General features: G+C 42.1%; 2 protein-coding genes across 2 annotated transcripts; one reads left to right on the forward strand and one right to left on the reverse strand.

Moving 5' to 3' along the window:
• Window positions 1-11,241: 11,241 nt before the first annotated feature.
• Window positions 11,242-16,081, reverse strand: LOC120052621 (glutamine synthetase-like). Its single transcript, XM_038999641.1, has 7 exons — window positions 15,936-16,081; window positions 15,126-15,314; window positions 14,305-14,466; window positions 13,950-14,096; window positions 13,676-13,803; window positions 12,297-12,496; window positions 11,242-12,073 (listed from the first exon to the last, which is right to left on the reverse strand). Exons 2-7 carry the CDS (start codon window positions 15,289-15,291, stop codon window positions 11,755-11,757), a joined length of 1,122 nt encoding a protein of 373 aa, XP_038855569.1. The 5' UTR covers window positions 15,292-15,314; window positions 15,936-16,081; the 3' UTR covers window positions 11,242-11,754.
• Window positions 16,082-16,489: 408 nt separating this feature from the next.
• Window positions 16,490-54,740, forward strand: LOC120052099 (regulator of G-protein signaling protein-like). The gene is made up of 22 exons (XM_038998951.1): window positions 16,490-16,841; window positions 17,020-17,099; window positions 17,269-17,343; window positions 17,741-17,870; window positions 24,683-24,781; window positions 24,912-25,073; window positions 25,300-26,182; window positions 26,450-26,639; window positions 26,749-26,811; window positions 26,986-27,205; window positions 29,035-29,248; window positions 29,503-29,693; window positions 29,942-30,059; window positions 30,334-30,421; window positions 30,573-30,702; window positions 30,945-31,074; window positions 37,009-37,147; window positions 37,323-37,447; window positions 37,717-37,862; window positions 38,051-38,210; window positions 38,350-38,391; window positions 54,358-54,740. The coding sequence occupies exons 1-22, from the start codon at window positions 16,808-16,810 to the stop codon at window positions 54,449-54,451; spliced, it is 3,513 nt and encodes a 1,170-aa protein (XP_038854879.1). The 5' UTR covers window positions 16,490-16,807; the 3' UTR covers window positions 54,452-54,740.
• Window positions 54,741-72,089: the final 17,349 nt, after the last annotated feature.

Below are 72,089 nucleotides of genomic sequence, written 5' to 3' on the forward strand. Positions count from 1 at the left end.
ACTAACAAATATTCTTCACATCAACAACATAGGAATCACTACAAAACTTATTGTATGACCTCTTATACACAATATTAGGCCTAGTATTTGGAACTTTGTTTCTCCTAGATATGGCTACTATATTATGATCACTACATCCGATGGATTTGGATACTTCTTTCAAACAAATATCTGCAGCATTAGTAAAGATGTGATGAATACATGTCGATTATTTCATTCCTGTACTGTTTGTAGCTACCCTGGTAGGTTGATTGATAACCTGGACCAGGTTGCAGGCATTAGTTAGTTTGAAGCTCTCTCTTGAGTGGGCAGCCTGATGAAAGCCAGGCAATATTTAAATCACCCAGAAAGTATACCTCTCTATTGATACAACATGCATTATCAAGCATTTCACACATGTTATCCAGATACTGACTGTAAGCAATTTGTGGTCTATAGCAGCTTCCCACCAGAATTGGCTTTAGGTGAGGCAAATGAACCTGTAGCATATTACTTCAACAGTATTTAACATGAGATTCTCTCTAAGCTTTATATGAATGTGGTTCTGAATATAAATGGCCACACCTCCACGTTCGGCAGTTCTGTCTTTTCTGTTGATCTTATAACCATGTATTGCTACCACTATATCTTCAAATGCATTATCTAAGTGAGTTTCAGAGATGGTCAGAATATGAATGTCATCTGTTACTAGCAAATTATTGATGTCATGAACCTCGTTTCTTAAGCTACATATGTTAATGTGAGCTATTTTTAACACTTTTCTGGGATTCTTGATTGTTTTTCTTGCTTTACTGGGAAGCTTAGTAGAGGTAGACATGCTCATGTTATTTTTATTAGTGCAAGGTGAGCTGCACACAGTGGACTTCCTACCACCTCAGTGCTAACAGTATTTCTCTGGTTTTTGGACATATGATTACGGCATACAATAGCTGTATGATCAGCAGAGCCATTCAGGGCAGCAAGAGGGACATAAATTATGTTACTTGCATTGTGTCTTCCAACGCCCCTAGGATAATGTACATTTGCTGAAGCATTATGACAACTCTGCGACATAATGGTAGGGATTAAATGAGCTGGACTTATGTCATTGTCTCAATGCAGACTTATCATTTTTTAACTAGGCAAGTCAGTTAAGAACAAATTCTTATTTACAATGACAGCCTAGGAACAGTGGGTTAACTGCCCTGTTCAGGGGCAGAACGACAGATTTTTACCTTATCAGCTTGGGGATTCGATCTAGCAACTTTTCGGGTTACTGGCCCAACGCTCTAACCGCTAGGCTACCTGCCGTCCCCACATAATGCTGTGAAAGGATCCAGGAACCCAACTGATTTGGGTGGATCATGTCCTCCTTATAATACAAGCTTTGTTTCCAGAAGGTTTCAAAATTGTCAATAAATGTTACATCCCCATTAATTAGAATCCACATAATAATTCACATTTCCTGTTGCTGCAGAATTATTTCCCTGATGTAGCAAACTGGCTCAAATGAAGATCCTTCATCTGTTTCCCTCGACAGCCCAATTCTAATATTTTTCCACTAATTGTTTTTTTGACCAATCATATCTTCTGAACATTTGGGGGGGGAAAAATCTGACTTGGGCTTCCTAGGGAATATGTTGTCATTTGGAATGCAACTAGGGGGTTGAATTAAGACCAAGAGAGAACCAGCTTGTTCCATTTTGCCTGTCTTGCTTATGAGATGGTCAAAGTAAAACATTTGGCTGGGTGTTTGTTTTGTCACTGACCTGAGCTGCAGTAGTTAACAGCTGTGTACAGCTTATGTTCCATCTCCAGCAGTGGAGTGGCACATGTCTGGACCTGTGGGACTGTTTCTATCCATATGGGAATTTTTTTAACATGGTTGTTTCTTCCAAGCTTGTTTGTTTGAACAGGTCAGCAACTCTTACGCTTTCCCCCTACAGCTGGGATGATGACGTCATCATGTGGTTATCCACGTACAGTGCATTTGGAAAGTATTCAGACCTCTTGACTTTTTCCACATTTTGTTACGTTACAGCCGTATTCTAAAATTGATTAAATAACTTTTTTCCTCATCAATATACACACAATACCCCATAATGACAAAACAAAAACAGTTTTTTGGACATTTTTGCAAATTTATTACAAACAAAAAACTGAAATATCACATTAACATAAGTATTCAGACCCTTTACTCAGTACTCAGTATGATTACAGCCTCGAGTCTTCTTGGGTATGACACTATAATCTTGACACACTTGTATTTGGGGAGTGTTTCCTATTCTTCTCAGCAAATCCTCTCAAGCTCTGTCAGGTTGGATGGGGAGCAACACTGCACAGCTATTTTCAGATCTCTCCAGAGATGTTTGATCAGGTTCAAGTACGCACTCTGGCTGGGCCACTCAAGGACATTCAGAGACTTGTCCCAAATCCAGTCCTGCATTGTCTTGGCTGTGTGCTTAGGGCCATTGTCCTGTTGGAATCTCTCTGTACTTTGCTCCGTCCATCTTTCCCTCGATCCGGACTAGTCTCTTAGTCCCTACCGCTGAAAAACATCCCCACAGCATGATGCTGTCACCACCATGCTTCACCGTAGGGATGGTGCCTGGTTTCCTCCAGATGTGATGCTTGACATTCAGGCCAAATAGTTCAATCTTGGTTTCATCAGACCAGAGAATGTTGTTTCTCATGGTCTGAGATAGAGGTCGACCGATTAATCGACATGGCCGATTAATTAGGGTCGATAATCCCTACCTGTCCCAGACCTGCTGCTTTCAACTCTTAATGATCGGCTATGAAAAGTCAACTGACATTTATTCCTGATTATTATTTGACCATGCTTGTCATTTATGAACATTTTGAAAATCTTGGCTCTCTCTAATTTTCTCCTTCTCTCTTTCTTTCTCTCGGAGGACCTGAGCCCTAGGACCATACGTCAGGACTACCGGGCATGATGACTCCTTGCTGTCCCCAGTCCGCCTGGCCTTGCTGCTATTCCAGTTTCAACTGTTCTGCCTGCAGTTATGGAACCGCCACCTGTCCCAGACCTGACCTGAGCCCTAGGACCATACGTCAGGACTACCGGGCATGATGACTCCTTGCTGTCCCCAGTCCGCCTGGCCTTGCTGCTATTCCAGTTTCAACTGTTCTGCCTGCAGTTATGGAACCGCCACCTGTCCCAGACCTGTTGTTTTTCAACTCTTAATGATCGGCTATGAAAAGCCAACTGAAAATTATTCATGATTATTATTTGACCATGCTTGTCACTTATGAACATTTTTGAACATCTTGGCATAGTTCTGTTATAATCTCCACCCGGCACAGCCAGAAGAGGACTGGCCACCCCTCATAGCCTGGTTCCTCTCTAGGTTTCTTCCTAGGTTTTGGCCTTTCTAGGGAGTTTTTCCTAGCCACCGTGCTTCTACACCTGCATTGCTTGCTGTTTGGGGTTTTAGGCTGGGTTTCTGTACAGCACTTCGAGATATTAGCTGATGTACGAAGGGCTATATAAAATAAACTTGATTGATTGATTGATTTCAAGTTTTCATAACAATCGGTAACCTTCCTTTTTGGACGCCAATTATGGCCGATTACATTGCAATCCACGAGGAAACTGCGTGGCTGGCTGACCACCTGTTACGTGAGTGCAGCGTCAAAAGCACCTTGTGGCTGCAAGGAGCCAAGGTAAGTTACTAGCTAGCATTAAACGTATCTTATAAAAAACAATCAATCTTCACATAATCACTAGTTAACTACACATGATTGATATTACTAGGTTAACTAGCTTGTCCTGTGTTGCATATAATCAATGTGGTGCCTGTTAATTTATCATCGAATCACAGCCTACTTCAACTTCGCCAAACGGGTGATGATTTAACAAAAGCGCATTCGCGAAAAAAGCACTATCGTTGCACAAATGTACTTAACCATAAACATCAATGCCTTTCTTAAAATCAATACACAGAAGTATATATTTTTAAACCTGCATATTTAGTTAAAATAAATGAATGTTAGCAGGCAATATTAACTAGGGAAATTGTGTCACTTCTCTTGCGTTCAGTGCAAGCAGAGTCCGGGTACATGCAACAGTTTGGGCCGCCTGGCTCATTGCGAACTAATTTGCCAGAATGTTACATAATTATGACATAACATTGAAGGTTGTGCAATGTAACAGAAATATTTAGATTTAGGGTTCGATAAAATACGTAACGGTTCTGTATTTCACTGAAAGAATAAACATTTTGTTTTTCGAAATGATAGTTTCCGGATTTTACCAAATTAATGACCAAAGGCTCGTATTTATTATATTATAATTAAGTCTATAATTTGATAGAGCAGTCTGACTGAGCGGTGGTAGGCAGCAGCAGGCTCGTAAGCATTCATTCAAACAGTACTTTACTGTGTTTGCCAGCAGCTCTTAGCAATGCTTGAGGCACAGCGCTGTTTATGACTTCAAGCCTATCAACTCCCGAGATTAGGCTGGCAATACTAAAGTGCCTATAAGAACATCCAATAGTGAAAGGTATATGAACTACAAAATGGCATAGAGAAATAGTCAACACGTCATAATTCCTATAATAACTACAACCTAAAACGTCTTAACTGGGAATATTGAACCACCAGCTTTCATATGTTCTCATGTTTTGAGCAAGGAACTTAAACGTTAGCTTTTTACAAGGCATATATTGCACATTCACTTTCTTCTCCAACACTGTGTTTTTGCATTATTTAAACCAAATTGAACATGTTTCATTATTTATTTGAGACTGAATAGATTTTGTTTATGTATTATATTAAATTCAAATAAAAGTGTTCATTGTTCATTCAATATTGTTGTAATTGTCATTATTACAAATATATACATAAAAATTGGCAGATTAATCGGTATCAGCTTTTTTTGGTCCTCCAATAATCGGTATCAGTATCGGCGTTGAAAAATCATAATCCAGAAACAAGTCTCTCACTGTTGCCGTTTGCTATAGACCACCTTCTGCCCCCATCTGTGCCTTGAACACCATATGTGAATTGATTGCCCCCCATCTATCTTCAGAGCTCGTGCTGTTAGGTGACCTAAACTGGGACAGGCTTAACTCCCCGGCCATCCTACAATCTAAGCTTGATGCCCTCAATCTCACACAAATTATCAATGAACCTACCAGGTACAACCCCAAATCCGTAAACATGGGCACCCTCATAGATATCCTCCGAACCAACCTGCCCTCCAAATACACCTCTGCTGTCTTCAACCAGGATCTCAGTGATCACTGCCTCATCCGCGGTCCGCGGTCAAACGACCACCCCTCATCACTGTCAAACGCTCCCTAAAACACTTCAGCGAGCAGGCCTTTCTAGTCGACCTGGCCCGGGTATCCTGGAAGGATATTGGCCTCATCCCGTCAGTAGAGGATGCCTGGTTATTCTTTAAAAGTGCTTTCCTCACCATTTTTAATAAGCATGCCCCATACGAAAAATTGTAGAACCAGGAACAGATATAGCCCTTGGTTCACTCCAGACCTGACTGCCCTTGACCAGCACAAAAACATCCTGTGGTGTACTGCATTAGCATCAAATAGCCCCCACGATATGCAACTTTTCAGGGAAGTTAGGAACCAATACACACAGGCAAATAGGAAAGCAAAGGCTAGCTTTTTCAAACAGAAATTTGCATCCTGTAGCACAAACTCCAAAAAGTTCTGGGACACTGTAAAGTCCATGGAGAATAAGAGCACCTCCTCCCAGCTGCCCACTGCACTGAGGCTAAGAAACACTGTCACCACCGATAAATCCACGATGATTGAGAATTTCAATAAGCATTTTTCTACGGTTGGCCATGCTTTCCACCTGGCTACCCCTACCCCGGTCAACAGCCCTGCACCCCCCACAGTAACTTGCCCAAGCCTCCCCCATGTCTCCTTCACCCAAATCCAGATAGCTGATGTTCTGAAAGAGCTGCAAAATCTGGACCCCTACAAATCAGCCGGGCTAGACAATCTGGACCCTCTCTTTCTAAAATTATCCGCAGAAATTGTTGCAACCCCTATTACTAGCCTGTTCAACCTCTCTTTCGTATCGTCTGAGATCCCCAAAGATTAGAATGCTGCCGCAGTCATCACCGTCTTCAAAGGGGGTGACACTCTAGACCCAAACTGCTACAGAACTATATCTATCCTACCCTGCATTTCTAAGGTCTTCGAAAGCCAAGTTAACAAACAGATCACTGACCATTTCGAATCCCACCGTACCTTCTCCACTATGCAATCTGATTTCCGAGCTGGTCATGGGTGCCCCTCAGCCACGCTCAAGGTCCTAAACGATATCATAACCGCCATTGATAAGAGACAATACTGTGCAGTTGTATTCATCGACCTGGCCAAGGCTTTCGACTCTGTCGAAATCGGAGAGCCTCTTGTCCGGACCTCTGGCTGTCTGTATGGGGGTGCCACAGGGTTCAATTCTCGGGCCGACTCTCTTCTCTGTATACATCAATGATGTCGCTCTTGTTGCTGGTGATTCTCTGTTCCACCTCTACGCAGACAACACCATTCTGTATACTTCTGGCCCTTCTTTGGACACTGTGTTAACTAACCTCCAGACGAGCTTCAATGCCTGTGCTGACAAACTGCCTGGGAGCTCCTCAGTGGTGAAACTCCTCCTCCTTCAATCAGTGGTGAACCAGGTGGAACAAATCTTCCAGGCAATCTGGGCGTGCCAGCACCTGGCTCTGCTGTTGTCTTTAGACCGCAGTGAAAGGAGCATTTATAACACCACAAGACCAAGGAAACTTCATCTTTGTGATCAAGGTGACTGTGCAAGTCCAAGCCCTCCACAAAACTGTGAAAGACAGCCGGTAAGTGCCATATTGGCCATGCTTGGCTAGACTGACTTAAGCAGTGCACTGCTAATGATACTCTGGAAAACACAGACTCTTAACTCTTAACTTTGATAGGACTTTTGCAGTGGTATTTATAACTTCAAATGTTGTTTGTGGGGTATAAAGGAAAAGTAAGAAGAGCCAAATTCATTGTTGACATAGAACTTGTTTGAAATGGTTAAAAGTAATTTAAACTTTGTAGAAATCTTAGTAAACCAAGTTCTTAATTCAGTAACAAATGTATAGTCTAAAAAATCTTTGGCTAAAAAATGTAAGATTTGTCTGCTTAAAACTACTGATTAGAAAATAAATGTAATTTTTTACTACTAAAAATATTTTGAATGTATTTGGCTAAAATGCAAATTTAGATAAAAATATACTGATTCTGCTCATTTGATTAAAAATGGTGGGTTTCTATTTAGGGAAGCATTTGCTTAAAAGTGGAAACCTTGTATTTTATAATGGCAGAAATGTGTTTATCTGAGGTGAATGTGGATAATTGTGTATTTAATTAGGCTGTCAACTCAAATAATAACTTGTATTTGTCATCTCTTTTTTGAGGTTTTTCACCTGTTTACTGCCAACCAAAGAATGGTAAATAAAAGACAAACAACTGATTCTATGGCTGTTTATTGAGTGAAATCCAGTTAAAATCTTCATGTGGAGGGACTGTCCTTTTCAAGTGGGGAATTGCACAAGAAGGAGGTCAAAACTTGACAATGCCATACAACACTCCTTCCGTGGCCTCCAACTGCTCTTAAATGCAAGTAAAACTAAATGCATGCTCTTCAACCGATCGCTGCCCGTACCTGCACGCCCGTCCAGCATCACTACTCTGGACGGTTCTGACTTAGGTATTTATAGTTGTTCACATATTCTAACTATAAATACTCTCCTTTCAGACTCACATTAAGCATCTCCAATCCAAAATTAAATCTAGAATCAGCTTCCTTCTTCGCAACAAAGCATCCTTCACTCATGCTGCCAAACATACCCTCGTAAAACTGACTATCCTACCGATCCTTGACTTCGGCGATGTCATTTATAAAATAGCCTCCAACACTCTACTCAGCAAATTGGTTGCAGTCTATCACAGTGCCATCCGTTTTGTCACCAAAGCCCCATATACTACCCACCACTGCGACCTGTATGCTCTCGTTGGCTAGCCCTCGCTTCATATTCATCGCCAAACCCACCCACTGGCTCCAGGTCATCTATAAGTCTTGGAGCTCTATAAGCCCCACCTTATCTCAGCTCACTGGTCACCATAGCAGCACCCACCCGTAGCATGCGCTCCAGCAGGTATATTTCACTGGTCACCCCCAAAGCCAATTCCTCGTTTGGCCGCCTTCCCTTCCAGTTTTCTGCTGCCAATGACTGGATTGAACTGCAAACATCACTGAAGCTGGAGACTCATATCTCCCTCACTAACTTTAAGCACCAGCTGTCAGAGCAGCTCACAGATCATATATTGTAATTATTTTGCCACTATGGCCTATTTATTGCCTTACCTCCCTTACCCTACCTCATTCGCACACACTGTATATAGACTTTTTCTATTGTATTATTGACTGTATGTTTGTTTATTCCATGTGTAACTCTGTTGTTGTTTGTGTCGCACTGCTTTGATTTATCTTGGCCAGGTCGCAGTTGCAAATGAGAACTTGTTCTCAACTACCCTACCTGTTTAAATAAAGGTGAAATATATATATATATATATTTTTTTTAAATAAAAATAATCGGTCGACCTCTAGTCTGAGAGTCCTGTAGTTGTCTTTTGGCAATCTCCAAGTGAGCTGTCATGTGCCTTTTACTGGGGAGTGGCTTCCGTCTGGCCACAAAGGACTGATTGGTGGAGTGCTGCAGAGATGGTTGTCCTTCTGGAAGTTTCTCCCATCTCCACATGGGAACTCTAGAGCTCTGTCAGTGACCATCGGGTTCTTTGTCACCTCCCTGACCTAGGCCCTTTTCTCCCGATTGCTCAGTTTCACCAGGCGGCCAGCTCTAGGAAGAGTCTTGGTGGTTCCAAACTTCTTCCATTTAAGAATGATGGAGGCCACTGTGTTCCTGGGGACCTCCAATGCTGCAGAATTTTTTTGGTACCCTTCCCCAGATCTGTGCCTCAACACAATCCTGTCTTGGAGCTCTACAGACAATTCCTTCGACCTCATGGCTTGGTTTTTCTCTGACATGCACTGTCACATGTGAGAACTCTATTGACAGGTTTGTATGCCAGCAGTGTACCACCCTGCATCCCACTGCTGGCTTGCTTCTGAAGCTAACCAGGGTTGGTCCTGGTCAGTCCCTGGGTGGGAGACCAGATGGAAGTGGTGTTGGAGGGCCAGTAGGAGGCACTCTTTCCTCTGGTCTAAAAAAGATCCCAATGCCCCAGGGCAGTGATTGGGGACACTGCCCTGTGTAGGGTGCCATATTTCAAATGGGACATTAAACAGGTGTCCTGACTCTCTGTTGTCATTAAAGATTCTATGGCACTTATCGTAGGGGTGTTAACCCTAGTGTCCTAGCTAAAATTCCCAAGCTGTCCCTCATACCATGTCACCAAATCATCCCCAGCTTACAATTGGCTCACTCATCCCTCTCCCCTGTAACTATTCCCCAAGTTGTTGCTGTAAATGAGAATGTGTTCAGTCAAGTTACTTGCTAAAATAATGGTAAAATAAAAAAATTGTACCTTTCCAAATCATGTCCAAACAATTGAATTTACTGCAGTTGGACTCCAATCAAGTTGTAGAAACATTTCAAGGATGATCAATGGGAACAGGATGCACCTGAGCTCAATTTTGAGTCTCATAGCAAAGGGTCTGAATACTTATGCAAATAAGGATTTATTTTAATATTTACATTTGCAAAGATTTCTAAAAACCTGTTTTTGCTTTGTCATTATGCGGTAGTGTGTAGATGGATGAGAATTGTTATTTAATCAACTTTAGGATAAGGCTGTAACGTAACCAAATGTGGAAAAAGGGAAGGGGTCAGAATACTTTCCGAATGCACTGTAGGTATAGATGCCGCGTTCAACATGACAAATTTGAACGATCATCCAACTCGGAATTCGAAGTCGGAAACTCGGTTATCTTTCTAGAATTCCAACTTTCCGACCTGAAGATCAGTGACGTCATTATCTGACCTCGATTTCCCAGTTGTCTTATATCAGATGTATGACAAACATATCAACCTTCCAGTAGGTATAGTGATAAATAGCATACTGGAAATATTCACATCAGCCCTATGTAATGTCTAAACTTACAAATATGATTAAAACACTTGAACCTGGATAAGTATCTTTAAATCTAAACCAAGGGAGAGACAGTTTGAAAGAGGTTTCCACTGTGGCTGGTTTCCAGGTTTCCTTGCCTTGCCTTGCAGCCTTTAGGGTGGCTCAGGAACAGGCAGGCACACCTCCTTCCTTTGTGACTGCCTGTCTGCAGAACTAGGCTAAAGGTCCCAAAACAGACGCGTTTCCCTTACTTGCCAAGTGTGTCATCTACAAGAGCAGAACGTGATTGGATGGATGTTGGAAGCTCTCTCAGTATACTAATTGGTTGTGCAATTCCTTGTGTGGCTATTGTGATTTGTGCCAAAGCTTCTCTGGAAATATGCAAAAACCTGACAAGAATGTGTGGTCAGGCTATTGTCTTCAGATACTTCCTCCCTCACTGAATCTTCACCGTTTGAAATACAGATAAAGTTAAATTGATACCTATTCAAGTGAAAATTAAGTCTGGTCTGTGCCATCATGAGTATTCAGTATGCATCAATCTTAAATTGTTAAACACTCAATATACAAGTTTTCCTACAGTAAGTTATTAGGCCAATTTCAATCAGTCTCATGAAACTAGTAAATTCAAGATGCCCTAAAAGATCTGACCAGCTGAGTGAAGAGGACAGGAGGGAAATGATATACTCGTACTTTCATCACGTCATTGATTGATCCAAGGTTATGCTCCTGATTAAAAGTCTAAATTGAGAAGCACATGTCCTCAGTGTTGATCTGACAAGGTTACCTTTACAGTAAAGTCTTACAGAATATTGCACATAAACCAAAATTTAGCTCTGTGCCCTCGCTTCTGCTTTGCCTGGTCTTTGGGGATCTAGTCCAGGTTACAGTAAAGCAACGTTTAAAGGGCAATCAGCTGTTGCTACACCTGTTTTTGTACTTAACTTGTACCCATTGATTATTGAAGATTAAATTAAAAGGCCTCATGAGATTAGTTCAACTGTCATACCCCATCAGAACCCAAAATAAGCTTGTTTTACTCAGTAAAATTGCCTCAATATTGTAAACTATCATTTTGATATCATGGATGGCCAGTTATTGCATCCATAAATGTGATATAAAATATACTATTAAAGTCAAACAAGAAAGATTATGGTAAAATTAGATTTTTTTTTATGTTACAAAAAAGACAGAACCGGTCACTTGCAATATAAGTTCCATAGCTGGCCACTAGAACAGTATACAAATCCTTAAGAGACGCGCCCCCCACACAATCTACAGCATCTTGGTTAGTAAATCATGTTAAACAATATTATGAGTAGCAAATTGATACACATAACTAGAAGTAGACCTATACATAGAAAACATTTATCCCTCCAACAGACATATGTCTGGAATTGTTAAGTCCATAGCATCAATTAAAAAGGGCAATGTTGGAAGTGATCAAAAGGTAGGGGTCTACTCTACCCTGAACACAGACTGCAGAATGTACTGAAGATTCTCCCATGAAAAGGGTTAAAAAGCAAGCCATACATGGATGGTCAAGACTTGCAATATGCAAGGGGTTTACAAAGCCACAGACAAAACAGTACTTGGAATGACACTTGAGATGTAGCTCAATAGGACAGGAGGGGGATTATTTCAGACCAAAAGAGTATCTAGTTCATTTGCTGTATTCTTTAGGCTCCTCCCCCTCTTCACTGAGCAAACATGTGCGTATCAGAGCTTCCGTGACTGCATATGGGTCGCAGTTAGCAGATGGGCGGCGGTCCTCGAAGTAGCCCTTCTTGTCCTGACCCACCGAGCGGGGTATGCGGATGCTGGCGCCGCGGTTCGCCACGCCGGCTGAGAACTCGTGGATGTTGGACGTTTCGTGGTGACCGGTCAAGCGCCGGGCGTTGTCCAGCCCCCCTTTGGGGTCGTAGGCACGGATGTGGTAGCGGTGTCTCCTTCCCAACTTCTCAATAGAATCTTCGATGCCCCTGTGTGGATAGAAGACAGAAGGGTTTTAATCCACTGCTAAAGAGACTTGAGACTTAACCTTATGAGGCTGGTTTCCCAGGTTGGATTAAGCTTAGTCTTCAACTAAGAACCATTATCAATGGAGAATTGCCATTTGTCTAGGCCTAGGCTTACTATGGGTCCAGGAAAACCAGCCCTAAAAATAGAGCAGTGGGTTTACAGCACAATTGAATCCATGTCTACCTCAATCCACCATCTTCTCTCATCTCCTTGGTGCTGAAGTTTGTATGGCAGCCAGCGCCGTTCCAATTCCCAGGGATGGGCTTGGGGTCGAATGAGGCCACCACGCCAAAGTCTTCACACACCCGGTGGAGGATAAACCGAGCAGCCCAGAGGTGGTCACCCATGTTGATACCTTCACATGGCCCAACCTGGAACTCCCACTGGAAGACAATAGGAGTCAGAGATGATGGTTTTGAATATTTACAGAGTTTCATGGACACAGATTTTGCCTAATCCTGCACAAAGAATCTAATTCTAGGACTATGCTTAATGTGTATACTGAACAAAAATATAAATGCAACATGTAAAAAATGATCCAAGAACTTCCAATTTGCAGAAAAAGCTTATTTCTCAAATTGTGCACATTTGTTTACATCCCTGTTAGTGAGCATTTCTCTTTTGCCAAGATAATATGCCACACCTGTCAGGTGGATGGGTTAAGAAGCTGATTAAACAGCATGATCATTACACAGGTGCAACCTTGTGCTGGTGACAATAAAAGGCCACTAAAATGTGCAGTTGTCACAACAATGCCACAGATGTCTCAAGTTGTGGGAACGTGCAATTGGCATGGTAACTGCAGGAATGCCAACCAGAGCTGTTGCCAGATAATTTAATGTTAATTTTTCTACCATAAGTCACCACCATCGTTTTAGAGATTTGGCAGTACGTCCAACCGCAGACCGCTTGTACGGCGTCGTGTTGGCGAGCAGTTTGCTGATGTCAACGTTGTGAACAGTGCCCCATGGTGACAGTGAGATTATGGTACGGGCAGGCATAAGCTACGAACACAATTGCATTTTATCGATGGAAATTTGAATGCACAGATACCTATCCCAAGGCTCATTCTCATGCCATTCATCCGCTGCCATCATCTCATGTTTCAGCATGATAATGCACGGTCCCTTGTTGAAAGGATCTGTACACAATTCCTGGAAGCTGAAAATATCCCATTTCTTCCAGGACCTGCATAGTCAGACATGTCACCCATTGTGCATTTTTAGGATGCTCTGGATGGAGGTGTACGACAGCATGTTCCACTTACCGCCAATATACAGCAACTTCACACAGCCATTGAAGAGGAGTGGGACAACATTCCACAATCAACAGCCTGATCAACTATGCGAAGAAGTGTCGCGCTGCATGAGGCAAATGGTGGTCACAAGATACTGACATGTTTTCTGATCCACACACTTTTTTAAAAATAAAGGTATCTGTATTCCCGGTCATGTGAAATCCATAGATTAGGGCCTCGTTTATTTAAATTGACCGATTTCCTTATATGAACTAAAACATTGCATTTATATTTTTGTTCGGTATAAGTCAAAAGTGGTTCTTACCTGAGCTGGCATGACTTCAGCGTTGGTGCCACAGATCATAACCCCAGCATAAAGACAAGCTCTATAGTGGGCTTCTACGACGTCTCTACCATACGCCTTGTCTGCTCCCACACCACAGTAGTAGGGCCCTGCTCAAAAACACTGCATCATCAGGCTCAACAGTTTAAACGCTGAACATTTAATACTCTAATTGAATATACCGACCGAAAGTTGCCATGGATAAAATCTGCTAATGAATGTCATTTTATATTTAAACTTAACATCTCAAACTAACCTTGTGGACCAGGGAAGCCATTGGAAGGCCAGCCAAAGGGATGTCCGTCTGTTCCCAGGATGGTGTACTCCTGTTCCATGCCAAACCACGGCACCTGGTTCTCTACCATCTCCATGATCTTCTTACACATCAGCCTGAGGTTAGTTTCTGGAGGGCAACAAACATTGTATTGGTCATTCAAACCATTTCTGCTACACTGAGCCAATGGGGCCTGGGTTCAATAAGGCTGGGCCATGTTCAGCAGGCATGAAAAGGAAGAAAACAGGGTGGTATTATCCAAATGTATCCAATTAAGTTCAAATGTTTGAGCTCCTATGAATATGACCCCCAATGTAACTTTACTACTTAGGCTTACCTGTAGGCTTGCGGTTGTATTTGAGCACTTCACACAGGACCAGTTTGTTGGGGTCTTTCCTGAAGGGGTCTCTGAACATGGCAGCAGGGATAAGGTACATATCGCTGTTGGAGCCCTCCGACTGGTACGTACTGGAACCATCAAAGTTCCACTCTGGGAGATCTGAAGGAGAGAGGGAGGGATCCGTGCGATAAGAGCAACTCAGGGATTCAAATACCCATTAGGTTCAGGGTTATTAGTCAAAGCAACCCGTATTTTTGAATTTATGCTGTATTAGAAAAGCAACTGTTGGCGCTTTTTGAGCAATGTGTTACAAGGGTGTAACCAGTCTCATCTATATTCATTTAGAAAATAGTTTCCGCCACTCCGAACCCCTCGCCCCCCAAAAAAGTAATTTCTGCCGAGATGCGCCTTTAAGATCAGCGCAACAAGTTCCAAATCTTCCTCAGCTTCTCATCAGATTGAGAGAGAAAACACCAAGGTAACTAGTTTTCTTGCAATCCTTGAAGTGTATCCAACCCTATTAATAGAAGCATTTAATCATTGTTTGGGTTAATATAGAATTGGCTGGTGATGCCATTGAGATCAAGAGAAAATTAAACTGTCCACAATTGTCAGACGAGTTTCAGAAGAGAATGTAATAAAATGTTCGTGCATTTTGGAGAAGTGTCCACAAGTAAATCAGAAATGACCTTCTCACTCAACAAAAATAATCCCCCCCACCGCTGAAAAAACATTAGGGGAAACACTGGGTGTAGCACAAAAGTTTACTACCCATTTCTCCAGGCATAGATCAATGTAAATCAAGTGTCAGATCTTACCATCAATGGTCTTGGGTTCAGAATCCAGAGTTCTGGTCTTGCAGCGGAGCCCCTCTCCAGTCCCATCTATCCAGATGTACATGGCCTGGACCTTTTCTCCCTGAGGAAGGTCCATAAACTGCTGCTTCACAGTTTTACTCAAACTGGCACTCTCTGACGTGGCCATTTTTCAATGAGCGCCTGGAAAACCTTGGAACAAAGAGCAATCATTTGGAATCCACTTGAAGCATTTGATTCTTAGAATTGAGCCATTTGAGGTCTACAACTATTGTATTATGCCCACCCAGTGATTTATAGTAATAGTTGCTCTACTCAAAACGTCGTAACAAAAAACTAAAATATTTCAAAACTGATGTTTTGTAAGTTTGCCTAATTATTATTGTACCAACGTGTGATATGAGAACGCAATCAACATCCTGCAATATCGACTTAAAATCTACGAACGTTTTCCACAAGAGAAAACAGTCCGGGTTACAATAAAGCACGTACGCGAGCATGCTGCTACGACAGCTTACAATAGGTTACAATACTGATGCCTTTTTACGCCTGGTTACGATGATGGAAAATAAAAGCGCAATGGTTTCTGTCACCAGGTTATGATAGTCAAACACGTCTGGTATGCACTATCCATACATGGCACATAATCAACAACAGTAATAAATAACTCATAGAAATGCAATTCACCACAATTCGGCTAAGAGGTGCGAAACTACAAAGCGAAACGGCACACCAATTAGTCAATGATGAAAATACACAATGTAATTGTCGTAGTAGCTCCTAGAACTTTTAAAATAATTTTGGAATAATTACCTTATATCAAGTAAGGAATTAGGATCAAAAGCCTGGTACAGCCTTCTGTAAATGTTCTGTATAATTCCAAATGTTTTTGTTTCATTCTCTACCACAAAATTTGTCCTAACGGTTCCATTTATAAAAGGGAGATATGACCCCCTCGCCTCAGATTGGCTAGAAAGGAACGTGATCCCTTCGTGATCAGGTGATGGGGAGTTCATGGTTTGCGTTCATTGGTCGTCTGGAAAAATGTGGAGTTTCATTCAATAGCCTGGCTAAAATCCTTCCAAACAAGTATTTATTTCAAGACTCTACTCTTTGTTTGCTAAATGAATGATAACTATCCTTACCAAAACCTAAAATACGTTTCTTTATTTGAACAGTATGATAATTTGTTAAAAAAATATGAAACGGGGAAAAAGATTATGCATGGAATAATTTCTATAATATGGTAATTTTAAAGAACGACGATGAAGTAAAATACGCCCCCTGACGAAATGAAAGCTGCATATTCCTAGAATCAATTATGTTGTGGTGGCTCTAAAGAACAAATGTTCCTAAATGATGAAAAATAAGACCATGATGCTCTTTGACTGTTCTTTGCCTTCTATTGACTAAAATATGGACGTTCTGTACTATTTTATTGTTATTGTTATGATGAAGAAACGAGAATGGAAAAAAAATACAGCCTACCGATTTACAAGCCAATTAATCAACAACGTAATGAATTGTAACAATTCATTTAGGTTTACGTTACGATTTTGTGATTAAATTATTACGTCATTGGTGATATAGAGCGTCTGTATGTGAAACGACATGGCTGAATAAAGGCACAGTCTGCCTAGTAGACAACCTGCGTTTTTGAGGTATTGTAGAATGAACGAATAAAAATGACCAACAACTCATCAATACTGAAACCATCTGGTAAGTTCTGCATAATAATACAGTAGGCAAAATACTATAATACCGGTAGGCCTGCACAATGCCATTCCTTAGGCCTACATTATTTGCTGAAGCCTAACATGACCCACTTAACATGATAAAATGTAGGCCTATGTTTTTTTTCAACAACACCACTTGTTCACATTTGTATCTATTTAAGGTGGAGATGATGACCAACTGTCAGATCTTCTGAAAAATGACGTTTTCGTGGATTTCTTTAACACGTTTCTGAACCTACCGGTGAGCCCCTTCTGCGATATAAAATAGAACACATCTCTTTCACAGAATTTAGAATAGAATATAACTGAACAGAATATATCGTTCACAGAATTTATACTAGAACATAACTGAGTAGAATAAAATAACTGTCACAGAATGTATGTCACATTTCAATCTGTTTTCTGCCTAGGTGTTTGGTCAAACTCCTCTCTTCTTTCTGTTGGACAACAAATGGTTAACTTGTCCTGAGCTACTTCAAGGCCAGGTAGAGAATCCAAAACCTAGCGAATGGCGCCCCCTGTGGTTCATTTATGAAACAGTACTCGCTGCTATTATTTTTTAAATTTGAACCATAGGGTTCAAATAGAGTTCAAAACAGAACTTTTACTCACATAACAATGAGAAAGACAATACAAATGAATTTCTTCATTTTGAAAAAAAAGTCAATAGGCCCGGGTATTTTTTATTTAATATTGTAGCGACCTTAACTGAACACCTATCAACCTCAGCAAGAGGTTCAGACCACTTGTCATAAAGGTTAAGGTGTTGGCTTAATAGTTGCTAGACCTGTGTTCGAGTCCTGGTCAGGGCTACCCCCTGAATTTGTTATACTTTGTTAAAATGTCATGATTTATATGCTATTCTTATTTTTGACATAACAGGAGGTGAACAGAGGAGGATTTCAGAAGTGGTTGACTGCTCATCGCTTCACCTTGTTCAAGGAAACAGAGTTGTTCCATTACTACACTCTCTGTAAAGAATTCTTGGAGTTCTCAAACCATCATTCAGAAGGTAATCCGATTAGTTATATATATATATATATATATATATATTTTGCAGTATGATAGCGGCACTGTAAAATTAAAGCATAGAGAAACGTGACAGGGAAGGAACCATAGTTTTGGTCAGTGTTTCCCTGTTGACTCTTATTAGTGATGAACATCTAAATGGTATAAAAGCACCCTTTACCTGTTGAAAGTGACAAAGTATGGGGAGGGTTTCTAAGTACAAATATTTGGGTTAAGGGTACAATGAGCGATATACATGGAAAGATCATTTCATAAATGTTGAAACAAAGCGTAAGAAGGTGGTGAATCATATGCGCTCGGTCTCTGGTTATGAATGGGGTGCTGACAGACAATCGTTGATGGATATTTATAGAGCTCTGCTTAGAATGACACTTGATTACGGGTGTATAGTTTATGGAAGCGGCGAAGATTTGGCTTCAGAGGCTGGACAGAATCCAGTATATACCTTTAAGGATATGTATTGGTGGATTTAAATCAACATCTGTATGTGCCTTACTAGTGGAGGCGGGTGAGATGCCTTTGGATATACGGCGTAAAAAATTGTCATTAGCTTGTTCGGTTAGGTTGAAAGGCTGTGAGGTTGAGCATCCCACTGCTACTGTTCTAGATGACTGTTGGGAATACTAGTAGGCAGTGGTTTTGGTTGGACAGTTGGAAAGCTTGTTGATGAGAGTGGTTGGAGGTTGGCCCTTCTGTGGTGATAGAGGATGTTCCTCCATGGTTACTCCCAGATCCTGTTGATCTAACCTTGGTAGCGAAAAGGAAAGATTGGTCAGAAGTCAGTGATCTAGGGAAACTGGTTGACAATTACATTGGTACAAGTTTTTATCCTTTTTTTTTACCACTTTTCACAATGGATCCAAAGACCCAGATAGTGGGCGCACAGGAGCAGGCGTTTACATTCCTGAATTTGATGTGCAGATATGTAGAAGACTAAAAGATATATTCAGTTTGAATTGTTGGCGATAGTAGTTGCCCTCCAGTGGGTGAAGGACATACAACCTGTTTGAATTATAGTATGCTCAGATTCTCTGTCTGTATTGAATAGTTTATCATCTGGTAAATCGAATAGGAGTGACCTACTATTGGAAGTATTCATGTTATGATGGATAATTGAGAGACTGGGTGTAGTAGGGAGATTATGCTGGGTCGCAGCACTTCCGGGTGTGAAAGGGAAGGAAAATGTAGACGAGTTAGCCAAAAGCTTTGAAACAAGATATAATTGATATGATGCCCTCCAAAGAAAGGTTGGTGGACCAAGATTCAAGGGTCAGATTAGGAAGGAAGAGGTGGTGTTTTCTTGATTGCGCTTAGGACATTGTACATTGAATTCATCATTATATCTGGTTGGCAAGCATGTGAAAGGTTTGTGTCTGAAGTGTATGGTTGATGAAACAGTGGAGCATGTGTTATATTGTTGTAAGTATGTTGAAGAGAGGGAAAGATGGAAGTGTATGGTCATTGAGGTTGGATGGGGTTGGGGGTGTTCAGAAGGGATTTGGGGGAGGGTCTATTAGAAGTTAGTAGGGCTCTTTTTTATTTTCTCAGTAGTACGGAGTTAGGTAGGAGGATTTAGAAATGTTGTAAACTGCGATTGACCACACACTCCACCGCAGTAGGTGGCGGCATGCACCTTTAACGTTTGTTTGCTGACCGCCATTATATCATAGAAGAAGAAGAAAGTATTTGTCCTGAAGGCCCTGTGTGGAGTTTGTGTTGTTACTGTAGTCTATTTGTGTGAGAGCAACTACTTTGTGACCGTTCAGTTTTGACAACGTTTTTGGGGTGTGGTCGAGAGTTTTCAGGGAAGTTGGTTGCAGATTATTCCATGTGTTTGGCTTCAGGGTTGTTTTGTGTAACTCAGTCATCAAAAATTATAGTCATCTGAGGCTGTGAAAGCACTGTAATACTTTAGGATTGTCAGTCCTATTTAGTGAAAGTAAGATCAAAGACGCCTTTAATGTAATCCTGTTAATGTTGTGTACTGTTAATGTAAGGGGCTCATTACTGCAGTAAAATGTGAGTTCAATGTGTTAGAATAAGAAAATAACAAAAAATGCAGTGAACTGCTGTTACCTCATGCTGACATGATTAAAAGTTAAGTAAACAGTACCATCCCGCTGGCATTTAAGCTTACATTATAAACTCATAGAAAGAGTAACCCATTTGTTAACTCGTGCTGACATGATTAACTGTCAGGTTAACAGCAGTTTGCAGTATTTTGTTATTCTAACACACTCAAACTCAAACTTTTTTGTTATTTCCCATGGGCTTCACCCGAATGCCCCCTAGTGGCTGGAATACAACTGTATTGAGCCCCTTACATTAAAGGAGAAGTTTACCCAAAATACAGAAACTCCTGAGTGATTCCAATCATTTAAACTAATTCAGTGGAGTTCGCCCTCTCTCTAGTGCTGTACTGAAACAGCTGTAAAAACGGGTCACGTGACGTTGCTGGATGCAAGCCACTCTGCTCTGTTGCCGGTGAATTCATGATTCAAAAATCCGCAAAGTGTTGACAAATTAGTTGTTTTATTGGAAGCGTACAGCTGAATTAGCCATTTTTTTACAAATGGTTTTGAGTCAGAAAATGTGTACTTTTCCACCTAAAATATTTGCTATTATTTTATATTATTACTCTGTAGCCTACTGCCACAGCAGCGGAGATAGCAACTGCACATTGGGGGGGGGTAGGCGAAAGTTGATAGAGTTAGGCTCAGGTAAAATTTGTTATGAAAAGTGGAAAAAGACATGACAGCAAGAGCAAGTTGGTGTTCGGTCCCTGGCTGCACTATATACAGGAAATCAATGGAAGAAGGCCCCAAATGTAACTGTTTTCCGATAAAAGATAGAGATGCAGAAGATGGTTAGTAGTAATTTGAAATAGTAAATATGATGTCAATTCTCCAGCAGCCGACCTTGCGTCGCTGCATGTGTGTAGCAACCACTTCAGCGACGATGCATATGAGCGAGATATGCAGTCGGACATTATGGGGGCAGAAAACCGAAGGATACTCAAATATACAGCTATTGCTACTGTACTTTTCCAAAGACTTGATCTGGCGCAGTGCCGATATACAAAGGCACGCTTAAAAAGAGAAAGCAACGAAGCAAGGGTGCGTAGGTACAGTATGTAGCTTAGCCTGATCTTTGAAGTTTGAGGTGTTCTTATTGTGTTATTACCTTTGCACCATATCATGTAGAGTGCCTAGGCGCTTTAGAGGTTAGCATATGTGCCCTAGGTATTTATGACAGGGGGGGTTGAGAGACAATAGGCATTGTGTCACCTTACATTGCAGAATAGAATATCCCAAAAACATGGTGATAAATAAACATATGCTATACAGTGTTTTGGGCTAATGTGAAAACATAAACCCACTATCTGTCCCGCTCATAGAGGTTTATGATAAGCGGTCATTAAATAAAGTAAAGTTTAGCTACTTACTCGTTGGATAATTGTCCATTTGGCCCAGTTGGAACAGCGATGTGTTCTCCAATTCGTTTTTGAAATAAGAAAAAAAAATCAAGGACACCAGAGTTGGATGGCAGCAAAAGCAATGTGGTCGCAAAAGCAATCTGACTGCACATCATCATCATTGCGTTGATCCATTTTTGTAAGAATTGTAGTCACGTATTCAAATTATCTGCAGCACAAACATTCCTCATCTGTCGGCATTGGAGCGCAATTGCCTCAACTGCACCACCAGTCTATGTTGATCCTGGGGATGGGTTGGGGCTGTGGTCTAGCTGTTGCTACAGCTTCGGTGGCTAGAGTGGCCGCAGTGGCCATCTAAAGCTCAATTTTCCTAAATTCTTCGTCTAAATACTCAGGCTCAAATAAATATGTTTCGAAGACACCATCGGTGCCCCTCCAGTAGTGGCGACCCGTCATTCAGTGCAGGTGGGGCTCTGTTTTGAGACCCACATTTTTAGCAAGAAAAAAAATGTGTCACATATCAGTTTGCAAACAATGTAAAAAAACAAATATATATATGTCATTGAGTTAATAAAGCCGCATACAAACAAGGTCTCTTTTTTTTGTTTTCTTGATTAATTAATAAGGTAGCTCAAAAATGCTGGTGTTTCAGCCTAGCTCAGTGATTTCTGTGGTGGTGGGGCAAGCCAGCAGAAAATAGGAGCACTGTGCCGTGATTGGCGCAGTGTTCTGTCACTCATGGGGACATTACATCACAGGCCAAGTCTAAGTCCTTAGTAAGGGTAGACATTGAATATTTAAGTCCTTTGGGTCCTGCCATAGAGTTACATTAGAAGAGCCCTTCCAAGAAAGCTCAAGGTCATTGGCCACAGATAAAATGACATCAAATCACATATGTACAGTAGCTTTGATTGGACTGATCATGTCAACATCTTACGTTCAAAATCTTAGCTAGCAGTCATCATCATGAATCAAGTCGACAATCTACTGGCAAATCCTTTGTAATTCTTGTCATATGAAGAGAAATAATGAAGAGATATTATAGATAAACGTATAGGTGCTCATCGACCATTGGACATAAACATTACATAACACGTTGGAAATCTCAAATTCAACAATGAGTGGTTTGGATGGAATCAGTGGCTAACTGCAAGCATTGCAAAGCAACCACTAGCCTGCTATTCAGTGGAGTGGCTGTGTTTTTTCCCCCCCGAGTTCCCACCATAAATCCAGTGAATGCCAGACTTTGATGACAAAGTTTGAGGACAAAATTTACCCACAAAGGACATCAGCGCCACCTTCCTGCTTAAGTGAGTACAGCACCAAGTGAGTCCAAAAATGTTGTGTAACGTTATGCTGCTGCATAAACGATGTAATATGCAAGGGAGATATGTATACTGTAGCTAAGAATGTAATACTAAGTGTATGTTGTGTAGTAAGCTGTTCTGAATTCTGTCACTGTACATTTCAAAAGTGCTGAACAAATAGCTATATTGACTATGTCTGTAGTCGCTCGCTCATTAATGTCTTAATTGAAATTACGGATTTCCTCTTATCCACTTGTCATCCCCTTATGCCATAGTTTGTGCATCTCAATTGTCAGTAGAAACCACATTTGTTTAAGCAACTCAGCTAAATCTGCTATGTTTTTTTTTTAAAGGCAGTAAATGAGGCTGAATGAACTGTTTTGCTGCCAGACAAGGCTCTGCTGATAGCCAGGTGTAGCAGTGGTAAGGTGTTGAGACTGCTGTTGGGACTCTGCTGTTGGGGCAGCTTTATGTAGGCCCTAACAGTTTGTGGGCACCGTTTGTCACCGTTATAGTGCAATTAATGTGTTGTGTAGTGGCTTTGTTGGCAGGCGTCCCACTTTTTGTTTGTTTGCCCCACCAAGATTTACATGCTAAAATCGCCACTGCCCTCCAGTAGTTTTCTTCATCACTCACAAGTATTTCATCGTCAGACATGTTCGTAGGTTGTTGTTTACTTTGTTTAACTAATGTGAAAGGTGGTCTTGACTTCTCTGCCGAAAAAATACCCACATGAAAAAATTGTAGTTTACTATAGAATAAATACTCCAGTACTTACTATAGAAGTCTGTAGTAAATTGTAGTATACTGTAGAATACTATACTACACACTGTAGTATCCCTCGATCATTTGTAGTACTTATTCAATACATTTGTAGTAAACTGTAGAACACTATAGTATATACTACAGTATTATCCGCAAAGAAACACTGTAGTAAATACTACAGTAGTCTCCACAAAACACTACTGTCACGGCCGTTAAAAGAAGAGGACCAAGGTGCAGCGTGGTAAGCGTACATTTTCTTTTATTTAAAAAAATGACGCCAACAAAACACCAAACGAGAAAACAACCGTGAAGCTAAAGGCTATAGTGCCAACAACATAGACATACAAATCATAGAACATAGAATACCCACCCCAACTCACGCCCTGACCAAACCAAAATAGAGACATAAAAAGGATCTCTAAGGTCAGGGCGTGACAACTACATAAAAAAAATAAAAAACGATATATAGCGCACATGCACAGTTGTTACCCATCTCCGCTGCTGTGGCAGTCAGCTACATAAAATAACTATATAAAATTATCGCAAATGTTTTAGTTGGAAAAGTACACATTTACTGACTTAAAACCAATAGTATTTTTTTTTTTTTTTTAAATAGCTCATTCGGCCGTACGCTTTCAATAAAACAACAAATTTGTCCACACTTCACAGATTTCTGAATCATGAATCATGAACTGGCAATGGAGCAGAGCGAGACCTGCATCCAGCAATGTATTGAGTCACGTGACCCATTTTTACAGCTGTTTCAGTACAGAACTGCAGGGAGAGAGAGAGGAGAGGGAAAACTCCACTGAATTAGTTTCAATGTATGGAATCACTTGGGAATTCCAGGAGTTTGGGTAAACCTTTCTTTTAACCTTTTACAAACAAGAAAACCTGAGTCATTTAATAAACGTTGCTTGTTTTTTTATATCTGCCTCCCACCAGGGGTGGACTGGCCATCTGGCATTTCAGGCAAATGCAAGATGGGCTGGTCTATTTTTAGCCAAGTGGGCCTGTCTAACTTGTTTTTTTTTGTGTGAAAAATGATCATTATCTGGCTAATAATGGGGGCCTCAATGAAGAAAATGGGCCAGTGTGGAGGCCTCGAGGGGAAAAAATGGGCCGGTGTGGGAGGGGACGAGTTCGCTTCCCTGCCCTATCCACCGTGTCTTTATGGCACATGTGTTTACTGTCAATTCCATGAAGGTCTGTGTGAAAACCCTGCTGACAGATTCAGAGTAAGGTCACTGCTGTACAATGCTAATTTGAGATTCTTGTTGGTTAAAGTGTTGAAATGGACAACAGCAGACCAGTGGCTACTGAGGAGATGCATTGGGAGCGGGAGAGGGATGAGACGATTCAGCACTTTCATCAAGGGCACTTGTGGTAGGTGACTGGTGTTGGTGTGTGTGTGTGTTCCTGGCCTATGAAGTGGCATTACTCATTTATTTTGTATGCTACTGTGTATTTTCCACTTGTGGTCATTCATCGACTCATGCTTCCTGTGTGTGTGCAGGGAAGGAGCTGGTGTCATTCTGTGTGAGAGTGTCCAGGTTGTTCAACATGGACTGTGAGGACGCAGGTCAGAAACACAGATACCTGGCCCTGCTGACTGTCATCAGAGCCATCCATCTCACAGAGGGATCCAGCATCATGGCTATCTGTCACATACCACGAGGTAAAGAGACTAAACTGGTGACAAAGTACATTACCCTGGGATCGATAGTCACCATGAATAAAGATGATTCATTCAAGAGATGGCCAGGCCACATCACCGTTACCTGTCCTGAAACTACTCACCTGCCCCTTCTCTGACCTATAGGTCTACATACTCTTTGTGCTATGTTGATGTATTTTCTTCATTTAAATCCCTTTTTCTGTGCTCTCCTGTGTCTGTCTGGTAGATACAATGATTAGCATTCTATCCGGTGAGCTACCCGACAGTGCCAGAAAGCAGATCATCGGTCAGATGTATAACAAAGCTTTACATCGGCTGCAGCACTATTGGCTTCCTCAGTTTCTAAGATACTGCAAGGACTCACTCTGGAGAGCTGCAGAGTGCAGCCACATCGTTCAAGAGTACAGCGCCATCGCATCCCACTCTGCTCCTGAGGATGTGCCTGGTATACCTGCTCGACTGGACCCAGGCCTGGGACAGGTGAAGGAGGCAGAGCTGACTGGGAGTGCAACTGGGACCTACTGCTCCAAAAACACCAAGAGACTCCTCTGGATGCGCCATGAGGAACCACAGAACAGATCCGTAATGGCAGCCCGGGAGGCTGAGAAGATCCAAGATGGACGTCTCTGTTGCCAGTGGCTTCGTCTTGGGGGTGAAACAGACCAGGAACAGTGCACTAATGTTGTGCATAGAAGTCAAACCAAATACCAGATTGATGCCATAACTGAACAATACCGCAACATGCCTGACGATGCAAAATCCCAAACCTGCAGCAAACAAACCAGCAAAGTGGATAACCTCAAGTCCAGCCACAGAAGTGGTAACTTTCTCCCAAACATTGATGTTGAAGGGGTCCAGGAGGGAGAAGTACTTATTCCACACACCTGTATGGAGACTCCTGCCTACTACCAGCCGTCTGTCTTACCAGTTCCCCCTGCACCAGCAACTCCAGAGTCCCACCGCTACAACTACCTTCAGCCTGCCCTGTCGGCTGACAGCTTGGCTGGTGGGCCCTTAGCTGCCTTCCTGAGGGCCAGGGGACTGGACAGAGAGCTGCAGCATCTGGGGCTCTGGCAGGACCTGGAGCTGGTCCTTAGCCTGGTGCTCAGGTATGAATATATTTACAAAATAATGTAAATTATTGAAAAATGAATCACGAACAAATGTGTTGTTGTGAAAATACTGAATGCAACTTTAAAAATGAAAGGTCTGTGAAAATGCCCAAAGCAAGAAATATATTTGGAAAATGTGCTGTGTTTAACAGAAATGAACATTGTTGTATTGATGTGCTAATAATGATTTGTTTTTGGTATTGATGACTCGTTCACTTTTGTAAACTATCTTCTATTTGACTGTAATATATCCTCCATACTCAGGGCCCAGGGAGATGACTCCCTCCACAGCCAGAGACAGGCTGTGGCCAGGAGGATCACACACACCTACCTGGGGGAGAACGCAGAGAGGGTAGGCCTCCTGGAGAGCGACACCAGCAGGCAGCTCCATAGACTCCTGCCCTCTGGAGCAGTCATACCGTGGATATACACAGCCAAACATGAGATCTGTAAGGTAAAGTCAGCATGTTGACATACAGTTAATGTTTGAATGTTTTTGAAATCTTGTGAATCTTTGAAAATGTCTTGAGTCAATATCTTGGTAATGGGCATTTTTTTTGTAGGTGCTTTGTGCATCTTACGATTCATTTTTGGACGAAGAAGACAAACATTTCTGTTCCTGTCTGGTAACTGATTTGATTTTGTTTTATGCAAATTGATTATACATTATAACTGTATTGTCCATAGCTACAATGGAAATGTGTACCCCCCCTCCTTTTACATGCACAAATCTGTCCATCTCCCCTTTAACTCTGTTGAGGGTTATGTTATCACATTTTCCCTTTTGATTTGACTGCCAGGAGAGTGCCGGTGTGAACTGTGGTCAGAGGTTATCTGCTAGTGGCCAGAACACAAAAGAGCAGCAGGTCAGGAGGATGAGGGAGGCTCTGGCCCTTTGTCAGTCCTGTTGTAGCCATGGAGCCACAGAGCAGCCCTCTGATTGGCAGGAAAACTGGGCCCTGATGGCTCTAGAGGATGTGAAGAGAGGAGGGTCTGTCCACCTGCACTACAAAAAGACTGGTAGGAACATAACCAAGGGCTAACAGAGGAGTTAATGAGAATAAGGGGAATGTGCAGATTCAGTTGTAGCTAAGGCTACGAGAGAGCAATGCTGGTGTTACTACAGCGTGAACAATGAAAGCTCAATGATAAGTTTAAAATCCATTTATAGTTGCATTGCAACATTTGTATTACAGTTGAAGTCGGAAGTACACCTCAGCCAAATACATTTAAACTCAGTTTTTCACAATTCCTGACATTTAATCCTAGTACAAATTATAGTTTTAGGTCAGTTAGGATCACCACTTTATTTTAAGAATGTGAAATGTCAGAAAAATGGTAGAGAGAATAATTTATTTCAGCTTTTATTTCTTTCATCACATTCCCAGTGGGTCAGACGTTTACATACACTCAATTAGTATTTGGTAGCATTGCCTTTAAATTGTTTAACTTGGGTCAAATGTTTCGGGTAGCCTTCCACAAGCTTCCCACAATAAGTTGGGTGAATTTTGGCCCATTCCTCCTGACAGAGCTGGTGTAACTGAGTCAGGTTTGTTGGCCTCCTTGCTCGCACACGCTTTTTCAGTTCTGCCCACACATTTTCTATAGGATTGAGGTCAGGGCTTTGTGATGGCCACTCCAATTCCTTGACTTTGTTGTCCTTAATCCATTTTGCCACAACTTTGGAAGTATGCTTGGGGTCATTGTCCATTTGGAAGACCAAGCTTTAACTTCCTGACTGATGTCTTGAGATGTTGCTTCAAAATATCCACAAAATGTTCCTTTTTGTGAAGTGCACCAGTCCCTCCTGCAGCAAAGCACCCCCACAACATGATGCTGCCACCCCCGTGCTTCACGGTTGCGATGGTGTTCTTCGGCTTGCAAGCATCCCCCTTTTTCCTCCAAACATAATGCTGGTCATTATGGCCAAACAGTTCTATTTTTGTTTCATCAGACCAGAGGACATTTCTCCAAAAAGTATGATCTTTGTCCCCATGTGCAGTTGCAAACCGTAGTCGGGCTTTTTTATGGCGGTTTTGGAGCAGTTGCTGAGTGGCCTTTCAGGTTATGTCGATATAGGACTCGTTTTACTGTGGATATAGATACTTTTGTACCCGTTTCCTCCAGCATCTTCACAAGGTCCTTTGATGTTGTTCTGGGATTGATTTGCACATTTCGCACCAAAGTACATTCATCTCTAGGAGACAGAACGTGTCTCCTTCCTGAGCGGTATGACGGCTGCGGGGTCCCATGGTGTTTATTCCTCCCGTACTATTGTTTGTACAGATGAACATGGTACCTTCAGGCGTTTGGAAATTGCTCCCGAGGATGAACCAGACTTGTGGAGGTATCCAATTTTTTTCTGAGGTCTTGGCTGATTTTCTTTTGATTTTCCCATGATGTCAAGCAAAGAGGCACTGAGTTTGAAGGTAGGCCTTGAAATACATCCACAGGTACACCTCCAATTGACTGAAATTATGTCAATTAGCCTATCAGAAGCTTCTAAAGCCGTGACATCATTTTCTGGAATTTTCCAAACTTTTTAAAGTCACAGTCAACTTAGTGTATGTAAACTTCTGACCCACTGGAATTGTGATACAGTGAGGTAAAAGTGAAATAATCTGTCTGTAAACAATTGTTGGAAAAATGACTTGTCATGCACAAAGTAGATGTCCTAACCGACTTGCCAAAACTATAGTTTGTTAACAAGAAATTTGTTGAGTGGTTGAAAAACGAGTTTTAATGACTCAAACCTAAGTGAATGTAAACTTCCGACTTCAACTGTATGTGGAGAGCAGACTTATAAGGACTCTAGGCCCTGTGAATACTGTCATTGTGTCTGTCTCTAGAGCCACTTGATCTGCCGTTTGACTTGCTGGCGGTGAGGTACCCAAAGCTGGCACTGGAGAATCTGAGTGTTAACTATTTGCTGTATCAGAAGAAGAAGCCTTTCTCAGACGGCGAAAGCTCTAAGCCAGTGTCCGCTGGTTCCTTGATGAAGAAAGCCCCTCTGATGTTGAAGAAAGACAACAGTTTTGTTCGCGCGCCGTCTATGAGGCCAAGGTACTGTTGGGACACCACCTTAAATGCGTCCTTGTTCATTGTTTATCTAATGAGGGTATCTAATCTAGCATAAGTTAGATTCTTCAGCTACCGCTGATTTTGCAGAAGCCGGCTGTTTTGTAGAAGGGTTTACTTGCAATGATTGATAAGTGGTTGTTTTACCTACTTTAGTGAAATACGAGTTCTATGAGCACCTTCTAAATGACTCAAATGTTCATTTGTATATGGCTGTATTGTTTGTCTCTTTGCTACAGGTCTTTTGGAGATGTGTTCCGGAACCCGGTGAGTCTGGACTATTTCAAGCGCTTTCTGCGTTTCCACTATGCCCAAGGAGCGCTGCTCTTCACACTGGAAGTAGAGAAGCTGAGAGCCATCGACCGGCCCAAACCTCAGAAGATCAAAATCCTCGCCATCGTGAATAAGTTCTTACGCCGGGAGGACCCCAGTACAGTCCTCAAATCCTTATTCATTATTCGTGTCAGATTCTGTCTAGAGTAGGGTCCTTGGTGACCTTTAGCCAAGCTGACATCAATGGTGGCATTATTCACTTTGCTGCTAATAGTCTTAAAGGACTGTTTGTATGACACTGAAAGAGATGTATTGTATTGAAAAGGCTAACACGACTAGTATCCCTCTACAGTAATATATTGGAGCTACAGTGAAGTTTAAACGCTAACTAGCATCGTCCCACAGTGGGCTACCTGCAGTGCAATGCTGACATCATCTCCCAGGCGGCACAGATGAGAACCGTTTCCTGTGAGGTTCTCTACACCATCCAGGACCTGGTCACCAAGTCACTGGAAGGAACATGGTATTAGGATTATTTATCCTTGTGGACATGAGTTGATTTAGCCTGGTCCTATATTTGTTTGTGCTGTATAGCCAACTCCTATGGTCGTTGTTATGCTAAACATGACAATAACTTTAGAAGTTGGCAAGACGGAACGAACAGATCTGGGACCAGGCTATGGATGATTGATGCTACTTGACAGAACTGTGTGATTGATGTGATGTGTGTGTGTGTTTGGAGGCAGACGAAACAGTGTGTGTTAATCCGATGTGTGTGTTTGGATGATTCCTTGCAGGTTCAAGCAGTACCAAGACACGTTCCCACCCGGTCCTGCTGTGGGCTCAGACTCCTGCCTGAGAGGAGCCATACTGAAGACCAAACTGGTAGGAACAACACCCAGCCTCTCATCCTCTATATACTGTTAGACACTAGACAGTTGTACAATCACTGTATAACCCTCTTGGGCAATGGTATCTAAAATGTTCTGTCATTCATTCACTCACTCACTCACTCCTTATGCACCTCACCCTGAAGAAAAATGTCTGGCTGGTGTTTTGCCGATTCATCAAGACAGTCTGTAAGTTTCAAACCGCCATGAAGGATCCTCGCACGAGGACTGAGTTTGAGCTGTACCTGAGAATGAGCTACCGCCACTTCTCCGAATGTAAGCTGTCCTCAGTCCCCTCTCTTCATTCTGTTCCTGGTTCTGGTGCTGAACAAAGTATAGTTTGACAGGTGCTACAGAAGAAAAAATTTAATTAAAAGGACAAAACTCCATTACACTGATCTTACACTGATCTTGGATGTTCCACAAACCAATGTTTCGGTGTTAGACCTTCGTCAGGATTTTAAATCTAGTTCTGGTGCTAGCAGTACACACCACTAAGTTGACCTTGTCTCCTATAGCATGTGACTCCCGTGCCCCTCCTAAAGAAGAGGGGGAGACCTCCCACATGAAGAGAAGGGTCATTAACGGTAAAGTCATCATCATTGACTTCCTCATCAACGACCTATCTTTTTACCTGGAGAGTGAGAGGTAAGATTGAATCGTCTCACAAGGTCATAAATATGTTTTCCTTCTTACATTATTGACATTCACTTCTATTGACAGAAGTACTTTGCTGTGATTGTTTTCAATTACAATTACGACTGTCTGAGTGGGGAAAACTGAAAATTTGCTGTTATTGACAGAGATTTGGAACTCTCTTTCTTATTGGTCTATAAACAAATTTACTAGCCAAAATTCCATCCCATCAAAATAGGCTGAACTTTCAGGCGATCTTTTCAAACAGCTCTTACACCAGGGGTTCCCAAACTTTTTGGGCCCTAGACCCCATTTTGATATCTGAAAATTCTCACGACCCAAACCATGTGGAAAAAATTATGTAATTAACAGCAAATGTTTACTTTTTTATTTGGGGCTATGGCAGTCAATTGAAATTCTAACAGCATTTATGACTGTATTCTCAACTCACCATGACATCATTTTTATGTGGGGCTAATGACAGTCAATTGCAAATGAGTCTGACATAATGCATCGTATCTCAGCACCACTAATGAGATGGGTGTGCTTGATGTCACATCGGAGATTCTCAAAGTCAGAGGGTGTGGTCGACAGTACGCACCTCATCCCTTCTGTCATATCCAACCTGGATCGATATTTGGTTTTAATGAAGACGAGAGCACCGAATCACACAGATATGAGCTGGCGAAGGGTACGATGAGTTTTAAGGGAGGCGGCAGGGTATTCCTTTTTATTCAGGAACCAAAACTCCTCCGTAGTGACCAGTGAATGCATTCGGTCACATGACAGCTCGATCAGCTGTTCGATTTCACATACCGGCATGTCAACTGAGACAGGATCAAAGTCAAACGGATTGGGAAGTAGATCCCAAAGTGCTCTTCCAAGCGTTGGAGGTGAGCAGTCATCACTCGTGTGGGATACCTACTGATGCTGTTTTCTGTTAGAAACATACACAGCTGAGGGAAGGGGACATGGTTCAATTTTGAAAGACTCTCTCTCCAATAAGAATTTTTTCCTCTGAATCCACTGATTTGGTCAGTCATCTGTAGAATGTTTTTGTATTTCCCCTGCATGGTTGCATTCAGTTCGTTCAGATCCCAAATATGTCTGTTACATAGGCAAGGAGATATTTTCTCTTCATTACACAGAAAGTCAACCAAGTCTTTAAAATATATATATATTTTTTTACATCCATTGTGAATGACAACAGTTCCTCTCTCAAAACTCAACACTCCCCCTCGATAAACCACCAAGCCTCAGTGTGAAATAGAACATTGTCATGCTCTGATTCCATATCTCCACAAAGTTTTGGGAACAGGCGTGCGCACAGTTGGTGTGTTTTGATGTAGTTTACAAATGAAGTTACCTGCTGCAGTATATCTCCGAGTTCTGTGCTCAGCTCTTTTGATGCCAGTTTCTCTCAGTGTGTCAAACAATGCGCCCATATGGCAGAGGGAGACACATTCATAACTAGAGTGCAGAGGCCCCTGCCCGCTGTCCCGCCATACTGTAGATGGAGCCCCATCTGTGCAAAAGCCCACCATTCGATCTCATGGAGTCTGTTTTTCATCATCAAAAGCCACGCAGCACACTGAACATCCCCTGTGCCATTTCATGCTTGGGAATCGTGAGACAGAACAATGTGTCCTTGTGAATAGCATCCCCAGACATGTAAAGCGAACAAAAGTCAATGCATGAGCATCTTGGCCCTCTCAGCTAACGTCCATTTGGAGAGCACAAGTTGGGGAGTTTTTGAGTCGTTCAGAGTTTCATCTTGATTGCTAGTAATAGCATAAATTCTTTAAGTGTTATCTGACAAAGCTATTGATGTGAGTTTCTCTACCTCTGCCTCCCCACACATTGTTTTCACCATATCAGTTGTGGATGGTAATATCAACGTCTCTGCAATAGTGTGTGGTTTGATAGCGTAGTGGGCATAGCCATTGACCGTCTGTATGATTCAAGTGCAACGGTCAAGTGTGGCCTTTTCCCATGATCTAAGGGCGCTATCTGGTTGAATTTTATCTTTTAGATTTGAACAATTTTCATTTAGATTTTTAAGGTTAACCACATAATGATTTTGAGATACAAAGACAATATTATACTGTTTTTATATTTTTGTAAATTTTATGCTACAGACAGAAGTTGGCACATCGGCGGTACCGACTTCAGATGAGTCCTGTGATGCTTGTGGAGGTTGTAGAGCAAAACGGTGAACACCGTCATGTTCGTGAGAGTCTCATCTTTTTGGACCCCAAACAGGACGCTACAGGCATTTTTGTGAGAAGACGAATTTTCAGGATAGATGCGGTAAAGAGGTCCATGGAACTCGACCCAGACAATGGTATTGCCATGGAAATGCGTGGGGAAAAGATCCTGAATCCCCCCCAGCAAAATTAGCCTACATTTAGGCTATTGTTTATATGTGTATTTAACACTATGTTGAGGTAAAATCGGGGTATAATGCTTCCTTCCATTCTACTAGAAAACGTGCAATCTTTGGACAATAAAATAGATGACCTACGCGGAAGATTAAACTACCAACGGGACATTCAAAACTGTAATACCTTATGCTTCACGGAGACGTGGCTGAACGACGACACTATCAACATACAGCTGGCTGGTTATACGCTGCACCGGCAGGATAGAACAGCGGCGTCTGGTAAAACAAGGGGCGGCAGACTATGTATTTTTGTAAATAACAGCTGTTGCACGATATCTAAGGAAGTCTCGAGCTATTGCTCGCCTGAGGTAGAGTATCTCATGTTAAACTGTAGACCACACTATCTACCTAGAGTTCTACCTAGAGTTTTCATCTGTATTTTTCATAGCTGTTTACATACCACCACAGTCAGAGGCTGGGACTAAGACAGCATTGAATGAGCTGTATTCCACCATAGGCAAACAAGAAATTGCTCATCCAGAGGCGGCGCTCCTAGTCGCCGGGGACTTTAATGCAGGGAAAGTTAAATCCGTTTTACCAAATTTCTATCAGCATGTTAATTGTGCAAACAAAAGAAAAACAACTCTGGACCACCTTTACTCCACACACGGAGATGCATACAAAGCACTCCCTCGCCCTCCATTTGGCAAATCTGACATTAATTCTATCCTCCTGATTCCGGCTTACAAGCCAAAATTAAAGGATGAAGCACCAGTGACTAGATTCATAAAAAAGTGGTCAGATGAAGCAGTTGCTAAGCTACAGGACTGTTTTGCTAGCACAGACTGGAATATGTTCCGGGGATTCCTCCGATGGCATTGAGGAGTACACCACATCAGTCCTTGGCTTCATCAATAAGTGCATGGATGAAGTTGTCTCCACAGTGACCGTATGTACATACCCCAACCAGAATCCATGGATTACAGGCAACATCCGCACTGAGCTAAAGGCTAGAGCTGCCGCTTTCAAGGAGCGGGATTCTAACCCTAAAGCTTATAAGAAATCCCGCTATGCCCTCTGATGAACCATCAAACAGGTAAAAAGTCAATACAGGACTAAGATCGAATCGTACTACACCGGCTCTGACGCTCGTCGGATGTGGCAGGGCTTGCAAACCATTACAGACTACTAAGGGAAGCACAGCCGAGAGCTGCCCAGTGACACGAGCCTACCAGACGAGCTGTCCTTCTTCTATGCTCGCTTCGAGGCAAATATCACTGAAACATACATGAGAGCACCAGCTGTTCTGGAAGACTGTGTGATCACGCTTTCCACAGCTGATGTGAGTAAGACCTTAAAACAGGTCAACATTCACAAGGCCGCAGGGCCAGACGGATTACCAGGACATGTACTGCGAGCATGCGCTGACCAACTGGCAAGTGTCTTCACTGACATTTTCAACCTCTCCCTGTCCGAGTCTGTAATACCAGCATGTTTTAAGCAGACCACCATAGTGCCTGTGCCCAAGAACACTAAGGTAACCTGCCTAAATGACTACCAACCCCATAGCACTCACGTCTGTAGCCATGAAGTGCTTTGAAAGGCTGGTCATGGCTCACATCAACACCATTATCCTAGAAACCCTAGACCCACTCCAATTTGCATAGCGCCCCAACAGATCCACAGCTGATGCAATCTCTATTGTACTCCACACTGCCCTTTCCCACCTGGACAAAAGGAACACCTATGTGAGAATGCTATTAATTGACTACAGCTCAGCCTTCAACAGTGCCCTAAAAGCTCATCAATAAGCTAAGGACCCTGGGACTGAACACCTCCCTCTGCAACTGGATCCAGGACTTCCTGATGAGCCAACCCCAGGTGGTAAGGGTAGGTAACAACACATCCGCTGCGCTGATCCTCAACACAGGGGCCCCTCAGGGGGGCATGCTCAGTCCCCTCCTGTACTCCCTGTTCACTCATGCTTGCACGGCCTGGCACGATTCCAACACCATCATTAAGTTTGCTGATGACACAACAGTGGTAGGCCTGATCACTGACAACGACGAAACAGCCTGTAGGGAGGAGGTCAGAGACCTGGCCGTGTGGTGCCAGAACAACAACCTCTCCCTCAACGTGATCAAGACAAAGGAGATGATTGTGGACTACAGGAAAAAGAGGACCGAGCACACCCCCATTCTCATCGACAGGGCTGCAGTGGAGCAGGTTGAGAGCTTCAAGATCCTTGGTGTCCACATCACCAACAAACTAACATGGTTCAAGCACACCAAGACAGTCATGAAGAGGGCACGACAAAACCTATTCCCCCTCAGAAGACTGACAAGATTTGGCATGGGTCCTCAGATCCTCAAAAGGTTCTACAGCTGCACCATCGAGAGCATCCTGACTGGTTGCATCACTGCCTGGTATGGCAACTGCTCGGCCTCCGACCGCAAGGCACTACAGAGGGTAATGCGACCGGCCCACTACATCACTGGGGCCAAGCTTCCTGCCATCCAGGACCTCTATACCAGGCAGTGTCAGAGGAAGGCCCTAAAAATTGTCAAGACTCCAGCCACCCTAGTCATAGACTGTTCTCTCTGATACGGCACGGCAAGCGGTACCGGAGCGCCAAGTCTAGGTTCAAGAGGCTTCTAAACAGCTTCTACCCCAAAGTCATAAGACTCCTGAACACCTAATCAAATGGCTACCCAGACTATTTGCATTGACCCCACTCCCCCCCTTTACACATATTACCTCAACTAACCGGCGGTGACCCACCCACATTGACTCTGTACTGGTACCCCCCTGTATTTAGTCTCTCTATTGTTATTTTACTGCTGCTCTTTAATTACTTGTTACTTTTATTTCTTATTCTTTTCCGTATTTAAAAAAAAGCATTGTTGGTTAGGGGCTCGTAAGTAAGCATTTCACTGTAAGGTCTACACCTGTTGTTGGATTCGGCGCGTGTGACTAATAACATTTGATTTGATTTGTATGGATGTCAACCCCAATCAGTTAAACGACTGCCTACCACCACCAATTTCTATATGTTATCTATGCTACCAGCTTATACGAACGGGAGTTAGTATTTAACAGTCACTTCTTCTAAACCTGAAAAGGGACTACTTCTAAATGTTATGCAGTGAAAACAGCCAAATATATCCAAATCGGAGTGTAGTAACCACGTTGTGGGCCTGTTACAATCTGTCAAGCATGACGGATTTGACAAATTTACGCTTTAGATCAGATTTGTTGAATGTGCGCCAATCCGGCAGCTTTCTTCTATCCCCCACGGTCTGCGTCCCATTGACCTCTTTACTGCGCTTATGTCTCCTGATCTGAAAAACACAGCTGTAGTTCTGCCACTTTCCACCGTAGATGGGGAAGGCTGACATCGGCGGATGTGGTGCATTGAGACACACCCCATGATGTCTCTAGCTTTAAGACAGATTTTTATTGGGATGTTTTTATTATGCAAATTAGCAATCCGCGGGGGCGTGGACATCGACTCTTTAATGTGGGTATCTGTGCCTGTTGTGTTTGTTGTTGTTGTGCTGCAGGTTCAGGAACCTGGCAGATTCAGGCACAGTGATGGCGTCTGCAGGGATGTATGGAGAGAATGACCATGCTATGCTACACCAGAAGGCTGACATGATCATTAAGATTTTCCTCAAGTCAGAGATCTCTCCCAAACTCAGGGTAGGACTACTTAGTTCAGATGTCTATACGGTACTATGGTTTTATATGATATCACGTTTTATATGATACTTCAAAAATATATATTTTCATCTGCAGTCCCATTGGCTGTCTTTTTATATCCCATATCGTGTTATGGTTAATATCATATGGTAACTCTGTGCTGCTTTGTTTGTAGATAAACATAGCTGAGACCCAGAGGGATGCCATACTGCAGCTGTGCTCCACAGGGAAAGTAGACAGAGGACTGTTCCACCCAGCTATCATAACCATCTTCCCCAACCTTGTCTTCTGCTGGAAAAAGTGACCTATAGCTAGTGTTATTATTACTTTCACTAATGTTGCAATGATATTACAGTACATGCTTGTTACACATTTTGGTATTTAGGGAGACCTCTTTATCTGTGAGTTTATGTAATACAACATTTCACGAGGCAACAGTCTGATATTACTTTCCCCCATAATGGTTGAATTATAGCCTGTATACCAGTCAGTAAGAGAGCAGCAACAGACTGGTACCCGGGCTAGTTGAACGGACATTGCTGAGTAAATTGATCCCTTCCCTGCTTTAGGTTCTGTAATCAGAAGTTGACAAAGAACCTGGATGGAGTCAAGGCTACTAAGAAGCAGGAGGTCTCCTCCATCCCAGACTACATGGGCCCGCTGCTCATAGACAACGACTGGTACCGCAAGGTCAAAACCATCATGTCCATGACAGGTCGGTTCCACTGTCCAAGACAGTTAGAGAGCAGAGTAGGGAATCTTTATAAGCCCAGACGAGCAATATGGTGCACGGCTCGGAGTAAATAAATGTACTGTACATATAGATGATACAAGACATGGAGTACAGTTTGGCTAAAGACTCTCCGGTTGGTTGTTTGAGAAGTGACACCTCTCTTTCAACAGAGGACCACACCACTCTGAGGTTTACAGTCCACCATGGACTCAAACTGATCCTGCCTCAAGCCATACTGGATCTGAAGCGGTCACATAATAATATGCCACTGCCACACAAGGCCCCCAGTCCCCAGAGATTTGTGCCATCCTACAGTGGGCCACACGCTGAGTATGTTTTTCTGTATTAAGTGGGGGAAAAATGTGCTTGATTGATGTCAAACGGTTGTTCCACTATTTGGAGACAGACACCTGAGCATGTACAGTATGTAAATATATACGGGTTATATGTGTGATCTGTCTTTTTCCAGCCACCCAGTGTTGGACGCACATCACAAACCCCAGCGACACAGGTGAGTGCTTTCTTGTTTGTGTTTCATCTTATGCATAGCACCAGGGGATGCAATCGCTCCGCTCACAACCCAGACCTATACCATACATCAGCAGGAGGGAGATGATTCTTTAGACCTCAAAATGAGTTACTTGTCTGATTTGTTTTCGAGAATGCCAAAATGATTAGTCAAATTCGTTGCCGTTGTTGTTGTTGTAGTTTCCACCCACCACCAGCAGAGAGCAGCATAGGCCAAGACGGATCCTCTTTCTGATCAGTGAGGACAACTAGATCGGCCAGTTGCATTGAATAAACAATACTAATTTACTCATGCGTTAGATCTTCTTATTGATTTTTTCCCAAAAAGCTAAAATCACAAAGGTGGCACTTATTTTTTTCTAATTTGTTACACATAATTTTTATGAAGAAAACAACAGAGCAACCAATACAATGTTTCTGTAACCCTTGTAAGATCGTAAGTATGTGGTTCTAAAGCTTATTTTTAAAGGCAGAATAAATAACTAGTAAATTGTTTGCTCTGCTCTCCTCCTAGGCTGTGTTTCGAAAATATATATATATATTTTGGGCTTAGCTCAAGCCATTAAGTCAGGCACTTAAATGGGAATCGAGTCTCAACATTGGTATTCCTCCCGCTAACAGAAAGGGTACAGTAATTGGCTAATTTCAGCTCTAACGTGTGCCATAAAAGCCCTTACTATCCCTTTTAATTAAGCCTCAGTGAAAAGCCTTGCTTTGCAACATTAAAAACTGTGTCAAATCAGTATGTAGAACAATGCTGTACATATCAGAAAATTGATCTACACAGTAGTTTGAATTTAAAAGTTTCCAACAGGGAATAACTAGGGCAGGCCAGTAGAAAAGTGTTATTTTATGGGGTCTGGGCTCGTTGTATATTACCTCCTTTGTTACCACTGTAGAAAAGCAATTAAAACGGGAGATTTGTGTGTTTCTATTCCTAAAGAAACTGTCAGCTCTGCTGTCTTAATAAAAAAATCCTCATGCCCACTCTGCTTAAATATTAGGGTAGGCTAATTTACATTGTGGCTTGGCGTGAATGAAGGTCTGAGAGGAGGAAAATGTTCGGTTGAGGGCGAACAAAGGCACTGCCTGCGCTAATTCTTGGCGACGGAAATCCTGTTTCTGCATGTTATTGTGACAGAGAATATGAGTCTATCTGAAACCTTGTCAGAGTTATTAAAAATGACGGTCTGCACAGTGTGAATCTGAATGCTGCCTTAGGCCCTGTTTTTATTATGTATTGTGAAGTTAGTCTTTTCTTTCAACTCCCTCACATTACACTTTCAAGTGGCGCTGCTGCTGTCATTGTTCAGTTTGTTTGTTTGTTCTCTGCTTAGAATATGAGAGCATTAAAATGTTGAATTTATTCTGATAAATACATTTAACATTTGGAATTGATTAGTGCCACTCGTGGTTTTAACTGACAATGTAAATCATCAAAGGTTAACACTATCATTACAAATGTGGACTTAAACCTTAGTAATACTGAAATGTTTAGAATGAGTACACAATACAGTATATTTCTATAAAGATCTCTACACTCATGAGTGTTTCCTGTGCGATCTCTTGCCTCAACTCAGTCAGTATGCCATGCAACCCCCTTTTATTTCCTCTCCTCTTCTCAGCTAAATGTCAAGTCTCTAGTTTGTAGTCTTGGTGAAAGGGGGGAGGGAGGTAGAGAGTGGGAGAGAAGGAGACCTGCCAGAGGCATTAGACAACGAACGGCTAATTTCCCTAAAACACACTTTTAATTAAACAAATGGCCATGAAGAGGGGAGAGGAAAATATAAATGGTGAGAGACTGTCGTAGAATTTCCTGTGTGAGGAGGAGTTCATTCATATTTACAGACCCTGTGGTGTTTCCAGTCCTTATGATTGGCGGCGTCCCAAATTGCACTGTGTTCCCTATATAGTGCACTACTTTTGACCGGAGCCATATGAGTCCTGGTCAAAAGTAGTGCACTACAACGGAATAGGGTGCCTTTGGAATGTGTCCATTGTCTCTGGTTCCACTCACCAGCACTACCAGAAACCAGACTGTTATGGTCTTTAGTACTAACAGTAATGAGTGTGCTGTGGCCTCTGTGGAATGGTTACACAGTAGCAGGGGCTACTGGTATAGACCTGGTCACAATTTCGGCCTACTTGACCCTGGTAAATGGTGGTGGTGATGCTGACATGCGCAGGACCAAGATACTAGGTAGCACCTGTTTAACTCATTCTGTCGTGTTTAGCTATTACCTGATTAGATTGAGTGTCAAATCCAATCTGTTGTGTTTAAAATGTAAGATGTGGCTTTGAGGCTGCCTTAAGTTTGTCTCTCTTCAGACCCAGTCATATGCTTCATTAAACACATTAGGATGCAAGGTGCAGGAGGCACGCTACACACACACACACATGCAAAATGTCTTAATTGTGTTCTGTGGACTAGAGTTACAAGGCAGTGAATACACTTTTAGAAAAAGGGGTTCCAAAAAGGTTATTTGTTGAGGGGATAGGGTTCTAACAAGAATTGTTTTCATCTGAAGAACCGTTTTTGGAAGCCGAATGTTCTTTGTAAGGCAAAGAGTTCTACCTAGAACTTTTTTCATCCTAAGTTTTTAAAGAAATGGTGCTGATGATTATTTGGAATGCAAGAAAGATTCATTGGAAGGCAATGATTCCACATAGAACCCTTCTGAATGTTTTTTTTCTTCTTTTAAATAGTTCCTGAGCATGAGTTTTTACTGCCCCCTAAAACACAACTTATCATTTAAACAACAGCCTATGTGGCATCCATATGAGTCAGAAACATTTATTCTACTGTAAATATGATAATTTTGGCCATGAAGTCAGTCTCGTCCAAAACAGAGTTTTGTGATTCTTGTGGTTGTGACCGCCTCACAATGTAGATGAAGGTTGGGTTTGTTTCAGTCCTGCCCACATACCAACAGCTGGCAGCACACAAGTAATCATCAATTTGGAGTCCAGCTCCATGTGACCCAATCATAATGTCATGGTAAATTTGGGTTGACTTTGGATATAATTAGGGACCATCAGTAAATTACAGAATGTACATTTCCAACTGCTCCAAATTTCAATGACTTAAAAACCTCAAATGAACTATACATTTTTTAACTTAATATACAAATATTGAAACCATTTAATGAGAACCAAAAGGTGTGCAACATGAAAATATTGTCTCATTTACATTGTGTAATTTATTTACGGTTAGCCCTGGAGATGGGCTATCTGAAGTTAAACCAACTTTGCCACGGTTTCACACCAGCCGGCTGAAGCTAATTGGCAAAATAATTTGTCTAACTCTTCCCACTTGCGAACACACACGAGACACCCACATCAAACCACACCCTGAAACCAACTCGCGTTTTAATTCAGTCATGGCTGCTAGCATTTCTTAATGAACCAAATCTTCAGTTGCCCTTTACATTATAAAGGTTCTGAACAGTCAAAATCATGTTTTTCATGAAATTGGATGGTATTTGGATGAAACCAGAACAAAAGCACGTGAAGGGTTTCCCCAAACTCTTACACAGTTTTCATGTCATTACATCAATAGACATGCCAAACAGGTGATTTATACAAACTTCTTGACATCATTGATATTTATGATATACACTATACATTGTATACTTGGGGGGTGCAACTCAATATTAGGAAGGTGTTCCTAATGTTTGGTAGACTCAGTGTATGAACATTGTGTGGCAGTCGGTGTATATATATTTATTGAAATGTACGTAGACCTCACCCTGTAAAGTTTCAACTGAAATTGTCCAAGATGAACTAGCTAGCATAGGTGGTATGTCCATAAAGCTTCCCCCTAAAGTAAATGTAATTTAATTGCCAAAATGATATGGCCTAACTATCTGTAGATAGTTTTAAATCGCATTGCCTACAGTTGGAAAGGCCCGCAATTTGGGCAGCTCGCACGGCAAATACCAAATATACTCAACAAAAAAATAAACACAACATGTAGAGTGTTTCCCATGTTTCATGAGCTGAAATAAAAGATCCCAGAAATGTTCCATACACACAAAAAGCTTATTTCTTTCAAATTTAGTGCACAATTTTGTTTACATCCATGTTTGTGAGCATTTCTCCTTTGCCAAGATAATCCATCCACCTGAAAGGTGTGGCATATCAAGAAGCTGATTAAACAGCATGATCATTACACAGGTGCCCCTGGTGCTGGGGACAATAAAAGGCCACTCTAAAATGTGAAGTGTCACACAACACAATTGCACAGATGTCTCAAGTTCAACCTAATAATTTCTGCACAAACGGTAAAAAAATGTCTCAGGGAAGCTCATGTGTGCTTCTCGTCCTCACCAGGGTCTTGAGCTGACTGCAGTTCAGCGTCGAATCCGACTTCAGTGGGCAAATGCTCACCTTCGATGGCCACTGGCATGCTGGAGAAGTGTGCTCTTCACGGATGAATCCCAGTTTCAATTGTATGAGGAAGATGGCAGACAGTGTGTATGGTGTCGTGTCTTTGGCATCATTAAACTGAAGACTTATTTATCAAATAACTCTCTGTAATTATTATTACGCGATTAAACTGATTAATCATGTAACTGTAATTAACTAGGAAGTCGGGGCACCAAGGAAAATATTCAGATTACAAAGCTATAATTTTCCTAATATAACTTTCAGATATCTTAATATCTGATCAATTAGTGTTCTGATTAATGAATTATTATTTACCTCACGTTCGTCTCATTCCAAACGTCGTAAATTGTTGGTTATCTGCACGAACCCAGTCTTCACTATGAGTCATCCATACATCAATTGTCTTAAAATCATTTATTTACTAAATAATTCACAGAAATGCATCACACAAACAAACAAAATAGATATGTTTACAAAGAAATTAAAGGGGGATGTGCCCTAGTGGGCTAAACCGGTATGGCGGATTGTTAGACAGAGTGATAATTATAACAATTGAAATGCTAATCCTTTGCACATGAACGCTCACTCATTCGGGAACAATTGCAATCAATATATATATATTTACGCTCAGTGTGTCGTTGGGATCTCTGTTGAAAAGTTTGTTTCTGTTGGAGAGTCTGTCTGCTCTCTCTCTCTGTCGTGGTTAGAATGGATAGTTCAGAGTGACATTCATTCATGTCGTTATAGAATAGATGTTTCTGCGGTTGTCGGTCTTCGCGTTCAATGATACCGAATTCCTAGCTGCAGACTAGTAATTAATATCAAAGACTTGTTCTTATTCTGTCGGTATCGATAGTCTAAGAGTTTAACCACGTGGTATGGTTAAAAGATTCAGCCATCTACTCAAACCTTGGCCCTCTCGTTATCGAGGTAAGCTGGTCTACCTCTCAAACCTTGGCCCTCTCATTATTGAGGTAAGCTGGTCTGGTGATAGAAAACCCGGGTGGGGGTTTTATTCCTGAAGAGCAGAAAAGGGCCTGTCCCATGGCGTCAGACCATAACTGTGCTCATGGGCAGTCCTCTGATTTAGTTAAACTCCAAAGGGAATTGGAGTTTCCTTCATTAAACAGTCCAAAATCACATTACACAATTTCACAAACAGTATCATCCTCACTCATTCATCTTATACAACAATTAGATGTAAGCCTCATATCTGAGGCTATTGTATAAACAGCGTTATGGTAATGTGGCCATATTGTCTCTCATGAGTTTCACAAAATTGTACCAAATGGACCAGTTCGTAGCTGGATTCTTCACCGATCTTTTATACATTCTCCAGAACATAAATACTGTTCGGACCTCCAGTTCTGTGAGGTGGAAGAAATTCCTTTGTTCTCTATGAAAACTCCCTCTCTCTCTATACTGTGGCCAAGAGGAGATAATCTCCTCCAGGAATTTACGACCTGAGGTCGCAGCAGCCTGAGTGTAGTCAGAGAGGCGGGGGGGGGGGGGGGGGGGGGGGGGGGGGGGGGGGGTGCTCGCTGTACCCAAAGAGGGCAACGTCATGACAATGGTGTTGTGTGGGGAGCGGTTTGCTGACGTCAACGTTGTGAACAGAGTGCTGCATGGTAGCGGTGGGGTTAGTGTATGGGCAGGCATAATAGAAATGAATACACAGAGATACCGTGACGAGATCCTCTGGGCCGATTGTCGTGTCGTTCAACTGCCGCCATCATCTCATATTTCAGCATGGTAATGCATGGCCCCATGTCGCAAGGATCTGTACACAATTCCTGGAAGCTGAAAATGTACCAGTTCTTCCATGGCCTTCATACTTACCACCAGACATGTTTGGGATGCTCTGGATCGACGTGTATGGCAGCGTGTTCCAGTTCCCACCAATATCCAGCAACTCCGCACAGCCATTGAAGAGGAGTGGGACAACATTCCACAAGCCACAACAGCCTCATCAACTCTATGCGAAGAAGATACAGTGCATTCGGAAAGTATTCAGACCCCTTAACTTTTTCAACATTTTGTTAAGTTGCAGCCTTATTCTAAAACTGATTTAAATAATTATAACTCTCATCAATCTACACACAATACCTCATAATGACAAAGCAAAAACAGGTGTTTAGAAATGTTTGCTAATTTATAAAATAAACTGAAATATCACATTTACATAATTATTCAGACCCTTTATTCAGTACTTTGTTGAAGCACCTTTGGCAGTGATTACAGCCTCGAGTCTTCTTGGGTATGATGCTACAAGCTTAGCACATCTGTATTTCATGAGTTTCTCCCATTCTCTCAAGCTCTGTCAGGTTGGATGGGGAGCGTCGCTGCACAGCTATTTTCAGGTCTCTCCAGAGATGTTCAAGTCCGAGCCCTGGCTGGCCCACTCAAGGACATTCAGAGACTTGTCCCAAAGCCACTCCTGCATTGTCTTGGCTGTGTACTTAGGGTCGTTGTCCTGTTGGAAGTTGAACCTTCGCACTAGTCTGAGAACCTGCTCCAGAGTGCTCAGGACCTCATCAAGGATTTCTCTGCATTTTTTTCTGTTCATCTTTCGCTCGATCATGACTAGTCTTCCAGTCCCTGCCGCTGAAAAACATCCCATGCTGCCACCACCGTGCTTCACCATAGGGATGGTGCCATGTTTCCTCCAGATGTGACGATTGGCATTCAGGCCAAAGAGTTCAATCTTGGTTTCATCAGATCAGAGAATTGTTTCTCATGGTCTGAGAGTCCTTTAGGTGCCTTTTGGCAAACTCTAAGTGGGCTGTCATGTGCCTTTTGCTGAGGAGTGGTTTCCGTCTGGCCACTCTTTCATAAAGGCCTGATTGGTGGAGTGCTGCAGAGATGGTTGTCCTTCTGGAAGGTTCTCCCATCTTCACAGAGGAACTCTGGAGCTCTGTCAGAGTGACCATCAGGTTCTTGGGTTTTGCTCTGACATGCACTGTCAACTGTGGGACCTTATAGACAGGTGTGTTCCTTTCCACATCATGTCCAATCAATTGAATTTACTACCGGTGGACTCCAATCAGGTTGTCGAAATATCACAAGGATGATCAATAGAAACAGGATGCACCTGAGCTCTATTTTGAGTCACATAGCAAAGGGTCTGAATACTTATGTAAATAAGGTATTTCTGTTTTTTTCATCTTTATTAAATTAGCAAACATTTCTAAGAACTGTTTTTGCTTTGTCATTGTGGGGTATTGTGTGTAGATTGATGAATTAAACATATTTTTTATCCATTTTTGAATAAGGATGTAATGTTTCAAAATGTGGAAAAAGTAAAGGGGTCTGAATACTTTCTGAATGCACTATCTTTTTTTGAGGTATCTGTGACCAACAGATCCATAGCTCTATTCCCAGTCATGTGAAATCCATAGATTAGGGCTTAATGAATGTATTTCAATTGACAGATTTCCTTATATGAACTTTAACTCTTTGAAATTGTTGCATGTTGTGTTTATATTTTTGTTCATTGTAGATTGTTGGGTTTAAAAATGCAATCGTGGGAAAACATAGTTTTGAAAGCAAATGGCTAATGCTGTAAAGAGAAGAGAAGACAATGAAAATACTTTCTTTTAGTTATCAGAATTCTCAACTTAATTTAGTGAACAGTGTAGCCTATCTTATTGGCACCTACGGAGAGCATCGGCCCGGTGAGTGCGCATATTCACTCTTTATTATTGTTGGGTCGTTGGCTCTTGAAATGTTTTGTTTTCGGACAATCATTTCCTCCTCCAGGTTAGATGGATGTCATATTTTATTTGTGTCTCCCCTTCTCATACGCCTATTATATAGATCAAACTACATCGTTTTTTATTGATATGTTTGTCAGTGTCAGCACTACCCCGTAATAGTTATATTATTCGCCTAAATTATGACTATGTAACCTACTCATCACCTTAGGAATAGTAGCCTATCTTCCAAAAAAAACTTCAAATGTGATGATGCTTTATTATAAAACTGAATTCTTATGGTAGAAATGTGCTTCCCCAAACTTGAAACTCACATGCTGCCTTTGCTAGCTATTTGTAGCTTGATAAAACAGTGCTGACATATTCATTTGGGGTAGCTAGCTAAGTTATACAGCCAACATGTTGTCTATGTTGAAACTGTTACAATAACCCAGCAGTTGGATAAACAGAATTTCTAAAATCAAGAATTTATGTTTGACAGAATTGGATGTTGCATGCAATTTCAATGTTGTTTGAGTTGCTTTGTGTATCAGAACATTTGCTTGTTATAATCTCACTGCAACACTGCTCACTGCATGCATGTTACATGACATACAGTAGGTATTTTCAAAGAATTGTCAGTCACGGTGATCTCCCCGCCCACTCAGCGTACTAGCTCCCCACCCACTCGGTCTGTCTTTTCAGATGTCCTCGTAGTTTGACACGAAGAAAAAGTCATTTTTCTAACGTTTTGAGAATTTCTATCTGGGGAAAAAATATTATGAGTGATGTTTTAGTCACTCAAAGTCTATTTTAGGTGGGAATCACAATGACTAACTTTCAACTTTTTAACATGAGTTTAAGTAACCTGATAAGTTTAGAAAGATGGGTGTGAATGTTTTAAACTACCTATATGGGAATATTTGTGCATGTATCTGGTATTCCTTTAATAATTTTATATAAACAGTACTGACATAGTTTGTCTCATCTAATCACATTTTATTACTCACATGCGCCGAATACAACAGGTAGACCTTACAGTGAATTTCTTACTTCCAAGGCCCTAACCAACAATGCAGTTTAAAAAATACAATTTAAGTATAAGAAATAAAAGTAACAAGTAGTTAAAGAGCAGCAGTAAAATAACAATAGCGAGGCTATATACAGGGTTATTGAGGTAATATGTACATGTAGGTAGAGTTATTAACCTGTTTGGGGTGCAGCCCGACACCGGTACACTTATGACAACATCCAGCTCAAGTGCAGGGCGCGAAATTCAAAATATATTTTCTTTTAATATTTAACTTTCACACATTAACAAGTCCAATACACCATATGAAAGGTACACATCTTGTGAATCAAGCCAACATGTCCGATTTTTAAAATGTTTTACAGGGAAGACACAATATGTAAATCTATTAGCTAACCACGTTAGCAAAAGACACCACTTTTCTTACTCCATCAGTTTTTTACTCCATCAGTAGCTATCACAAATTCGACCAAATAAAGATATAAATAGCCACTAACCAAGAAACAACTTCATCAGATGACAGTCTGATAACATATTTATTGTATAGCATATGTTTTGTTAGAAAAATGTGCATATTTCAGGTATAAATCATAGTTTACATTGCAGCTACAGTCAGAAATTGCACCGAAAGCAGACAGAAAAATTACAGACACCAACGCCAAATAACTAAATACTCATCATAAAACATTTCTGAAAAATACATAGTGTACAGCAATTGAAAGACAGGCATCTTGTGATTCCAGACAATATTTCCGATTTATCAAGTGTTTTACAGCGAAAACACAATATAGCGTTATATTAGCGTAGCCACAATAGCCAGAAACACTTGGGCGCCGACGACCAGTTCACATGCACGACAGATATTAGAAATAGCATCATAAAATGTTTCTTACTTTTGGTGATCTTCCGTCAGAATGTTGGACAAGGTGTCCTTTGTCCAGAACAGTCGTTGTTTGGATCTGGAACGGCAAATTTCCCTCTTGATTTAGCATGGGCACTTGCCAAGTGGCACGGATCTCTCCAACGTCAACAAAGTCAGAGAACGGAGCACGGCAAAACTCCCGAAAAAATTTCAATAATCTGATTAAACTATATTGAAAAAACATACTTTACGATGATATGGTCACATGTATCAAATAAAATCTAAACCGGAGATGTTAGTCGTCCATAACGACAGCTAAACAGAAGGCAAATCCATGTCCCCTTTCTCGCGCTCCAGAAACAGGAAATGGACGGTCACGTCATACAAAGAGCTTTAATTCCACCTCAGACCAAGATAAACACGAAATTTCTTCTCTCACCGCCTCTTGACAACCAGGGGAAGGTGTATGAAGTGTACGTAGACTCTTACGTATCATGCCCATGTATAGGCAGGAAGTTGAACAGAGCATCGATTTCTGACATTCCACTTCCTGGTCAGGAAATGTGCTGCAGAATGAGTTCTGTTTCACTCAGAGAAATAATTCAAACGGTTTTAGAAACTAGAGAGTGTTTTCTATCCAATAGTAATAATAATATGCATATTGTACGAGCAAGAATTGAGTACGAGGCCGTTTGAAATGGGCACGATTTAACTGGCTACTCAATACTGCCCCTTGCAGCCATAAGAAGTTTTAAAGTGACTATGCATAGATAATAACAGAGAGTAGAAGCGGTGTAAAAGGGGGGCAACGTAAATAGTCTGGGTAGCCATTTGATTAGATGTTCAGGAGTCTTATGGCTTGGGGGTAGAAGCTGTTTAGAAGCCTCTTGGACCTAGACTTGGTGCTCCGGTACCGCTTGCTGTGCGGTATCAGACAGAACAGTCTATGACTAGGGTGGCTGGAGTCTTTGACAATTTTTAGGGCCTTCCTCTGACACCACTTGGTATAGCAGTTGCCATACCAGGCAGTGATGCAACTAGTCAGAATGCTCTCGATGGTGCAGCTGTAGAACCTTTTTGAGGATCTGAGGACCCATGCCAAATCTTTTCAGTCTCCTGAGGGGGAATAGGTTTTGTTGTGCCCTCTTCACGACTGCCTGGGTGTGCTTGGACCATGTTAGTTTGTTGGTGATGTGGACACCAAGGAACTTGAAGCTCTCAACCTGCTCCACTACAACCCCTTTTCCCGTAGTCCACAATCATCTCCTTTGTCTTGATCATGTTGAGGGAGAGGTTGTCGTCCTGGCACCACATGACCAGGTCTCTGACATCCTCCCTGTAGGCTGTCTTGTCGCTGATCAGGCCTACCACTGTTGTGTCATCGGCAAACTTAATGTTGGTGTTGGAGTCGTGCCTGGCCTTGCAGTCATGAGTGAACAGGGAGTACAGGATGGGGCTGAGAACGCACCCCTGAGGGGCCCCTGTGTTGAGGATCAGCGTGGCGGATGTGTTGTTACCCACCCTTACCACCTGGGGGCGGCCCGTCAGGAAGTGCAGGATCCAGTTGCAGAGGGAGGTGTTTAGTCCCAGGGTCCTTAGCTTATTGATGAGCTTTGAGGGCACTATGGTGTTGAATGCTGAGCTGTAGTCAATGAATAGCATTCTCACATTGGTGTTCCTTTTGTCCATGTGGGAAAGGGCAGTGTGGAATGCAATAGAGATTGCATCATCTGTGGATCTGTTGGGGCGGTATGCAAATTGGAGTGGGTCTAGGGTTTCTGGGATAATGGTGTTGATGTGAGCCATGAACAGGCTTTCAAAGCACTTCGTGGCCACAGACGTGAGTGCTAGGGGTCGGTAGTCATTTAGGCAGGTTGCCTTAGTGTTCTTGGGCATAGGGACTATGGTGGTCTGCATAAAACATGTTGGCATTACAGACTCGGACAGGGAGAGGTTGAAAATGTCAGTGAAGACACTTGCCAGTTGGTCAGGGCATGCTCGCAGTACACGTCCTGGTAATCCATCTGGCCCTGCGGCTTTGTGAATGTTGACCTGTTTAAAGGTCTTACTCACATCGGATGCGGAGATCGTAATCACACAGTCGTTCGGAACAGCTGGTGCTCTCTTGCATGTTTCAGTGTTATTTGCCTCGAAGCGAGCATAGAAGTAGTATAGCTCGTCTGGTAGGCTCGTGTCACTGGGCAGTTCTCGGCTGTACTTCCCTTAGTAGTCTGTAATGGTTTGCAAGCCCTGCCACATCCGATTAGCTTCGGAGCCGGTGTAGTACGATTTGATCTTAGTCCTGTATTGACACTTTGCCTGTTTGATGGTTCGTTGGAGGGCATAGCGGGATTTCTTATAAGCTTCAGGGTTAGAGTCCTGATCGTTGAAAGCGGCAGCTCTAGCCTTTAGCTCAGTGTGGATGTTGCCTGTAATCCATGGCTTCTGGTTGGGGTATGTACATAAAGTCACTGTGGGGATGACGTCATCGATGCACTTATTGATGAAACCAATGACTGATGTTGTGTACTCCTCAATGCCATAGGGAGAATCACGGAACATATTCCAGTCTGTGCTAGCAAAACAGTCCTGTAGCTTAGCATCCGCTTCATCTGACCACTTTTTTATTGACCGAGTCACTGGTGCTTCCTGCTTTAATTTGGGCTTGTAAGCAGGAATTGGGAGGATAGAATTATGGTCAGATTTGCCAAATGGAGGGCGAGGGAGAGCGTTGTACGTGTCTCTGTGAGTGGAGTAAAGTTTGTCCTGAGTTTTTACCCTCTGGTTGCACATTTAACACGTTAGAAATTTGGTAAAACAGATTTAAGTTCCCCTCTATTAAAGTCCCCGGCCCCTGGGAGTGTCACCTCTGGATGAGCATTTTCCTGTTTGCTTATGGTGGAATACAGCTCATTGAGTGTGGTCTGAGTGCCAGCATCGGTCTGTGGTGGTGTGTAGACAGCTACGAAAATACAGATGAAAACTTTCTACGTAGATAGTATCATGAGATACTCTACCTCAGGCGATCAAAACCTTGAGACTTCCTTAGATATTGTGCACCAGCTGTTGTTTACATATATGCATAGACCTCCACCCCTTGTCTTCTCAGACACCGCTGTTTTAAGTTGCCGATACAGCGTATAACCAGCCAGCTGTATGTCGATAATGTCATCGTTCAGCCACGACTCCGTGAAGCATAAGATATTACAGTTTGTCCCGTTGGTAGTTTAACCTTTCTCGTAGGTCGTCGATTTTATTTTCCAATGATTCCACGTTAGCTAGTGGAACGGAGGGCAGGGGGGTTTATTCGATCGCCTACGAATTCTCAGAAGGCAGCCCGATATCCATTCTCTTTTTCTCCGTCGTCTCTTCACGCAAATGTTGGGGATTTGGGCCTGTTCCCGGGAAAGCAGTATGTCGTTCACATCGGGCTCGTCGGACTCGTTAAAGGAAAAAATAGCTTCTGTCAGTTCATGTTGAGTAATCGCAGTTCTGATGTCCAGAAGTTATTTTCGCTCATAAGAGACGGTAACAGCAACATTATGTACAAAATAAGTAATAAAACAAGTTACAAACAAAGCAAAAAAACGAACATAAAAACACAATCGGTTAGGAGCACGTAAAACATCAGCCATCTTGCCCGGCACCGTCTTATTCTTTGCCATGATTTCTGTCTTTCAAATAAGTATTTATTTTATTTTATTGAGCAGAGAGTAGAAGACTCAAAGGGAGTGTGAGTGAACCAGCAGTGTATTGTATGGTACACAGCCAATTGGCCTGTTTTACCTGTTGATGTTCCAGTGTAACATTTCTAGTGTTCTCTCAGTGGTGTAAAAGAACCCTAGTATTGTTGTTAATAACCAGAGTTGAGTGAGAGATGATTGGTCCTGTGTGGCTCAGTTGGTAGAGCAAGGCACTTGCAACACCAGGGTTGTGGGTTTGATTCCCTTGGGAGACCAGTGCGAACAATTATGAAACTGTATGCACTCACTACTGTAAGTCACTCTGGACAAGAGCGTTACTAAAATGTTATTTTTTTTAATGGTTATCCCATTAATCAATCTTCCCTACTCTGGCAGTCATTCTGAATGCAGGTTGCGGGTGATTAAAGGTTCTAATTGTGTATGTCCTCACTCTGCCTGGATTCCAATAGGAATTACACATCACTTTCCAGCATAATATGACTTGCAGGCTTGATGCGGCCTGTAAACCAGGAGTTTCATAACACCACTGTGTTAGGGTATAACTAGGCCTTCAAAGAAAGGCCTTATGTTATATGTAATGTTTTGTCATAAAGAGTTTAATTTTAAAGGCTAATACGGCTGGTGGAACCGTTCATAGAGGGTTCTAGGAAGAGACCTTCAAAGATAAAATGGTTCTTGGTAGATCCCTTCATAGAGGGTTCTACTGTAGGTAGAACCATTTCCAAAGGGTTTTCCTAGCACCAAAAAGGCTTCCCCTATGGTGAAAAACCCTATATGGTTCTACTATGCACCTTTTTTTCTAAGAGTGTACTGCATGTTGAGGCCTTGTGTTACCATCTGAATATTAGGGCCGAAGAATTGTGGGCAGTATCTCCAGTCTGACATCCATCCTGAACTATTTTCTTACTTTGGATCCAGCTAGGGGCTGTGGAGGCCAGGGGCCAATGGATGGGTCTCCTCCTTACAGCACTCAGTAGTCAGGTGGCCCTCAGCCATTCCAGTTGTCTGTCGAGTGTCGGTCTCAATCAGTGTCATGCTGGGGCAGGAAGGAAGACCATCGTACCATTTTTAGATACTACATTGCTTTTAATTGCAGGGTAAATCGCATCATACGACAGAGACACTAAACCAGATTAAGCCGCAACACTTGTGTTGCATATGTAATAAGCACAGTAAAACTCCTAATTAGCTTGTTGTCTTGTTGTCAGTGTGTTGCGGCCGGTCAGGATAGGAGGGAGGGACAGCGGCAGGGCTCAGGCAGATGGCTGCACGTTTCCTCGCAGGCACAACCCAGCCCTGCAGAGGAGGAGAGGGAGGATGGTAGGGAGGAGGGAGGAGAGAAGAAAGGAAGGCCATGTCAGACGCTGCTCTGTCAAGCAGGCGACCAACCGCCATCATCCCCCCTCCTCCCTCACCTCCCCTCAACAGCCACAGGAGCAAAAGTTAAGAATAGAAGAATCTTGTCACATTGCATGTAAATACATCTCATGTTTAGAGGGGTGATATATACAAGGGCAGATTCCCGAAACAAACAACTCCCGCCTTGGATCTGGGATCTGTGATCCAGACTGTGTTTCCTCTAGTTATTAGTCCCTGTTGGTCAGACCCTGTCACATATCTGTACCTCTTAGAGTTGAGCTCGGGGACCCAAGTTGACATCATCCGTTGTGGGCTGTATTTTGGCCCCATTTATTAAGCTAATTTCATTAGTGTGAATACGCTACTGGATGATGTGGAACTCTGCTATCCTCCTCAAAAGTATTTCAAAATACTTTGTGCGGTCAAAACATCACATTCAATTTCTCTTTTATGACCCAAGAGCGTGACCAGAATATACTAATAGAATGAGTAAGAGCTTTGTTCCACTACTGAAGAAAATATGTGTAGTGTTATACTGTCTTCTCAAGTCCATTCTGAACTGACCTAGGAAATTCCCTAGAAAATAGGATTCTGTAGCCTGTCCTTTTCCATGTTTCTGTGCCCAGGAGATGAACATGCTTTTAAGATCAGGACTAGGGTTTAACCTGGGCCTAGGAAACTGGCCCTGAGTCTTTCAGTGATAGAGAAATGTAGAAACAGTACAAACAGTACTTATCCCCCTATATAGTACCTATGGGCCCTGGTCAAAATGAGTGCACTGTATAGGAAATAGGGTGCCATTTTGGACATGGATAAGACCCTCTGACGGATAGAACAAAAGAGAGCAGCGGGCTAGGGAACTTGTCTCCCCTCCCTGTGTGTGTGTGTTTATTTTTTTTATTTTTTTTTTCAGCTCTGGAACAGGAAGCGGCCAGCAGGAATTTCTGTGTTGCCAAATGGTGAGACATAAATCTGGGGATAATTCCGTGTCTGCGTCGACCAAATAATGGAATAAAAAAAAAAGTATACTGTTTGTCAGATGTTGTTGTGGTTGATGAGACCTTTATGAGAAGAACCCTCTTATTATTGTCTTTAAAAAAATAAATCCTGATCCCTGTCGACGACAGGAAGCCAACAACTAATGTTATTGTTGTGGAACATGTTGGCTTTGTTTGATTCACACTGCTATCTATGTTGGCTGTAACTCCATATGTAGGTGGGGTCCATAATTATTGGATCCCTTGATAAAAATGAGCAAAAAAGACTGTTTAAAATAAACAATACAAATACTGTGCTATATTTATTTTTCTAAAATGTTTTATGAGATTGGAGAACACATTGGTAGGGATCTTAGACCATTCCTCTATACAGAATCTTTCCAGATCATTGATATCCTTTGTCTGCGCTTCTAGACTGAGACATAAGTAGTACTTCTAGGTTTTACACAGTCAAATGTTACAAATAACTAAAACATTTTTGTGAAGAAATAAAATTGTATTGGTCACGTAAACAGATTTGCAGATGTTATTGCAGGTGCAGTGAAATTCTTATGTTTCTACCTCCAACAGTGCAGTTATATCTAGCAATACAATAATACACACATCGTTCAAAAAGTAAAACAAATAGAAATTAAGAAATATATGAGCAATCAATATCAGAACGAGCAATGTCAGAGTCCGGAAATGTAATTTCATTTAAATTTACTGTATATAAATGGTGTGTATAGACAGTATGGACAGTATATGAATAGAAAAGGTGTTTAAAGCAGTAGTTATATAGGATGAGCAATGATTAGAATACGGTATATATGTATAAAGCAGGTTAAACGGTATGTAAACATTGTTAATGTGACCAGTGTTCAATGTCTCTATATACATGGGGCAGCAGTCTCTAATGTGCTGGGGGCTGGCCGGCTAGTGATGACTGTTCAACAGTCTGATGGCCTGGAGATAGAAGCAGTTTTTTTTTTTTTTGTCTCTCGGTCCCGGCTTTGATGCACCTGTACTGTCTCCGTCTGCTAGATGATAGCAGGGTGAACAGCCTGTGGCTCGGGTGGCTGAGGTCCTTGATGATCTTCTTGGCCTTCCTATGACACCAGGTGCTGTAGTTGTCCTAGAGGGCAAGCATTGTGCCCCCTGTGATGTGTTGGTCTGACTGCACCACCCTCTGGAGAGCCATGTGGTTGCGGGTGGTGCAGTTGCCATACCAGGCTGTGATGCAGCCTGACAGAATGCTCTCGATGGTGCATCTGTAGAAATTCGTGAGGGTCTTAATTAAGGGTCATGCCAAATTTCTTTAGCCTCCTTTTTCATCATGGTGTCGTGTGGTGGGACCATTTCAGGTCCCTGGTGCTGTGCAATGATTTTAGTATTTTATTAGGATCCCATTAGATATTGCTGAAACAGCAGCTACTCTTCCTTTGGTCCACACAAAACATAAAACATGACATAATACAGAACATTAATAGACAAGTACAGAACTACATAAATGTAAAATAAGAACAATAGAACCAAAAAAGCTCCTATGAACAATTACAAGCATACAGTACATATGCAGTTGAAGTCGGAAGTTTACATACACCTCAGCCAAATACATTCAAACTCAGTTTTTCACAATTCCTGACATTTCTCCTAGTAAACATTCCCTGGCTTAGGTCAGTTAGGATCACCACTTTATTTTAGGAATGTGAAATGTCAGAATAATAGTTGAAAGAATTATTTATTTCAACTTTTATTTCTTTCATCACATTCCCAGAAGGGTCAGAAGTTTACATAAACTAAATTAGTATTTGGCAGCATTGCCTTTAAATTGTTTAACTTGGGTCAAACATTTCGGGTAGCCTTCCACAAGCTTCCCGCAATAAGTTGGGTGAATTTTGACCCATTCCTCCTGACAGAGCTGGTGTAACTGAGTCAGGTTTGTAGGCCTCCTTGCTCGCACACGCTTTTTCAGTTCTGCCCATAAATTTTCTATAGGATTGAGGTCAGGGCTTTTTAATGGCCACTCCAATACCTTGACTTTGTTGTCCTTAAGTCATTTTGCCACAACTTTGGAAATATGCTTGGGGTCATTGTCCATTTGGAAGACCCATTTGCGACCAAGCTTTAACTTTCTGACTGATGTTTTGAGATGTTGCTTCAATATATCCACATACTTTTCCTCCCTCATGATGCCATCTATTTTGTGACATGCACCAGTCTCTCCTGCAGCAAAGCACCCTACAACATGATGCTGCCACCCCCGTGCTTCACAGTTGGTGTTCTTCGGCTTGCAAGCCTCCCCCTTTTTCCCCCAAACATAACGATGGTCATTATGGCCAAACAGTTCTATTTTTGTTTCATCAGACCAGAGGACATTTCTCCAAAAAGTACGATCTTTGTCCGAATGTGCAGTTGCAAACCGTAGTCTGGCTTTTTTATGGCGGTTTTGGAGCAGTGGCTTATTCCTTGCTGAGCGGCCTTTCAGGTTATGTCGATATAGGACTCATTTTACTGTGGATATAGATACTTTTGTACCTGTTTCCTCCAGCATCTTCACAAGGTCCTTTGCTGTTGTTCTGGGATTGATTTGCACTTTTCATACCAAAGTACGTTCATCTCTAGGAGACAGAACGCGTGTCCTTCCTGAGCGGTATGACGGCTGCGTGGTCCCATGGTGATTATACTTGCGTACTATTGTTTGTACAGATGAACGTGGTACCTTCAGGCATTTGGAAATTGCTCCCAAGGATGAACCAGACTTGTGGAGGTCTACAAATTTTTTTCTGAGGTCTTGGCTGATTTATTATGATTTTCCCATGATGTCAAGCAAAGAGGCACTGAGTTTGACGGTAGGCCTTGAAATACATCCACAGGTGCACCTCCAATTGACTCAAATTATGCCAATTAGCCTATCAGAAGCTTCTAAAGCCATGACATAATTTTCTGGAATTTTCCAAGCTGTTTAAAGGCACAGCCAACTTCTGACCCACTGGAATTATGTAAAAGTGAATTATAAGTGAAATAATCTGCCTGTAAACAATTGTTGGAAAAATTACTTGTGTCATGCACAAAGTAGATGTCCTAACCGACTTGCCAAAACTGTAGTTTGTTAACAAGAAATTTGTGGAGTGGTTGAAAAACGAGTTTTAATGACTCCATCCTAGGTGTATGTAAACTTCCGACTTCAACTGTACATGTGCATTTTTTGTTAATTAGGTCAGTTAGGGGAGAGGCGCTGTGCTGTAAGGTGTTTTATTTTTTATTTTTTTTAAGCTGTTTGAGTAATTTGAGATTGAAGGCAGTTCTTAAAAAAATATATATATTTAACCTTTATTTAACCAGGTAGGCTAGTTGAGAACAAGTTCTCATTTACATCTGCAACCTGGCCAAGATAAAGCAAAGCAGTGCGACACAAACAACAACACAGAGTTACACATGGAATAAACAAGGGTACAGTCAATAGAAAAAAAGAAAGTCTATATACAGTGTGTGCAAATGGAGTGAGGAGGTAAGGTAGTACATAGGCCATAGTAGCGAAGTAATTACAATTTAGCAAGTTAACACTGGAGTGATAGATGAGCAGATGATGATGTGCAAGTAGAAATACTGGTGTGCAAAAGAGCAGAAATGTAAATAAAAACAATATGGGGATGTGGTAGGTAGATTGGATGGGCTATTTACAGATGGACTATGTACAGCTGCAGCGATTGGTTAGCTGCTCTGATAGCTGATGTTTAAAGTTAGTGAGGGAAAAATAAGTCTCCAGCTTCAGTGATTTTTGCAATTCGTTCCAGTCATTGGCAGCAGTCATTGGCAGTTCCATGTGATCATGGCTCTATATAATACTGTGCGTTGCCTTGAATTCATTCTGGATGTGGGGACTGTGATGAGACCCCCGATGGCACGTCTGGTGGGGTAAGTATGTCTGTCAGAGCCTGATTATTGATTATACAGACAATTTGGAATTTTCAACACAGTAATAGAAAATTTAAAAATGTCATGCAGTCAATCTCTCCTCTACTTTGAGCAAAGAGAGACTGGCATACATACTGTTGACATTCGCCCCCTGTGTACATTAAAAGGCAAGACATGCTGCTCTGTTCTGGGCCAGCAGCAGATTTTCTAGATCCTTCTTTGCTGACTTGACCATATCACTGGGCAGTAGTCAAGATTCAATAAAACTAGAGCCTGCAGGACTTGTTTGGTCGACTGTGGTGTTAAAAATGCTGAGTTCTCATTATCACACACAGACCTCTCCCCTTCTTTACAATTGAATTAATATGCATTGACCATGACAATTTACAATCTAAGGTGACACCAAGAAGTTTAGTCTCCTCAACTTGTTCACACTCAAAAAAAATGATTGATAACCCAGCACTGGTTAAATATTGGACAGATCACATGCTGGGTTATTTTGACCCAGCCAGTTGGGTTGTGTGAATAACCCAACATGTTGGGTTGTTGGGATTCCCCAAACAGGTTGATTTACCGTCAATTGGTTATTTTTTACTTTCATGCTGGGTTGACCTAGCAGCTGGGTCTTTTTTAATGTAATCCTTAGGTTATTTCCAGGATGCGTGGCTTATTAGGGGTGTGGCTTTCAGGTAGGTCTTATTGGCCACTCGTGAGAGTAAATGTCATTCCTGTTCTTCATGTTAAGTTTACATACTGCAACAACAAAAAATCCTTAAAATGTTTAACATTTTCCAGAACAGGGATCATCAACTAGATTTAGCCGCAAGCCTGATTTAAAAAAATAAATAAAAATTAAACATTTTTTCTTATTTTATTTTTCTTGAGCAGATGGTCAGGGGGCCGGAACATAGTTACAAATCATTTGTAGACTGCAAGTAGCCCAAACAGATATAATATTTGACTAAAACATAATATTTTCAGACCTTGCTTATATTAGTATGCGATCACGTCTCTCTATCTCTCTATCATGCGTGGGAATACTTGGGAACAGATTTCCAAAGTTAAAATCACTTGGAGCTGATTTCCTGGTGTTTTTACAATCTTTTATGTCCAACAATGAAAATTTGTTGGACAAGGTGTGAAAAGCGTTCCACAGGAATGCTGGCCCATGTAGACTCCAATGCTTCCCATAGTTCTTCATAGTTCTTCCTCTTCTTCCGAAGAGGAGGAGTAGTGATCAGACCAAAATGCAGCGGGTTTTGAAAACATAATGAATTTATTAACTGCCGAAAACGAACACGAAAACAAACACTTGGAATGATTACAAAATAACAAAACGAACGTAGACTGACCTAAAACATGAGAACTTCCATATAAGTCGAAGAACGCAGGAACAGGTACAGACTATGACAAACGAACAAACGCTACAGTCCCGTGTGGTACGAACAAACATACAGACACGGAAGACAACCACCCACAAACAAACAGTGTGAACAGCCTACCTTTATATGGTTCTCAATCAGAGGAAACGTCAAACACCTGTCCCTGATTGAGAACCATATAAGGCTAATTACCAACGACCTAAACATAGAAACACAAAACATAGAATGCCCACCCCAACTCACGCCCTGACCAACTACACACATACAAAAACAACAGAAAACAGGTCAGGAACGTGACACCCATAAGCAATCATTTCTGATGAAACAAACAAATGTGAAAAAATTGTGGATGTAGTGTTTTCGAAATTAACTCTTCAAGTATTCATTAAGTTATTTCCCTCCTAAATATTATTATCAGTAATAAAAGTAACAATAATAATAATGTTGACTATATTGAATTGACAGTTTGTCAATGTTACAGAGATTGTCAATGTCACAGCCTAACTGAAAAGGTCGTGTTAATGGGGTCGTTCCATATCATTTCAGCAAGCCATGACACCCACCAATTTGGCCAATTTGGATGCAATCAATTGGCTTAATTTCTCAGAGATCTGATTATATTTCGACAAATATAATTTTGCAGGAATGCTAATCCTATATGTTTGTAAGAACAGAAACGATTTCAGAACAATCTGAGATGCTAGGTGTCAAAATCCTCTTTCTTGTTTTTTTAAGGTGGAACAACCCAATGGTGCAGAGCTGTTCTTTACTCTGAGAAGATCTGATTCTAAGACCAGCATAGTTAGAAAATCGTTTAACACCCAGTGATAGAAAAAAAAAGATTTACTTTCAATTAACGAAGCATTATTGCAAAAAGGTCATTTCAAAAACGGCGTTTCCTATTACAAATTCAATTACCGGCCTCAGAAAATAAATTACGAGAAAGGGAGGTTTCATTGAATATAATTCTTAATGATAGACTCCGGAATGTAATAACTCTGCCAATTAACCATTTTTATTTGATTTAGGTATTTTTATGATCTTCTTTCACAATATCAATTACATGAAATGGCTTGTATGGCCGATGTTAATAATAGGGGAGCTATGAGGGAAGAATCCTTGACTAGGCTAATTAATGTATCGTTATAACCATTTAATTTAAATTTAATCACTAAAACGCGTTTGTAGGTCATGACTCATGAGACCATAGCATAATGTAGCCTACAAAGAAAACACAGGAACATATTGATTGTGTGACATTTAATTTATTCATTTGGCTATAGAAAACAGTTACTTAATAATAATGGGATTATCCATAACAGTAACTTTTTCATATAAAATATAACATATTTCACTTTTAGAAAAATATGACAAATCTAGTGCATTCATGGTAATAAAAGCGCTCAGAAATGCAGAACTTTTATTTTATCAGGTGTGCCGAACCATAACCGTCCGTTTGACAGGTGAGTCTTCGTTCTGTCTGTCTGGGTCCTTACACTTGTTACAGAGATATCAATCAATCAGTGACGGTCAGATATAAATCCAGCGAAGCAGCAGTTTAGGTCAGCTCTTTTAATTTGCTCACACTGCGTTCTGAAACCGGAATATTCAGCAGTTTGATAGAGTTTGCTGTTTGTGCACATTGCAAAGATTAATGCTGGCGTTTTTAAAACATTCCCAGAGATAGACCTACCAGAATATTCACTCCACAAATTGTAAGGAAGCTGAAGGTGAGTGTCAAATCCAGAAAATACAAATGTTTATGTTTCTAAACATTTGCTAGCTGAAGTATTAATCGACGTTATAATAGTACACTTTATAAATTACAATTACATGTTCTTAGTTTTATAATCTTGCACTAATGTAGTCTACTGTCGACGTTCATTTTCGCTTTCATTCCGCCAGGGGGCAGTATAACCGAGCGAGGTGATCAGTGGATCTCCCTCCACGTCTTGAACCACATCGCCTCGGACAGGGGACATAAACAGAGGAACAGCAGGCCAAGTTCTTCAGGTGACGTTTTTTTTGTTCCCCCAAAACCCATAATACCTTCTACATGATCTCAATACTGCAAATAAAGTAAAACTAGGTTGACATCTTTAGAAAAATAGGTTCTCTCTATGAAGCTGTCAATTTTGCACATCAGGATTTATTTTTTCATGTGGTGCGTGCTTGCTTTTATGTTATTGTGATTTAGAATCAAATTTTCATTTGATATCAAATTTGATTACAATTACAAAGGCATTGACTATTACCAGATTTATAAGCATGAATGTATTATCATGAGAGTGAGCACAAAACGATGAAAAGTATAGGCTATAATAAACAAACTAAATTTAATATTTCCATTTCCCTGATGTTGTATCTGAATTCATTTATTCATTTTAACGAATAATGGATGCGGTATGTGCAGACATTTTAACACATACATCTGAATCAAGTTGCAAAATAGAATTGTTCTATCACATCCATGAGTTCAGGATATGTTATAATCTAACACACTGGCACTGTCTTATTATCACTGCATATTATGCATAGGCTTTATTTTCACCTCTGCCAGGTGGTAGAAAAGCCTTCACAGAATTATAAGGGATTTTGGTTCATATTTAGGTAAACAAAAATATGGGATAGTGTTAACTATCTTATTGTTATTCCTGTAGTATGTATCCCTATAGGACATATACTTTACTGTGTATTTTTATATTTAGGTACAATATCCAGATGTGGGTTGACTGAATACACTCACATTATGATCACAAATGCAATGGTGAGCTGGCAACTGAAAACAAAACAAGTTATTGAATAAGCCATAGTCAATTCTGCTTGACACTATCGATTTCATATTTTGCTCCCTCTCTTTCCCCCCTCCTATCTCTTTCCTTTACTCTTTCTTTTCTCTCTCTCTCTTTCCTTTTCTCTTCCTTCCTCTTCTCTCTCTCTCTGCATGGAGTGTCTATCAGAGTTCAGCCGTTGAAAGGGGATTAAGACATGTGTGTGTTCTTGTGTGTCTGTTTGTGGCAATCCGTGCGTCACTGTGTGTATCCATGTTTTTCTCTCTCTCTGTGTGTGTGTGTGTGTGTGTGTACAGTTTACGAATGTGTGTGTGACTGTGCATCTCTGTGTGTGTGTGTGTGCATTAGCAGCAGCTGGTCCAGGCTGTTTTCCTGTGCTCTGCCTTTGCCCAATCTCAGCCCCCAGCCCTAACCCACAGCTCCCTGCCCCCACCTCAGCCCAGTCCAGCTGTGATTGATGCGCTCCTGTAGCTGACGGTGCCGAGGCCTGAGCACTAGGACCCTACCATCCAGACTGATGTTTATTTGTGGTCAGAAACCGACTCCCTCGCGTCGTTGGTCACGGCAAGCAGGGGTCCCTGCTAGCTAGTCAAACATCTTAATCCTCCTAAACCGACCAACGCAGCTTGCAGAAGAAGCTCAGAAAGAACAGGCTGGGGTTGCTTCTTACTGTCAGCTAGTATGGTGAACCAATCTCTTCATGCTTTTGCTGTTTTAGAAGCGTTTTCAAAGAACGGTGGAAAATGATGTTCATCATAACAATGGAATGCATTTTTTGCAAACTAATAGATCACGTGTAGCTAGTCTAGAGATATGCAAGAGGTTGTCTCTGGCTTGGCTTTGATTTATGCCAGAAAAAGAATTATGAAATGTAATTAAGAAAATAAGCATTTGTTAGCCATGGACAATTAAGTAAAGAGTGAGTTAAACATTAGCATAGTGTATGCTTGATGAACAGGTATTTGATTTAGAGAGGCTATATGCTTAGTTTTTCTTTATTAGTTTAATATGGTAGGCTGGGCAGGCCACGCAGTCCAAACAAAATGTGAAAATATTTTTTTCCCCCTCCCATGATACAAAGATGAATGATGACATTCTAACTGGGAAGTTGGGGAGAGTGACAAGATTGTTCCTCTTTGATCGTGGTTCGACTTGGGGTTCTTAACAGAGTGCTAAGTGAAAACTAGCTTTGTACTGCTCTGGCGAGACGAACAGAAACCTCCTCGAATGTGACATTCTGCAGAGGTTCAAGGAAATGATTGGGCAAAGTGCAATCAACAGGCTGAGCCAAAGCTCCATGGCTAACTCCCTGTGGGGCTATACGGTTTATACCACTGGGTTCTGTACTGCAGTCGGGCTGCTTCCCAAATGGCTCCCTATGGGGCCTCGACAAAAGTAGTGCACTATAGTAAATATTATGGTGCTATTTGGGACGTAGTCAGGGCCGGCGCTCTGGGGAAGAGCAGGGTTGTGGAGCTCACTGGTGGAGACGAGTTACGGTAGTAGTTTGTTTATGCTTCAGATGGAACCAGGAAGCATGATGTGTTCACATTCACATGGAGGGGAGCTGATATTGCAATGAGTTTTGTTTTTTTAAACTGTCATTTTCTGCGGAAATAGGTTATAATTATGTAATTATAGTACCCTCCTATACGTATATAGTGGAGCAACAGGGCCAAAAGCAAGACCTCAACAGCAACCAACTACTGTAACTTTGTACGAACATGGAAAAATATATACATTCAATTCTCAGTTAGTTTTAGTAAATCCAGTTACTTGGATTTTGTCTCTCTGTCTCCATATCGTCTGCTTACGTTTGTTTTATATCGGCTTGCCATCGCTACTTCATCGCTTCACCTCACGCCAGGTTAACGGTGGACTTAAAATTAACGACCCTTAAAGATATACAAGTTCTCAATGTTAGAGCCATGATATATGATTTAATGTAGTAATTACTGTTAGCCGAACTGCTTCCATGCTCTTATTCCCACTGGCCAAAATAAAAATGGAGGCTTTTGTTTTGGTAGGGTTGCGTAACAAGGTATGCTGTGCTGGTTAAATCAGCATAGAGTGAAGGTGCTGAGTGTGCTGTGGTTGGTTTATTTTCTCATGGTTCAGAAAGGTTCAGAATGGATGAAGCCAACACCTGGTTTTAAGTCTGGATTTTGATGTTGTTCTTCGTTTTCTTAATCGATTCACAACTCTGTCAGATGGCTTGGCCCTGCAGTGCTTTGTTATATTGAAATAGAATTACATAAAAATTGTCTAGTAATGCAAGTTGTAAATCTTATCCGTAGGTCTCCTCTGCTTCTGAGTATGTTTGTGCTAATTTAGGATACTTGTACTGCATATCAGAGGAGGCTGGTGAGGGGAGGTCGGCTCATAAGGATGAATAGAATGGCGATGTATCAAACACATACTATGAGCCCGTCCTCCCCATTTTGAAGTGCCACCAGCCACCACTGCGGTAGAGCCAAGGAGCAACATTGCATGGAGATCAACTGGACTGGTCTAGGCTTGGACAGAGACCCTCAGGATCCATCACATACTACATGCACTCACTCCAAGGAAACAGCCAACCACAGCTGAGACAGCCAGGTACCAATCTCTCCACTCCACTGTGTCTAAAACTTTGACTGAGTCTCCGCCAGGCATAATAAGAGTAGCATCACCAAGCCACTCTACACCGACAGGCTACCAGGGGCCTATCTGATGCAGGAATAGAGATGAGAGAGGCGAGATTGATCTCCCATAATGCTTGGTCTTGATGAGACAATGAAAAATGGCCCCCGCCAGTGGCTTGTCAATATCAGGGCCGGAGATGCACCGACGGTGGTAGGTTCTTATTTAATCCGGTTTTCCTTAAGATGATAGCTCTTGTTACATTTTCACTGCCTGTCTGTCAGCTTGACATGGCAATATTCCCCCGTCCTCACTTTCCTGGTCGGTTTCATTTATTTCCAAACACTATTTCACACCCGGGTGGCTTTAACTAGCATTATACAGTGTTGAGGCAGACTCAGGGAGATAGAATTGTGACAGATACAACACTTTCTGCGTGTAAATACAGAATATTGTAAATAGTAGACAGTCAATAAAGATGGTGAGCTCAGAGTGAAAAACTGCCCTTATATGTTCCAGTGTTGCTTGGTTTCCAGGTAACCTGCTGCCTGTGGAAATTATTCAAAATGCCCCATTTTCTACGGTGCGCTCTTTCGTTCATTTTCACCAATTATTTTTTTGTCAGTTGCGCCAATCAAGTTATTAACATGCAAATGCTATTTAATTTATGGCCATTTATGGAGCATTTCAAATAAATAAATGAACATAAATTAAATGGCATTTGCATGTTAACTTAAGATTTTTTTTATGGAGAAAAATAAATCTCTCTCTCTCTCTCTCTCTCTCTCTCTGCTCCACGAAGCAGGCAGGCAGGCAGGCAGGCAGGCAGGCAGCAGCAGGTCTCCTGGTGGAACCACAGCGTGTAGTGGCTGACATATCAGTGATGTTTATTAAGAGACGAGTCTATCAGGTTTCATAAGCCCGTTCTCGCAGACGCCACATCTTTTGTTTCTTCCGGAGGGTGTCATCAATCTTAATGCCGCGGGAGGCTGCTGCTTCGCTCTCCTGAGCGGTTGATGGGAGATCACAAATCCCTCCCTCCCTCCTTTCCTCCCTCCATCCCTCCCTCCCATCTGAGTTAAATAGCCCAGCTCGACTCAGTGGTAAAGGCAGGTAGCTAACAGACAGCAGGGTAGGAAGAAGACTATACACTCCGGTGATTACCCCAATGATTGAGAGGCAGGATGGGTGCTCCTACAGTATATACTGTATGTAGACATGACACCCGCATTCACCCTCAATCACTAAAAGGATTGTACTTGGCAAAATGAACGTTGTGTGCTTCTATGTATATCACATTAATGGGGTGACGTATACAGTGCATTCGGAAAGTATTCAGACCCCTTCACTCTTTCCACATTTTGTTACGTTACAGCCTTATTCTAAAATGGATTCAATTGTTTTCTCTCATCAATCTACACACAATACCCCATAACGAGAAAGCAAAAATAGGTTTTAGACATTTTTGCAAATGTATTAAAAATAAAAAACTCAAATATTACATTTACATAAGTATTCAGACCCTTTACTCAGTACTTTGTTGAAACACCTTTGGCAGCGATTACAGCCTCAAATCTTCATGGGTATGACGCTACAAGCTTGGCACACCTGTATTTGGGGAGTTTCTCCCACTCTTCTCTACAGATCCTCTCAAGCTCTGTCAAGTTGGATGGGGAGCATTGTTGCACAGCTATTTTCAGGTCTCTTTAGAGATATTCGATTGGGTTCAAGTCTGGGCTCTGGCTGGGCCACTCAAGAACATTCAGAGGCTTGTCCCGAAGCCACTCCTGCGTTGTCTTGGCTGTGTGCTTAGGGTCGTTATCCTGTTGGAAGGTGAACCTTCGACCCAGTCTGAGGTCTTGAGCGCTCTGGAGCAGGTTTTTATCAATGATCTTTCTGTCCTTGGCTCCGTTCATCTTTGCCTTGATCCTGACTTGTCTCCCAGTCCCTGCCACAGAAAAACATCCCCACAGCATGATGCTGCCACCACCATGCTTCACCGTAGGGATCAAATCAAAGTGTATTTGTCATGTGCACCAAATACAACCTTACAGTAAAATGCTTACTTACAGGACCTAACCAACAGTGCACTTTTGAACAATAGATAAGTAAAGAATTAAAAAACAACATTAAAAAGACAGTGAATTAAACAGTAGCGAGGCTATATACAGTAGCGAGGCTATACCAGTAGCGAGGCTATATACAGGCACCGGGTAGTTCGGCTAATTGAGGTAGTATGTACATGTAGGTATGGATGGTGCCAGGTTTCCTCCAGACGTGAAGCTTGGTATTCAGGCCAAAGAGATCAATCTTGGTTTCACCAGACCAGAGAATGCTGTTTCTCATGGTCTGAGAGTCCTCTACCATACAGGCCTGATTGGTGGAGTGTTGCAGAGATGGTTGTCCTTCTGGAAGGTTCTCCCATCTCCACAGAGGAACTCTGGAGCTCTGTCAGAGTGACCATTGGGTTCTTAGTCACCTCCCTGGTACCCTTCCCCAGATCTGTGCCTCGACACAATCCTGTCTCGGAGCTCTACGGACAATTCCTTCGACCTCATGGCTTGGTTTTTGCTCTGACATGCACTGTCAACTCTGGGACCTTATATAGACAGGTGTGTGCCTTTCCAAATCATGTCTAATGAATTGAATTCATCACAGGTGGACTCCAATCAAGTTGTAGAAACATCTCAAGGATGATCAATGGAAACAGGAGGCACCTGAGCTCAATTTCGAGTCTCATACCAAAGGGTCTGAATACTTATGCAAATAAGGATTTTTTTTGTTTTTTAAAAATAAATTTGCAAAGACTTCTAAAAACCTGTTATTGAGTATTGTGTGTAGATTGATAAGGATAAAACAAATGTAATACACTACCATTCAAAATGTCCTTGTTTTTGAAAAGAAAGCGACTTTTTTGTCCATTTTAAGTTAACATCAAATTGATCAGAAATACAGTGTAGACATTGTTAATGTTGTAAATGACTATTGTAGCTGGAAATGGCAGATCTTTCAATGGAATATCTACATTATCAGGAACCATCACTCCTGTGTTCCAATGGCACATTGTGTTAGCTAATCCAAGTCCTCCCCTGGCAGCTTCATTAAATAGTACCCACAAAACACCAGTCTCAATGTCAACAGTGAAAAGGCGACTCTGGGATGCTGGCCTTCTAGGCAGAGTTCCTTTGTCCAGTGTCTGTGTTCTTTTGCCCATCTTAATCTTTTCGTTTTATTGGCCAGTCTGAGATATGGCTTTTTCTTAGCATCTCTGCCTAGAAGGCCAGCATCCCGGAGTCGCCTCTTCACTGTTGACGTTGAGACTGGTGTTTTGCTTGTACTATTTAATGAAGCTTCCAGTTGAGGACTTGTGAGGCGCCTGTTTGTCACGTTCCTGACCTTATTTCCTTTGTTTAGTCTTTGTTTAGTTGGTCAGGACGTGAGCTGGGTGGGCATTCTATGTTTTGTGTTTCTATGTTGGGTTTGTTGTTTGGCCTAATATGGTTCTCAATCAGAGGCAGGTGTTTTTCATTGTCTCTGATTGGGAACCATATTAAGGTAGCCTGTTTTCACTGTTTGTTTGTGGGTGATTGTTCCTGTTCCAGTGTTTCCTGTGTTAGTGTTCACGTTAGTTCCTTTTTGTCGGTATGTTGTTTTGTTCGGTGTTTAAGTATTTCCCATTAAATATGGATGATATTCACGCTGCATCTTGGTCCTCCTCTCTTTCACCCGAAGACAGTCGTTACAGAATCACCCACAACAAAAGGACCAAGCAGCGTGGTAACGGGCAGCAACAGCAGCAGCGGCCGAAATATCAGGACTCCTGGACATGGGAGGAGATTTTAAACGGAGAAGGACCCTGGGCACAGGCTGGGGAATATCGCCGCCCCAAAGCTGAGCTGGAGGGAGCGAAAGCTGGACCTGCCAGAGTCGTCAGTCAGCCAGGACCGGCCAGGGTCGTCAGTCAGCCAGGACCGGCCAGGGTCGTCAGTCAGCCAGGACCGGCCAGGGTCGTCAGTCAGCCAGGACCGGCCAGAGTCGTCAGTCAGCCAGGACCGGCCAGAGTCGTCAGTCAGCCAGGACCGGCCAGAGTCGTCAGTCAGCCAGGACCGGCCAGAGTCGTCAGTCAGCCAGGACCGGCCAGAGTCGTCAGTCAGCCAGGACCGGCCAGAGTCGTCAGTCAGCCAGGACCGGCCAGAGTCGTCAGTCAGCCAGGACCGGCCAGAGTCGTCAGTCAGCCAGGACCGGCCAGAGTCGTCAGTCAGCCAGGACCGGCCAGAGTCGTCAGTCAGCCAGGACCGGCCAGAGTCGTCAGTCAGCCAGGACCGGCCAGAGTCGTCAGTCAGCCAGGACCGGCCAGAGTCGTCAGTCAGCCAGGACCGGCCAGAGTCGTCAGTCAGCCAGGACCGGCCAGAGTCGTCAGTCAGTCCGGAGCTGCCAGAGTCGTCAGTCAGTCCGGAGCTGCCCCTCGGTCCGGAGCTGCCCCTCCGTCCGGAGCTGCCCCTCCGTCCGGAGGCGCCCCTCCGTCCGGAGGCGCCCATCAGTCCTGTGGGGTTAATTTGGAGGGTCGCCGTTAAGAGGAGGCCACGGAAGCGGGAATTAACTATGGTGGGGTGGGGGCCACGTCCAGCGCCAGAGCCGCCACCGTGGACAGATGCCCACCCAGACCCTCCCCTATAGGTTCAGGTTTTGCGCCCGGAGTCCGCACCTTGGGGGGGGGGGGATACTGTCACGTTCCTGACCTTATTTCCTTTGTTTAGTCTTTGTTTAGTTGGTCAGGACGTGAGCTGGGTGGGCATTCTATGTTTTGTGTTGCTATGTTGGGTTTGTTGTTTGGCCTAATATGGTTCTCAATCAGGCAGGTGTTTTTCATTGTCTCTGATTGGGAACCATATTAAGGTAGCCTGTTTTCACTGTTTGTTTGTGGGTGATTGTTCCTGTTCCAGTGTTTCCTGTGTTAGTGTTCACGTTACGGGACTGTATCCTCTTCGTTCCTTTTTGTCGGTTTGTTGATTTGTTCCGTGTTTAAGTATTTCCCATTAAATATGGATGATATTCACGCTGCATCTTGGTCCTCCTCTCTTTCACCCGAAGACAGTCGTTACACTGTTTCTCAATGTAGACACTCTAATGTATTGTCGTCTTGCTCAGTTGTGCACCGGGGCCTCCCACTCCTCTTTCTATTCTGGTTAGAGCTAGTTTGCGCTGTTCTGTGAAGGGAGTAGTACACAGCGTTATACCAGATCTTCAGTTTCTTGGCAATTTCTCGCATGGAATAGCCTTAATTTCTCAGAACAAGAATAGACTGACGAGTTTCAGAAGAAAGGTCTTTGTTTCTGGCCATTTTGAGCTTGTAATCGAACCCACAAATGCTGATGCTCCAGATACTCAGCTAGTCTAAAGACGGCCAGTTTTATTGCTTCTTTTAGAACAACAGTTTTCAGCTGTGCTAACATAATTGCAAAAGGGTTTTCTAATGATCAATTATCCTTTTAAAATGATAAACTTGGATTAACTAACACAACGTGCCATTGGAACACAGGAGGGATGGTTGCTGATAATGGGCATCTTTACACCTTACACTCCATTAAAAATCAGCCGTTTCCAGCTACAATAGTAATTTACAACATTAACAATGTCAACACTGCATTTCTGATCAATTTGATGTTATTTTAATGGACAAAATGTTTTGCTTTTCTTTCAAAAATAAGGACATTTGTAAATGTCCCCAATCTTTTGAACGGCAGTGTACATTTTAGAATAAGGCTGTAACGTATTTTTTTTTTGGAAAAGTGAAGGGTTTTGAATACTTTCTGAATGCACTGTATGATGTATTATTCAGTATAGCTACCAGCTCTGGTAGGCCATAACCCGCAGACATTAGGATACAGTACCAGTCTGTACCAAAGGGACAAAAATGCATCTACTGTACTTCCGGTTCTTATGTTCTCCTTTAGAAATGTTCACAGATCTACAAAATTGTGTATTTTCGGGTGGTGCAAATGCTATCAAAAAGGGTTCATTTAATATCTACTAATCAGGCTTCTTCCCTTTAGATCATATTAGAGAAAATATATCAACATAAACGGTTATTGCTGTATTGAGAGAAGGTAAATATCCATTTAAATGTTTTCATGGTGTGTCTCCACTGTAATATGAAATTGATGTACTTGGCCTGTAGCACTAGCATGGATAAAAAAATGCCCTCTGAGTCAGCCGAAATAAAATGAAAGTAGATAACGGCATCGACTCAGAGGCTTCTGAAGTGTGATAACTTGTATGTAAATCTCTGTGGCTGGAGCGCAGGCCTTCATTAAGTGCGCTTTGGGTAGATTTATTGACTGATCTGTACAGAAGTCGTTTGTAGTAAGACACTGTGGCTGTATCCCAAATGGCACCCGATTCACTACATAGTGCATTACTTTACAGCAGACCCCTATGGGCCCGGGTCAAAATAAATGCATTATATAGGGTATAGTGTGCCATTTAGGACCCAAGCACTATAACACGGTAGAACCTGGACATGATGTATATACTCCACTTAGTTCGAGCTTTCTCTGGCTGGAACGCTGAATGGACCGATGTCATACTGCACTTTCTACACCAGTGTTTCTCTCAACCGTTTTTTATACCTGGCAGGGACCAGCAAGCTATGGTCCCTTTTGTGTCAGGGACTGGCATGCTATTCTCTCCTGTTTATTCCTCGGCGTACACATCACGTACAAACTGAAATGGTCCACCAGCACAGACAGCGTGGTGAAGAAGGCGCAAAAGCGCCTCTTCAACCTCAGGAGGCTGAAGAAATTTGGCTTGTCACCTAAAACCCTCACAAACTTCTACAGATGCACAATTGAGGGCAACCTTTCGGGCTGTATCACCGGCTGGTACGGCAACTGTACCGCCCTCGAACGCAAGGCTCTCCAGAGGGTAGTGTGGTCTGCACAACGCATCACCAGG

The sequence above is a fragment of the Salvelinus namaycush genome, chromosome 8, assembly GCF_016432855.1.
Source record: "Salvelinus namaycush isolate Seneca chromosome 8, SaNama_1.0, whole genome shotgun sequence".
Lineage (NCBI taxonomy): Eukaryota > Metazoa > Chordata > Actinopteri > Salmoniformes > Salmonidae > Salvelinus > Salvelinus namaycush.

Excerpts from the sequence above, each read along its gene's own strand:
- LOC120052099 (XM_038998951.1), top strand. The coding sequence starts at position 16,808 with ATGACCAACAACTCATCAATACTGAAACCATCTG. Across the intron at positions 26,183-26,449 it reads GTCCTTAGCCTGGTGCTCAG|GGCCCAGGGAGATGACTCCC; the intron begins GTATGAATATAT and ends CTCCATACTCAG. Across the intron at positions 37,863-38,050 it reads AACCATCATGTCCATGACAG|AGGACCACACCACTCTGAGG; the intron begins GTCGGTTCCACT and ends CTCTTTCAACAG.
- LOC120052621 (XM_038999641.1), bottom strand. The coding sequence starts at position 15,291 with ATGGCCACGTCAGAGAGTGCCAGTTTGAGTAAAACTGTGAAGCAGCAG. Across the intron at positions 13,804-13,949 it reads TGGCTTCCCTGGTCCACAAG|GGCCCTACTACTGTGGTGTG; the intron begins GTTAGTTTGAGA and ends GTTTTTGAGCAG. Across the intron at positions 12,074-12,296 it reads AGAGAAGATGGTGGATTGAG|GGGCATCGAAGATTCTATTG; the intron begins GTAGACATGGAT and ends CTATCCACACAG.